At 43.6% G+C, this 72,089-nt stretch overlaps 1 long non-coding RNA gene across 1 annotated transcript; it reads left to right on the top strand.

The window, feature by feature from the left end:
• The first annotated feature begins 43,390 nt into the window (after positions 1 to 43,390).
• LOC113632107 (uncharacterized) lies at positions 43,391 to 65,521 on the top strand. The gene is made up of 3 exons (XR_003437692.1): positions 43,391 to 44,204; positions 63,588 to 63,672; positions 63,914 to 65,521. It is a non-coding gene; the product is annotated as an uncharacterized LOC113632107 (long non-coding RNA).
• Positions 65,522 to 72,089: the final 6,568 nt, after the last annotated feature.

The following is a 72,089-nucleotide window of genomic DNA, read 5'->3' as shown; positions in this document are numbered from 1 at the left end:
ACATCTTTAATCTTACAGTACAGTCTCTTGAAAAGTCCAACAGCTGGCATACCGGGGCTAGCATCGAGGGAACAGGCAAGAAGAGTCACTGACTGGAGGAGGGAGAGGAGGTGGGAGATGGTAGCGCTGAAGGATCGCCAGCAATAGGAGACAGAGGACAAGCTGAAATTTCACTCACGCCTGACGTGATTGGGCATGCCAACTCACGTTTGCCTCTTTGAAAGTTCGCAACTTGCAGGTTCGTAGGGAGGGGACTTATTGTACATGAATCTCTAGATTCCAACTACAAGGTGGAAACTGCCTCAACTTTTATTACCTAGGTTTGGAAACCAGGTGTGACACTTTTGCTACACTCCTGAATGTAAGCAAGTTCCAAGCTTGTCTGGATCAGTTAGATCCCACCCCTTGGTGAAGAATGTCAGGTTCTGGGAGAGCAGGTGGGATCAGAGGTGTTCTTGTGACCACCTTTGGAAACAGAGTCTACCACAGAACAATCCGGAGATGCACATTACAGATGCTTCCTCCTTTGTCTGTCCTGTTCTACCGGTGGACACAAGGTAGAGAACAGCAAAAGCTGGTGGGAGTGTTCTCAGGAACCGTCAATCTTGGAAAAAGTGGTGGGTTTCTCATATATTTGACCAGGAAATACCTGTGGAAGGCAGGGGACTCAGGGACCCTCACTTTGGAACACTCCTTGCTGGCTACACACCCTGATCTGGACTCTTGAATCTCAGCTCTTGCAACGTGCAGCTAACATTCGTCCCCTTGTCATTTTGTGCTAAAAATACTGCCACGAAGGGGTGGTGATAGGTTTCTATCAAAGTGCTTTGTGCAGAGCCTGCAACTTAGTACATGTCCAATAAACAAGGCTGTGATTACCATCGCCTGACTTTCTCATAATCTTTACTGAGGGTCCCACACAGGGGACTAATGTGTCCTTTCTCTTCTTCAGAGCTATCAAGATGGTCTATGTACAGGAAGAAGGTTTCTACCTGACTACCGCACTAAGGGTTTAAAAAGTCGACCCTCACCCTTTCCAACTCAAGTTCCTATGAGGCAAGGAGGTTTGGGATAATAACTTGGATATTATAGCGTTTGTTCAAATAGATAGGAAACTGCCTTATTATAGTATTGAAGTATAGTTGATTTACATTGCTGTAAATCACTGTACAGCAAAGTGATTCAGTTATAGATATATATTATATATGTATATTTTCAGATCTTTTCCATTATAGTTTATTACAAGATATTGAGTATAGTTTCCTGTGCTGCACAGTAGGACCTTGTCGTTTATCTAGTTTATATATAGTATTGTGTATCTGCTAATCCCAAACCCCTAATTTATCTCTCCCCTCCTTTCCCCTTCAGTAGCCATAAATTTGTTTTCTCTGTCTGCCAGCTTGAATGCCAACATCAAATAAGCAGATGGTCCCGGCAATGTTTGCAGCCATTAAAAATCATGTTTTCCAAGAATATGTAATGACAGAGGGAAATATGATCTAACGTTAAGTGAATTGCTTCAATATTCAAAACTGTGTACCCAGGATGGTCTGGTGAGTCAGCTGTAATAACCACAGGCAGGAGGAAGGGTCAGCCAAACCCTGCTTATTCATTCTCACGGATGGGGAGATGGGGGGGAGGCCCCAGCAGAAGGCGCAGAGCCCTGGGGGGGGGGGGTCAGTTAACACCTGGTTGACAGGGTCAGAGGGGAAGGAGGATCTTGCTAAGCGAGAAGGAGTCAAGGCTGCTGGAAAGGGATTGGGCAGCACCGTAGACAAGCCTCCTCACTGTGGACCATGTTCCCATGAGCCAGTCCGGTTGTGTCATCCCAAACCTGTCCTACCCCTTTGACTGGAAGCCATCGGTTGCTGCCCTCTTTTTTTGGCAGGTTCTTTAGGCTCCCCTAAGGTCCTGTCTACATGGTTCTTATTTTTATTTTATTTAAAAATTATTATTATTATTATTATTTTGGCCTCTCCGTGAGGCTCACAGGATCTTAGTTTCCCAACCAGGGATGGAACCCAGGCCCACGGCAGTGAAAGTGCTGAGTCCTAACCACTGGACCTCCAGGGAATTCCCTTATTTTGAGTTTAGAGGTAATGTTTGAAAGGTAATGTGAATGCAGTCTAGTCCCATAACTAGAGGATCAGCTTCAATGAATCTCTGTGGCTTCAAAAATAAATTGCACATGTACTTTTCAATTGTCACCACTAATAGTTATAAATAACTTGCCTTGGGAAAGGTTGATCATATCTGTGGGCTTATTATGGTCATATGAATGGAATCTATGAACACAGATTTGGGTGGCCTTTGCAGACAGTGGTGTTGCTTTATTTATAGCTGTTGGTTTAGACAGAAATGGAAAGAAAGGAAATTGTCTTAAAAAGGTGAGGAAATGGAAAACAACAAATTCTGGTTCAGAGGGACTGCTGCAAACCCAGGATCACTTAAGGAGAGAATAAGGAAGAGAGTGAGGGGTTCAGGCTTCAGGAGCCTGCCAACTGGGGGTTTGGTCACCTCAGTGGCTTCTTGGTATTCAGGCAGGGGACATCCTAACCTTTGCTTCCCTTTCCTGCTTCCTTTCTTAGGTATTATCAAGCATCACTGCATTCATTGGTGCCTGTCTAAATTCCTTCTGAGCGAAAAGTTTTGGACATTCTTATAAAAACAGCAACAACAACAGGAAAAAGATTAAAAAAAAAAGCTTGTGTTATTTCAGAGGAATACGTGCTTACTTTTGAAAATATGCATGTTGACTCTTTGCTATAAGTCCTTTTTTTAATAATTTTTTATTCTTAAATTGTTGTAGATTCATGGGAAGTTGCAAAGATGGTGCAGAGAAATCCTGTGTGTTCTCCATTAGTTAACCCCACCGGTTACAACTTAAATAATTATGGAACAATATCAAACGCAGGAAACTGGCCTTGGCACAATGTGTGTGTATAGTTTTATGCCGCATTGTTACATCTGTAGATTCCTGAAACCACAACAGCGATCAAGGTACAGAACTGCTCCATCACCAAAAACCCCCCTTGTGTTTCCCGATAGTGACACCCTTCTCTCCCCACAAACACTGATCTGTTTTCCATGTCTGTATTTTGGTTATTTTGAAAATGCTATGTAAATTGAATCATACAGTATGTGACCTTTTGAGACTGCAATTTTTCATTCGGCAGAATTCCCCCGAGTTTCAACCTGCTATTCCTTTTTATCGCTGAGTAGTACTCCATTGTGACGTTAATTTTATGCGTTAACTTGGCTAGGTCATTGTTCCCAGATATTTGGTCAAACATTATTCTATTTGTTTCTGTGAAGGTATTTTTAAAGATGAGAGTAACATTTAAGTCAGTAGAATTTGAATACAGCAGAGGCCCATAATGTGAGTGGGCCTCATCCAATTCATTGAAGGACTTAATAGAAAAAAGATTGACTTCTCCCGAGGAAGAAGGAAACTGCCAACAGACTGTCTTCAGATTTGAGCTACAGCATCAGCTCTTCTCTGGGTCTCCAGCCTGCCAGGCTATTGTGCAGATTCTAGGCTTGACAGTCTCCACAATTATACAAGCCAATTCCTTAAAATCTATCCACCTATCTATCTGTCTATCTATCTATCTATCTATCATCTATCTATCATCTATCTATCTATCTATAATCTATCTATCATCTATCTATCATCTATCTATCCATCTATCTATCATCTATCATCTATCTATTATCTATCTATCTATCATCTATCTATCATCTATCTATCTATCTATCATCTATCTATCTATCATCTATCTATCTATCTATCATCTATCTATCCATCTGTCTATCTATCATCTATCTATCTATCTATCTATCATCTATCTATCTATCATCTATCTATCTATCATCTGTCTATCCATCTGTCTATCTATCATCTATCTATCTATCATCTATCTATCTATCATCTATCTATCCATCTATCTATCATCTATCTATCATCTATCTATCCATCTATCTATCTATCTATCATCTATCTATCATCTATCTATCTATCTATCTATCATCTATCTATCATCTATCTATCTATCTATAATCTATCATCTATCTATCATCTATCTATCTATCTATCTATCTATCTATCTATCTATCATCTATCTATCTATCATCTATCCATCTATCTATCTATCTATCTATCCATCTATCTATCTATCATCTATCTATCTATCATCTATCTATCATCTATCTATCTATCATCTATCTATCCATCTATCTATCTATCTATCCATCCATCTATCTATCTATCTATCATCTATCTATCATCTATCTATCTATCTATCATCTATCTATCTATCATCTATCTATCCATCTATCTATCATCTATCTATCCATCTATCTATCTATCTATCATCTATCTATCCATCTATCTATCTATCTATCATCTATCTATCATCTATCTATCATATATCTAGCTCTAGAGAATGCTTACTAATACATTCATAGTATGGTTGTACCAGTACATTTAACCATTCACCCATTCATTGAAGGACATTTTGGTTATTTCCAGTTTCGGGCTATTATAAAAGAAATAAGATAACAATATAAATTTGTGTAAAAGTTTTTGTGTGGACATAAGTTTTTACTTCTCTGGGATAAACACCCAGGACTGCAGTGGCTGTACTATTTTACATTCCCGCCAACAATGGATGAGAGATCCAGTTCCTCCAAATCCTCATCAGCATTTGGTTTTGTCACTATTTTCATTTTAGCAATTCTGACAGGTGTGTAGTGATATCTCATTGTAATCTTAATTTGCATTTCTCTGATGACTAGTGTTGTTGAACATCTTTTTATGTGCTTATTTGCCATTCGTGTATACTCTTCAGTGAAATGCTTTTCATCTCTTTGCCCATTTTCTAGATATGAGTCAGATATACGGTTTTGCAAATAATTTCTCCAAGTCTGTAGTAAGCGAAATCTCAAAGATTTCCCTCCAAGATTCCTGTTCCCTGATCATTCAGTCAAACATTAATCTAGGTGCTTCTGTGAAGGGAGTTTTCAGATGCAATTAAAATTAGTAAATGAGGGACTTCCCTGGTGTTCCAGTGGTCCAGAGCTCCCAATGCAGGGGGCCCAGGTTTGATCCATGGTCAGGGAACTAGATCCTGCATGCATGCTGCAACAAGAGTTCGCATGCCACAACTAAGACTTGGTGAAGCCTAAATAAATAAATATTTAAAAAATGATTAGTAAGTGAGTGATTTTGAAATAGGGAAATTATGAATTATCTGGCTCAGTGTAAGTACATGAGACCTTAAAAGTAGAAGAGGAAGCAAGAAGGGGACAGAGAGAGAGGGAAAGAAGAAGAAGAAGAAAAGAAGAAAGAGAAGGAGAAGGAGAAGGAGAAGAAAAGAAGAAGAAGGAGAAGAAGAAAAGAAGAAGAAGAAAAGAAGAAGAAGATGAAGAAGAAGAAGAAGAAGAAGAAGGAAAGAAGAAGAAGAAGAAGAAGAAGGAAAGAAGAAGAAGAAGAAGAAGGAGGAGGAGGAGGAGGGGAAGAAGGAGGAGGAGGAGGAGGAGGGGGAGGGGGAGGGGGAAGGGGGAGGACGTCAGAATGATTTGAAGTGTGAGAAGGATTCAACTCACCATTGCTGACTTTGAAGATGGAGGAAGTGGATCACTAGCAAAGGAATGCAGAAGATGTCTAGAAGCTAAGAACGACCCCAGCAAGGTAATGGCAACATTAGTCCTACAAATGAGTGAAACTGAACTCTGCCACCAACCAGAATGAGTCTGGAAGATTAATCACCTGGGTCTCTAAAGGAACACAGCCCTCCTGCTAAAGGAGACCTAGAGCAGAGAAACTAGCCTAGCCTACCAGACTTCTGACCTACATAACTGTAAGAGAATGAATGGGTGTTGTTTTAAGCTGTTAAATTTGTGGTAATTTGCTATGGAAGCAATAGAGAACTAATATCCAGTCTGTAGTTTTTCTTTTCATTCTCTTAACAAGATCTTCTGAAGAGCAATAGTTTTTAATTTTGATGAAGTCCACTTTATCTATTGTTTTCTTTCATGAGTTGTGCTTTTGGTGTCAAGTTTAAAAACTCTTTACCAAGCCCTAGATGCTGAAGATTTCTCCCTACATATTCGTACAAATATTTTATAGTTTACATTTGAAAGTTAAATATATGACCTATTTACAGTTAATTTTGTACAAGATTTGAGATGTGGTTGAGGTTCTTTTTTTTTTTTTGCCTTTGGATATCCAGTCACTCCAGCACCATTTGTTGAAAACTCTCCCCTTCCTCCATAGAACTGCTTTTACACGTTTGTCAAAAATCAGTTGGCTGTTCTTGTGTGGAGCCATGTTTTTGTTTTCTATTCTGCTCCATTGGTCTATTCTTCTGACAATACCTCACAGTCTTGATTACCATAGTTACATAATGTCTTAAAATTGGGTTGAGTGACTCCTATTTTATTCTTCTTCCTTGAAATTATTTTACCTATTCTAATTCCTTTGTCTCTTCACACAAATTTTTGAATAATCTTGCTTATATTTACAAATATTTTGCTGAGATTTTGATAGGAATTACTTTAAACCTGTACATCAATTTAGGGAGAATTGACATCTTTACTATGTTGAGTATTACAGTCCATGAACATAGGGTGTCTCTCTATTTGTTTAGGTTTTTTAATTTCTTTCATCAGCAGTTTCTAGATCTTAGTATACAAGTCTTGTACTTATTTTGTTAGATTTATACCTAAATATTTAATTTTTTAAAGGGATTGTAAATGGTATTTTATGTTTAGTTTTGGTTTCCATGTATTCATGTGAAGATATAGAAATACAATTAATTTTTGTATGTTAATTTTTTACCTTGAGACCTTGATGAACTCCCTTATTAGTTCTAGGAGGTTTTTTTCTTGGTAGATTCCATAGAATTTTCTATGGAGACCGTCACGTCATTTGCAAAGAGCAACACTTTACTTCCCTTCTGATCTGTAAGCCTTTTATTTACTTTTCTTGCCTTATTGCCTTAGCTAGAACTTCCAATACTATGTTGTTAATAGTGGTGTGAGCAGACATCCTTATCTTGTTCTTGATCTTAGGTGGAAAGCAGTCAGTCTTTCATCATTAAGTTTGATGCTAGCTACAGTAAGTCCCCTACATACAAACCTTCAAGTTGTGAACTTTTGAAGATGCAAACATGCGTTCACATGTCCAGTCACGTAAGTTAGTTCACTTGTCTGGTGTACATTGTCACATGCATGCATCCTCTACAAGTGGTTGTGCCTTTGCGTACTTTACTGTACAGTACTGTATAGCGTACAGTAGTACACTATCTTTATTTCAAGCCCAGGATGTCTGGAAGCAAGCGTAAACGCAGCGGTGATGTAGCTGGTACCGCTAAGAAGTGCCAAGCGATAAAGATGGAAACAAAAGTGAAAATAATTGAGAGAGTGGAGCAACAAGAGGAAGAAGAAGTAACTGAAGAGTCAAAGAGATTCGCAATGAAGGAAATGACACGGGGATTTTCTTTATTTGAGGATGCACTGTTAGTTTTTGAGACGCAGGACCTGAACCTAGAACGGTACACGAAGATTGCAGCAGCCATTCAGAACGCAATCCAGTGCTACCGTGTCATCTATGGTGAGAAAAAAAGAGCTACTACCCAGACATCACTGGATCATTTTTTTCAAGTGGGTAAATATAATTGAATGCAGCAAGGAACCAGAACCTGTGCCATTGAAGTCGGGCACGAGTGAAATTGCAGCTTGTCCTCTGCCTCCTATTGCTGACAATTCTTCAGCTCTGCTGTCTCCCACCTCCTCTCCCTCCTCCAGTCAGTAACTCTTCTTGCCTGTTCACTCGATGCCAGCCCCGGTATGCCAGCTGTTGTACTGTACTACTGTACTTTTCAAGGGACTGTACTCTAAGATTCAAAATGTTTTCTTTATTTTTTGTGTTTGTTTTTCATATATGATTCGTGTGAAAAGTATTATAAACTGATTACAGTACAGTACTATATAGCCAATTGTGTTAGTTGGGTACTTAGGCTAAATTTGTTGAACTTACGAACAAATTGGATTTACGAATACATTCTTGGAGTGGAACTAGTTCGTATGTAAGGGACTTAAAGTATAGTTTTTGATAGATGTTGCTTGTCAAGTTGAGGAAATTCTCCTCTATTCCTAGTTTTCTGAGAGCTTTTGTCTCGAACAGGTACTGAATTTTGTCAAATGCTTTGTTCTGCATTAATTGGTATGATCTTTTTTTTTTTGATATGATCTTTTAATTCGTCTCCTTTCACCTGTTGATGGTGAACTACACTGATTGATTTTCGAGTATTGAACCAACCTTGCATCTCTGAAATAAACCCCACTTACCATGTGGTATTCTTTTTATATACTGCTAAATTTTATTTATTAATATTTTGTTAAGGATTTTAGCATCCATAGTCGTGAGATACATCTGTCTTGTCTGTAGTTTTCTTTTTTATACTGTCTTTGTCTGGTTTGATATCAAGGAATACCAGGTTCATAAAATAAATTTCTATTTTCTGGAAGAAACTGTGTAAAATTTGTGTTAAAAAAACTTCCTTTCAGTGAAATCATCTGGGCCTGGAGATTTCTGTTTAGGAAGTTTTAAAATTATGAGTTAAATTTCTTTATTAGTTATAGGGCTGTTCATAGGATCTCTTTCATCTTGGATAAATTGTGGTGTTTACTAATTTTCAAGGAATTTGTTCATTTCATCTAAATTGTCAAATTTATGCATGTAGTGTAGTTTGTAATATTTCCTTATTATCCATGTGATATCTGTTATATCTCTTGTTTTATCCCATTTCATTGATGATACTGGTAATTTGTGTTTTCTCTTTTTTGCCGGTCTTGCTAGAGGTTTGTCAGTTTTATTGACCTTTTCAAAGAATCAATTTTTTGTTTCATTGGTTTTCTCTATTGACTTCCTCTTTTCAATTTTATTGACTTCCGCTTTTTCTGATTTCTGATTCTCTGATTTCTGGTGTACCCCCTCACCCCCCGCAGGAAAGATCTGAACTGTGTCATGGAGGTGAAAGTGAAGAAGTGGTTGGGGGTGAGGAAGATATTTCCATCCCTACATTTGGACAGTTGCTGATGGGAGGAGGGGATAGGTGGTAGGGAACAGCCCATGGAATGGAGAAGGGGTTTCCAGACGATCCTGTGCATTTGCTCTCCTTCTGTCTCCAGGCTGCACTGTAGAGTGAGTTGGAGGCTGTGAGGAGATCAGACCACTCCAGACACTTCCCGGACTCTCTCGACGGGGATTCTGAATCTAGCAGGTCTCTGGGCACTGGAGGACACAATCCCTCTTAACCCTTTAGACCAGTCAGGAAGAAATGGAAGAGGAAGCTGAGACTCTTTTAGCCTCCTTGTCTTGGATATGTCCCTCCCACTTTCAGCACCCATCTGGAGAATTCTCGAGACTCCTCATTTGCATTTAAAGGAATGTTTGCATAGGAGGATTCTTTCTGAAAATGTTTACATTTGGGGACTCAAATCTCCTAACTGGGTCCAAGAGTTCTTTCTTGTTTGTGGAGGTAAGGTGACCTGGACAGCGCCCAGCCTGACCTCCTTCCCTGAAGTGGGATTTGTCTGTTCTTAAGCCTGCCCAGGTTATCAAGGGGGCGGGGGATGGGGGTGAACACTGCCCACAGCACAGCCGGGCACTCCATGTACTGAGGAAGACCCAGGCTGCCTTTCACATATAACCACGCGAAGGGAAATTTCCCAGACCTTATGGAGTTCACACAGCCCTTATAAAATGGCATTTTGATGAGCTGAGCATAAATGAATTGGAAACATTCAGATAATATTTCCCCAGGGTTTAAAAACCAAGGAGAAACGTGCTTGGCAAAGGGTCCAAGGGACTGGGCCAAGAGCTTGAAAAATGATTTGAGATTTGTGATGAACTCAAACTACCACCAGTTTCTCTCGTCTCTGCTTCTGCAGAGAGCCCTGGAGAGGGGGCCTCAGGCAGGAGGGGAGAGCTCCTTTCTCTCCCAGGGAGGAGAGAGAGCCACTTTGAAACAATTGTCATCTAATGTGGGGCTTTCTATCTGGGCTGAGTTTGCTATCAGATCTGTCCATCCATCCATCCATCCTTCATTCCATCCTTCTATCCATCCATCCATCCATCATTCCACCCACCCATCCATCCATCCACCTCTCTATCCATCCATCCAGTGAGTAGTTACTTAGCACTCACTGTGTCCATTGCTCTGGAAAGACAGAAGTTCGTGAGCCTCAGCACGTGACCTTTCAGATCTCAGCGTCATGGTAGGAGAAGCTTGAAGACAGGCAGGGTCTACAGGAGTCAGGGGAAGAATGGTACCCCTTTGAGACTGTCAGGATGATAAGCTTGCCAAAGTTTCCAGTGTCACCCTGGTGGGGAGTCAGGATGCCTCCAAGTTGGACTAAGGACCCACAAGATGAGATGCCATTTGGGATGGAAAGTTAAGGAAGGGGTTCACCCTACACTTGAGCCCAAAGCTGTACTAAACCTGCTCCAGGCCAGCGGAATCTAGACATGACAGCAGTGGGAGGGTCATCTTTGCTAGGGGAGAGCCCCTCCCTCTAAACACTGCCCTAGGACCATTGTTCGTTACCCCATGCAGCCTCCACCACAACCCTATGAGGAGATACTCTTGTCCTCCCTTAGAAAAAAGAGGCTTAGGGTGAGGAGTCAGCCCAGGGTCACCTGGCTGGAACGAGGGGAGCTGGGACCTCAATCTGGGCTCACTGGCGCCTGCACTAAGTGATGGGGCGCCTCTGTAGCGGGTGAGAGCAGAACCAGGGCACCGGTTGCTACAAAATCCAGGCTCTGCCATCAGGCTGGGGATGTAGTGTTTGACCTTAGCCAGGAAGGGCAATGGCTGAGAACGGCATGTCTGTAAGCTGCAAGGATTTGCCAACACAGGGAGGTCTCTTGGTGCACCTAAATCCTTGTTGGTGCGGAAGACAGAATCCTGGAAGGGACTTGGAGGCCATGGGATCTGATTTCTAATTACACTGACCCATCCTGTCCCCAAAGGGAACTTTTCATACATGGACTTTTTCTTTCTTTCTTAGACACGATTATGTTTTGGGTCTGTGGTATAAACTTAAATACTGGGGAAGCTAAGATGAATATTTCAGCCTTTTTTTCCCCTTGCCTATCCCTTCCTCTCGCCATCGTGCCCTGCTGGGCGAAAGGATTCTCTGAGTGACGTCTGCACACTGGCCTGCTTCTAAATATACAATCACCACGAGTGCAACAGCTACAAATGCGGACCAGAGCAGGGGTGTGGTTCCGGCGATGGAAACACCTGGAAAGCAGTGGTGTTTGTGCCCTAATTGTCCAGACTGAAGAATGGCTCTTGGAAAAATTCCAAACAAATCAAAGTACTGTGTAGATTTCTCTTGATATGTGCAGTGGTGGCATTACTGGGAGAGTCAGTGTATTTTAAGCCATGTTAAAAAAAAAACACAACACAATGTTTACATGTAATACGGGGTTCAGTTCAGGCTCAGATAATAATGAATGGATTTTTCACCTACACAGATGTCCAGAATGACGTTCGAAAATCACGGGGGATGTGGCGTGATTCTTTGTTGAGAAGGACTCTCCCGGAATTCCTGATTTGTATCTGACAAATGCTGTCAGAGTCCCTCCCCCATCATGGTGACAACAGAAAAGGCCCCATCGACTTCCTGAATGTCCCCAAGGAGGCCTTGCCTCCCTTGATGAAACCCACTAGCGTGAATGAGACATTTTGGAAAGTATTCTCAGGTGGGCTGCAGATACCACAGCCTCTGTTTGGTAAAGGGATGCTTCTCTCTTTCCACCTGAGAACACAGGACTGTTTTAGAAATCTAGAAACTTCTGAGGCGCATCCAAAATTAGCCCCTTTGAAACACAACATGTCACAATGGTTTTCCTGGACAGGTGATGTTTTTCTTCGTGTATTGCTCGAAATGAGAAAATGATGGTCACATTCCCAAACAGCAACCAACAAAAACACCTTGTAAAACAAACTGGTGCTTTAGAAGGCCAGCTGCTCTTAGCGCCCAAACTTATACAAGGGTTGCCAGTTTCTAAATATGGGGGTGTGAAAAATCCTGTGTTTCACCAGCCCCAATCACCATGGGGATAAAGGCAAAATTCTGTTTTCAGAATCCTTGGCGTGTCCTCTGATGTCAGCATGCTCCTCGGGCACAGCGTCCGGGTGAAGAGGCAACAGTATGAAAAAGTGCTTGGGCTCTTTTGGGGGCAGCAGTTTTGGGGATTCTGAGGTACCTCCAAGCACAGGTGGGATCTGAGTATGAAGGGATCAGGGGACCCTGTCCTTGGCCAGGCTGGGACAACCACTCGTCCCTGGTGTCCCCAGCAGGGATTGGGGGCAAAGCTGGGAGACAGTCAGTGTGCTCTGTTCTGGACTCGGTTCCATCCTGGTTAAGAATCCAAACCTCTTTGGGAGCTGGCCCTTCCCCATCAGGACGTTTGTCTGCATAATACAAGGTTAGAGCTCCTGCTTCTGCACCTGGCCTGGTGACAGGGCCCAAGAGAACAGGAAAGAAAGGGAAGCTGGTTCCTCACAGGAAGAACCCCTGAAAGTGACCCACCAGTTCTCCAAGCCTCTGTGCACCACAAGCTGTGCTTCTGAGGTGCCCCAATGGTCAGAGCTACACATGGTTGGAGCTGGCGCGCTGGGCCCTTCACGGATGCAGGTAGCCCCAGATGCAAGGCCGCTCTCTTCCTGATTCGCAGAGCAGGTTGTGAAGTTTGGACCAAGAAGGACACCAGCTCTATGTTGGAACCACACCCAATCAATTCACTCTCAGAGGTGTGACAGCAAGTCTGTAGCCTGAGGGTTTGGGTGGTGAAGTTTGGACCTTTTGTCCCTACAACACTTAATTCTCTTCCTCTTTTAATCCTTATCCCGCCACACAGTCCTAGGAGGGAGATGCTATGAAGCCCTTGTTACACACCAGGAAACAAGGCCCAGGAAGGTTAAGTGAGTTGTTGGAAACCCGCCTGCAGCAGAGCTTCGCTTTCTGGAACCTGGTAGAATCAGCCTGTTCTGATGATGACAAATCTGGAGACGCAGGTTCTGGGACCTGCTGGCCGGGGGAAACGCTTCATGCAGCCGCAGGCCTTCCCTGAATGGTTGCAGCTCTCCACTGCCAGGTGTGGCCGGCTGGCGCTTCCTGCCTGGTGGCTGGGTGGGGCACGTGACCAGTGCTGGCCAATGAGCTGCGAGCCAGTGATGCTGTTCACTCAAGTGCTGTGTGAGCCCCTCCAACACAGAGGTGGGCAACATTTGGGGTGGAGGTCTCTCTATCTGTGGGGTCCCTGAGGGACCCCAGCGAGCACCTAGTGGTGGGGCTACAGTTGAAAAAAATCAAGGCCCTCCCAGCCGTGGGTACCTGTGGGGTTATCTGGTGGAAAAAGCCACAGCCAGAGAATTGGGCATCCAGAGAAAGTGTTACTCAGAGAGACGGGAGCAATTCTAGGGAAACACTGCCTGAGTTGAGAGATTACCCTCACGTAGCTGGATGCAGCGTGGATCTAGGTCATTATCAAGGCTCTGCCGGTGCAGGGACCAATGTGGATTTGAGCGGGGGAGGGGTAACATGTTCAGTCTTCACCACGTCTTCAGTGCATTTTGCAGAATGAGTTAACGTGTGGTCCTTGGCCGTGTGGTTTACACCAGGGCTCTTCAAACTCTGCTGTGCACATAAATTCTCCGGAATCTTGTTGAAAGGCTGATTCTGCTTCAGCAGATCTGGGGTGGGACCTGAGATTTCCACATTTCCTCTGGTCTCTCAGGTGGTCCCGATGCTGTCGGTCAGGACTATGCTTTGAGGAGTGATGGTTTAGACACCAGAGTGCCTTCTAAGAGCAGTGAGTGTGGGTGAGATGATGGGGTCAGATCCACCTGTGCAGGCCCCGGTGGTCCCCGGAGCACCACCTGGTGGCTCGGGGTGCCTGGGGTGTTCTGATGATGCTAATAGCTGGTGGGGGACTCTACCGCTGGGCCTGCACAAACAGGTTTCAGAGTAGGCTGGGTTTTATTTTGGTCTCTGAAATTTGGCCACAGAATAGATTGTCAGCTCCAAAATAAGTTTCATTTTCTGGCATATCGAAATAACTAGAAGTAAGAGATCCTTTCCTGCTCTTTTTGAATCAAGAAAATAATGAGGCCCAGTGAACCAAAGCCAAGGCACTGAGGTAGGTGGAATCCTAAGACGGCTCCCAAGATCCCTGCCCCTGTGCACACACACCTTCTCCCAGCTATTCAATCAAACACTAACCTAGGTGCTGCTGGGAAGGGATTCTGCAGATGTAATTAAGGTCCCTAGTCAGTTGAATTTAGGGAAAGGAGATTACCCTGGGTGAACCTGGCCTAATCAGGCGAGGTCTTAGAAGAGAGATGTGAAGTGTGAGAGGGATTTGAGAAGGAGATTTCCTTGGCTGGTTTTGAAGATGGAGGAGGGTGTGTGTCAGGGAATTCACTTAGCCTCTGGGAGCTGAAAGTGACCCCTGGCTGACAGCCAGCAAAGAAACAGAGATGTCAGTCCTACAACTCAGGCATCCAACCACCTGAATGAGCTCGCAGGTTGAATCTTCCCTAGAACATCCAGAAAAGAATGCACCCATCTGACGCTTTGATTTCAATCTTGTAAGATCCTAGGCAGAGAACCCCTCCATGCCAGCCATGGACGTCTCACCTAAGGAGCTGTAGGCTGACAAATGAGTGTTATTTTAAGCTGTTAGGTTTGGGATAATTTGATATCCCTAACGACCTGAAATAGGAAACCAATACAGCCACAAGAGGAGATCTTTATGACCTTAAGGACTTTATGGTGGCCCCGTGCACATGGAAAAGCTGTGTTCATCTTTTTATACGGACCTCATGGGTCAGAACTGTCACAGATCAAGTGACTGGAATTTGAAAGGCATCGTTTTTCTACCTTAAAGCTAATTTTGTATGTAAAATTTGGTTTCTTCTTTTTTTCTTGTAGGAGAAAACGTAAGACCATATATAAAGGGAAGAACTGTTATTTCCTTAAAGTGATTTGCCTGGTAAAGACAATTGCAGTATTTTAAGTACGGTATTTGTGTTTTTCTGTTCAGTCCAGTAAGGAAAATATGGTTTAAAAAGACTTGGTAAGCACTTACGCTCACAAAGGGAGATGGGGGCGGGGAGTGGAGGCGGGGGCCGAACCTAGGTCAGAATGTTGTCATACATTCTGTTGACTTTTTCTGGTTAAATGTTATTCAGTTTCTAAAGGAGATCTCAGTTGCTTTCTTAGTCAGTCAGGGCTGCCATAACAAAATACCATAGATGGGTGGCTTAGACAGCACACATTTATTTCTCATGCTTCTGGAGACTGACAAGTCAAGATTGAGGTACCAGCAGATTCCGTGCCTGGTGAGGACTCTCTTCCTTGCTTGCAGACGGCTGCCTTCCTGTTGTGTCTTCACCTGGCCTTTCCTTGGTAGGTGTTAGTGGGGAGGGGAGGGTTGATGGGGAAGGGAGGGAGAGAGAGAGAGAGAGAGAGAGAGAGAGAAAGAGAGGAGAAGAAGAAGAAGGAGGAGGGGAAGAAGAAGGAGAAGAAAGAGAAGAGGGAGAAGAAGGAGAGGAAGAAGAATGGGAAGGATGAGAAGGGGAAAGGGAAGAAGATGAAGAAAGAGGAGGAGCAAAAGGAGGAGAGGGGGAGGGGAAGAGTGAGAGGAAAATGGAGGAAGAGGAGAAGAGGGGTCAGCAGAGGGGGAGGGGGGAGGGAGACAAAGATACAGAGCTCTCCTGTCTCTTCCTCTTCTTATAAGGGACCGTCATGAGAGCACCGCCTGATGACCTGCTCTAAACTTAATCACCTTCCAAAGATCCCCACCTCCAAAAACCATGACACTGGGGGTTGGAACTTCAAGGTCTTAAATTGGGGGGGGTGGGTCACAAACATTCAGTCTATAACAGTGGTTTGGATAAGAGGTATACAGCAGTCAGTCTGATTACCCAGATGTGTTGGGGTAGCATTTTGCATGAGAGCCACCAAGAAAGACTCCCTGGAGGTACATCTTATTCCTCTGGGCCCCTAACTGCAGTCAACAGGGGACTCTGACTTGGTTGGTATCAGACTTGAAAGATTCTGAAGAGATTTCAAAGACGGGACTCTTCATGGATGATCTTACGAACTCTGCAGACTCAACACAGTTTCCAAATAGCGCAACGTCATTTATTATTATTACTATTTCATAATTGCCACGAAGATTTGTGTTTTAATGGGGGTACGGATGGCTGATTTGGGGAGAGTCCATGTTTTTTACTGTTTAATTCTAAGTTCAAGTTTTTCAACAGAACTGCCTTACTTTGGGGGAGCACTGCAGCCCTCTCTGCTGTCTTTCCTCCATCTCAGCTCTCTTGACTATCAGAGGAGGTAATGGCTGGACCTAAGTTTGGGGTGTTGTGAGGGGTCATTTAGGTAAAACCCACGTTGAGCGCTGTCGGGTGTCATTGACGGATCTGTCTAGACCCATGTCATCAGCAGAAGCTTGGGAGAAGTTGGGGAAGGCATGATGTGGCCCGATTTGAGGTGTAGCAAGCTCTGTCTGTGGTGGAGTGCAGGAGCATTACCCAGAGAAGGGACCACATAGGCTGGGGAGCACCAGGTTGCCTTCAGGGCAGGGGACCTGGGAGGCAGAGGTGAGGGACCAGGTGGTAGATTCGACGTGGGTGGTGCAGAGCACAGAGGAGGCAGGCGAGACTGCAAGGCTCGCAGCCAGGACACGTGGGCAGATGGAGGGGGGAGCAGGGGGAGGGCACAGCAGAGAGGGGAGGCGTGGCTTAGGCTCCAGACTTGATGTACTGGATGCTCCTAAGTACCGTTAGCTGCGGTGATTTAGATTCTGTTGGGAAAATTGTCTAGAGCTAAGGAGAGAGGCAGGGATGGGCTACGGAGAGCCACTGATAACTACACTTTTTTTTTTTTTTTTTTGGTATGCGGGCCTCTCACTGTTGTGGCCTCTCCCGTTGCGGAGCACAGGCTCCGGACGCTCAGGCTCAGCGGCCATGGCTCACAGGCCCAGCCGCTCCACGGCATGTGGGATCCTCCCGGACTGGGGCACGAACCCGTGTCCCCTGCATCGGCAGGCGGACTCTCAACCACTGCACCACCAGAGAAGCCCACTGTGGCCACTTTTGAACGGAATAGTGCTTTAGTATATTTTATAAGGCATCAGTTATTTTGACAATTTCATTCACTGATTCATTTATTCAAGTATTTAATGAGCAGATATTTTATACCAGGAACTGTTAGAGGCCCAAGGGTCTAACAGGAAACAACCCCCAAGTGTTATTTTTTCACTTTGTAATTAAGTTGTAATTAAGTTTACACTATTTCTTCTTACCTTCAGGTTTGCATTCTGCAGCTGTGTTTGATGCTGGGAGAAGGTGACTTCTTCTGAACCTGACAGACAGGGCCTGGAATTGTCCTTCTGCCCCTGAGTTTTCCCTGAGTGGTGAGGGCCATGGGGCTGCTGCCTGCCGGTCTGTGTATGCAGGACGCTTAACCAGAGACAACCAGTCAGTGAATTACTTACTTTGCATGAATCATGCATTACTGTTTTGCATTTTACAAATCAACTCATGTTAGTGCAAATTTATCACACTCGTTTTGGTTTATCAAATACCTAAAAAAAAAGAAAAAAAAATCGCTCCGTTTCCTGAGGCAACAGCATCCTGGTCCCTCCACCCCTGAGCTTGCTTCCTCCTTCTTGGGCTCACCAACCACTTCCCCAACACAGCACCGTCACATAACAGAAAAGCACAAGCTTGGGGCACTTCTAAAGGAGCCCTGACTGCTTAGGAGAAGGCAAGCAGAGGAGCGGATTCGGGGGGAAGGTGCGCAGTGCAGGGCCAGCAGTTAAGCCTCCCACAAAGGCCAAGGGCAAAGCTCTATTCGTCTCCATGTAAGCACAGAACCACTTTCATGGATTTTGTTGAGGCCCGTCCTTACTCTTATAGGGCTGAGATGTGGACACTTTCACATTTGCATTTGCTGATTTAAAATTGGAAAAGCGGGGTGGGGTGGGTGTGATGAACTGGGAGATTGGGATTGACATATATACACTAATATGTATAAAATAGATAACTAATGAGAACCTGCTGTATAGCACAGGGAACTCCACTTCGCTGAACAGTAGAAACTAACACAACATTGTAAAACAGCTATATCCCAATTAAAAAACAAAAATCGGAAAAGATGGCTATTTTGAAAGCAATCAGAACATGGTTATTCTAGCTGTGATTCTCTGCACAGCTGAAAATATTTCTTCCCATCTGTCTGGATGCCCCCAGTGGGTGGGAAATGCTAGCATAAACTTGAACTGGCTTGACTTAATTTGCTGCATGGGGTGATATCCATCCCCCAAATGCAATTTTGCAAGCATCTGATTCTATGTGCGTAACCAGGGTTACAATCCCCATTCTATGTCAAAATGTTATGAATGAAAAATAAGGGAAAGTCTTATTGCCACAAAAGTTGCTATGCTAACTTTGAATAGGTAGGTCTTTAAAAATTCTTTTAGACTTACATTTTCTGATGATAAAACTGATATATACCCACCTTCTAAATGTGGAAATCAACAAGGCACTAAGAAAGAGGTCAACATCTCATATGAGCCCAGGTAGGATTTGCTTTCTCACCAGTTTTATTTTGGGCATCCTTAATTCACGAAGACATTTCCCACCTTCTTCTCCCTCTATGTCTTTAGAGCAATAATTCTCCCCTGTTTCCTTCTTGGAGTCTCCTGGATGCATCTGTCATCTCTCTGAGGATGCTCTTGCTGAGAGAAGGGCGCTTCCCAGGTAGATGAGCTTTGGGACAAAGCTATGTGGAATCCACCCCAGACCCCCAGGGAAGGCAGACCTTCTTAAAAAAGGACATTCAAGGCAGTTCCCAAGGGTGAAAGAAGGGGACGGACAAGGACCTTGGAAGGCACACCTGTAATAAAATTAAGACCTCCACCTGGTAAGCATGGGTCCAAGTGCTTGATGAGAATGAACGGGGTCCCCCGCTGGTGCGGTGATGCCCCATTGCTGATACTACAGGAGGGGTGAGGATTGCTGAGCGCCCAGGGGGGTTTCCTGTGTCAGGTTTGGCCAGCCGGGGTGTTGCCCAGCCTGGGTACCCTGGCATCAATCACTCCTGTGTGGCACCTGAGTGCCTGGCAGACAGTAGGGACCTGATGGTTTTTTATAGCCTAAATATATGGTACTTTAAAATACCAACCAATAATTAATAGTATTGTAGGAAATGATGTTGTTTCTGAAGAGGAAAGTCCCCATGCTCCCCCAGCTCCAGAGGTCTGACTGCAAAATCCCTTCTCTGGGTTCTTCCATTCATGTCCAGGCAGGATGGCCAACTGTCTGGGTTTCTCTGGGCTTGTCATACCCATATGTAAATCACATACCTGTGTGAGATTTGCCACCCACAGTGTGCTCCCAGGGCCGTGGCGCTCTGGTGGTCAGTGCAGCCAAAGCCCACGTCCCCTGCAAGGCCAGGTACCAGGGCTCCTGCACGTGGCTCCATGAGCTTGGCTGGGCCCCTGTCCTCAGCTCGCTTCTCAGGTCTCAGGGCTATTTCTTTCCATGACTTCCACAAGCTCTTGTTTTATCTTCCTTTGACTTATATCTTAAAACCATTTGAGGACTAAAATGCTGCCTACCACATCAGTAAACAAAAGATGTTGCGGCCATCAAGCCATCACATTACAGCCTCCTGGACTCTGAGCCCTGAGGAAACTCAGGATGAGAAAGCACAGGTTGCTGGCCCCAGAGAGCTGAGGTGCACATCAAAGGAATGATTTCAGTGAGCCCAGACTCTTGCATCTTCCCATGCATAGAAAAGCGCTCCATTCCTTGACATGAGATATCTGGTTTTCTTTTATTAACAGTAATCTTTCGATGTTCCAGCTACCTGGTCTTTCGTTGCAAAAACTCGTACATACCCTGGCTTCCCCACCTCCACCATAGACGTGGCACACACAGCCTCCACCACCATCGCTGCCATCACCACTAACGCTGCTGTCGTAACACCCACTACTACTGAGGCAGGAACTAGATGGGCTCCAGGTTAGACATTTACAGCCAACCTCCTGTTTACACCTCCAGATAGAAGTGACAACAGGAACAGGGTAGATAGCTGGACTCTGTCTCCGGTTGACACTTTAAGATAACAGTAATGGCAGGGGCACAGAGGAGCTGAGTCCTGCCCAGACAAAAGATAAAGAGACCACATATATCTCATGCTCTCAACTACACATGCACAGAAAGGCTCCTTGGGAGTCAGTAAGGGAGGGGGCGTCATCCCACAATAGGTGGTATCAACCTTCTCATGGGCGTCTGTGCTGGAATCCATCTCGGGAAAAAAGTTGCACGGCGCATGTCGGGGAGGGCCCTCGGGCAGGGAAGGTGTGGAAAAAGAAACCGGATAAGTGGCCAAAGGTAAACAAAGACCCGGAAGAACTGCCCTACATAAATGACTTAACCGACCGGTCACTGCTCTCCTCCTCATTAGGGAGGATGCCCACAGCCTTTCTCTCCGGCTGTGTGTCTCTGCCCTGCTTCTGTCTCAAATAAGCAAACTGTTTCTCTGTGCGCTCTCCCACTTGTTGTGCTGGGTCTCTGATATGAAGCTCTGTACCTGTGTTTATAGTTTTTGCCTGCTTGAAACATTCTTGATTCCAAAAGGTGCAAGAGCCAGGGAAACTTTTCTTCTAGCCTCTAGTCCCTAGTGGTCTAGTGGCTAGGATTCTTGGTTTTCACCCAGGCTACCCAGGTTCAGTTCCTGGGCAGGGAACTAAGATCACGCTTCAAGCCGCTGCTCACTGCTGTCTCCTTGAGCTCACTTCCACAATCACTACAGTTACCACCGCTGACGCTAATACCACCACTATGATCACCATCATTACCACCGTCCCCCAACCCACTCCCCCCACCACCATTACAACTACACCATCATTCCAGTGATCACCACCACTGACGCCATCACCACCGCCAGTTACATCACCTTCACACAGTTACACCACCACAATCGTCATGAGCGCCTCTATTGCCGTTGCTACCATTACCGTCACCACCACTGGGCACCACGCTCACACCACGTATGGGCAAGACTTCATAGCAGAGGTCTGCAAATCGCACTCGAGAAACCCCCAGGCTCTGATGAACCTCTGAGGGGTGGAGTGGAAGTGGGGATGCGGAGGTCACTAAGCAGATGGGGGTCCAGGCTCACCCTCTTCCGCGTATGGTTCAATCTGAGAAACCCACATTATTTGCGTTTCCTATTGGAGCTCCTAAACAAATTCCATCAAGGTTCTCAGATCCTAAAAACCGTTTAAACCACAGCACGCACAGGGCTTCAGTATATACTTTGGCACATTAATGAGTTTCTTCCAAGAAGCGTTTATGAAAAGGCACATGTAAATGCCCAAGGAGGGCACACAATCAAAGGAGAAATATAGTGGGTCTGTTTGTCACTGGGGAGTGGGGTGGCTGTGGGCGGTGATGGGGAGAGGCCTGGACCCTACACTCCTGGGCTGGTACCACGGAAGGCGGCTGGAAGGAAGTAAGAGGGGAGAAGAAAACTTGAAGGCAGCAAAGTCAAAAACTGTTTTGTTTCTGATGTGTATTCAGGATGCGATAGGTTAATCTAAGCTTGGAACAGCTGGGAGGCTGTGCAGTTTCCTGCAGGACTCGGCGTGATGACAGGCTTTCCCTTCCAGCCCTGCCGTCCACCGCCTGGCCACTCTGCCCCCATGCCAGGATAGGCGGGATTTTCTGGGAGGGTTTCTCCCTCTGCATTCATTCTGAACATCTTATCCTTGGAGTTGAGGGAGTCTTATCTCTTTGGGATGACAAGTGCTGGACAGCTTTACTGGATAATTCTCTCCCTTGAAATTTTACTCTCTGGGGAAAAATACATACTCTCCTTAGATATGAAACACATCATGTTTTATGAAAATCCAGGCTGGAAACAGATCTGAGACTTCCCAGCAGGTCCAGCACTGATGACAAATCCTTCATTAATCTACTCAACAATTGTCTCCTTGCCCTGCTGTGTCAGACACGGTCACACCATGAGGCCAGTGTGAAATCGCCCACGTTCCAGATGCTAGCCGAAGTTTTCTTTCTTTTTCTGCTCCGAGGAGCAACTAGATGGGCATAGGGGTGAGGATGGGGGTGTTGAGGCCGGAGAGGGATGTGTCATGAGGGAACCAGACCCCAAGGTCTACTTCTGGGGTGCGAGCTCACAGGCCTACAGGCGGCAGGTGGTGGGTGCAGAGGGCAGCTGTCGGGTGGGGGTGGGGAGCTCTGGGGGACGTAGAGCTCGTGACCCCTCTCAAAGGAACGAAGCCACTCCGCTCCGGCCGGTCCTCGCCATGGGAAAACGAGAGCCTCTGTTGCGGTCTGATTCTGCCCGCCCCTGCCCCTGCCTGAAAGAAACTACAATCCGAATTTTTTTAAATGCAAAAATGCCTGATTTTTAAGCGCTGACAGCGTATTACTTTTTTTTTTTTTTTTTTTAACATCTTTATTGGAGTATAATTGCTTTACAATGGTATGTTAGTTTCAGCTTCACAACAAAATGAATCAGTTATATATATACATATATTCCCATATCTCTTCCCGCTTGCGTCTCCCTCCCTCCCACCCTCCCTATCCCACCCCTCCAGGCGGTCACAAAGCACCGAGCTGATCTCCCTGTGCTATGCGGCTGCTTCCCACTAGCTATCTACCTTACGTTTGGGAGTGTATATACTTTTTAAAAATGATAATACTGTGCAGGTCAAATGTACACATTTGGGAATGGTATCTGGCCTCCAGATAGCTGGTGTGCTTTCTCTCTGTGTTTTAACCAATAAAGGACTTCTGGTCTCCAAGTGAACGTACAGGGGAAAATGTCAGACTATCTATGTCTAAAGAGGTGGTTGGTGAACATCCGTTTTCCCCGACACTGGCAAACCTTTGAGAATCCGTTGGGGAGCAGCCCTGATCTAAGATGCTTCTGGTAGGTCAGGACGCTCTAGATCCTTTCTCAACGCAACCAAGTGTTATGCTCAGAGCATTGGTCATGGGTTTGGGGGCTGGTATTTTAACTGTCACCAAAGCTAATTGCCCCTGCCCCGCTCACCTGTTTATTACCTGTAAAATGAGAGAACCGGGTGGGGTGCAGGGATTTTAAAATGTGTATGTGTGTGTGTGTAACACTCTTATTGAAAACTCGGGGATTCCCTGGTGGTCCAGTAGTTAGGACTTGATGACTTCACTGCCAGGGAACTACGATCCTGCAAGCCGAGGGGCACGGCCGAAACAAGCAAACAAACTCAAAACCCAGCAAATGATGCAGATGCGTTAAGAGCTTCTGCAGAGAAGGCAGGGGGAGGGGCTGCAGCCTCAAACGCCGCTCCCGCACCCCAGGCCATATCTCTTCCGGAATCTTCACTCTGAGTCGATGTTCCCTCACGCTCCTCTAAGAGCAAAGCTTTTGGGGACACGCATTTGGACAGATGCCTTTAAAGAGGAGGGCTTGGCCAGGGCCACTTCTCACTTACAGAGGAGAGTGGAAAGTCCAGAACTTAAGGCAAGTCACCTTCAGAGGTAAAACCTATTTTCCTGGTGAGTTAGGACTCCCACTTCCACTAAGCAAAGAAATACAGCCTAAAGAAACTTCAGGAACAGGAGACGTGGTCTTGGAGGAGGCACGGGTCCAGGTACTGTTTGGCTATCATTCATTAGTGAAAAAATCACAAATTCAGTCCTTAGGACTTTGATGGAAAAAATTACATGGATTATGTCCTGCTGGCAAACCGGACCCTGGCAGTGCCAGTTTTGTGCCAGTCCAGCTCCTCCTGTGGTGCATTTGGCCTTCAGAAAAGCAGGGACCACAGATGTTCATGTGAAATGTTGAGGATGAGCTTTGGTAGAACCAGCAGAGGGAGACAGCATTTGGAGTGAACTCTGTTCTCAGACATTTGTCACAGGTGTCCGGGGTTGTTACCAATGAACCTGCACATTGGTGGAATTAAAACCGAGGCTAAGAGCTTCTGATCAGTTGTCATGGCAATGATGATAACAGCTATGATGAACACTGTAAGTGGATCTGCTCATTGGATCTGCACAACCACGCTCTGAGCAAATACTCTGACAAATTTCACGGAGGAAGACCCCTGGGATGACAAAGCAACAGAGGTGGGAGGAAGGGGTCGGAGTCCCCACCTTGACCTGTTGCCAGGCCCACGCTCAAAGCCGTTGTTGCTCCTATGAAGCCAATTCCTGCTTATCCTACTGGCCTATAGTACTTGCGAGGGGCTCTTGGCATCCTTGTCTGTAGTACCACCGACAGAATCCCTGCTTCCTGGAGGATGAACACAGAGATAAAATGTGATACAGGTGGCCTCCCAGATGGCTGCCAGCCCGCAGTTCCCTGAGGCCTTTCTGCTGGCCCAGCCAGTTCCAGGAGGGTCTGCAGTTCACTCCCATCAGGGCTAGATCTGCAGAGACTTCTGGTTTGTCCTGTCTGTTCCACCTTCTCTGGCAGATTCTGGGTTGACTCAGAAGCTGAGTGTCAAGGTGGCGACTCACAGTGCCTGGTTGCCCTGAGTTATGGACTGAATGTCTCTGCTCCAAATGCATACTTCCAAGTCTAAACCCCCTATGCCATGGTATTAGGAGGTGGGCCTTTGGGAAGTGATTAGGTCATGAGGGTGGAGCCCTCATGAACGGGATTAATGTCCTTGAATGAAGAGACACAAGAGAGATGGTCTTTCTCTCTCTCCACCATGTGAGGCGGAGATGCTACAGCAAGACAGCAAACCAGGGAGGGACTCTCACCAGATCCTGGATCTGCTGTACCTTGATCTTAGGTTTCCAGCCTCCAGAAATGTGAGAAATAACTTTTTGTTGTTTAAGCCGCCCAGTTTATGGGATTCTTGCAGAGCAGCCCAAACAGACTAAGACAACTGGCCTCCATTCTGCAGGAGAGAAATGCAAAGCCGGGTCCATCTTTTGCCTTCCACTGGCTCTCAGGGACCTTGTCACACCTCGGAACTGCAGGAGGCGGTCACGTGGGCAGTGTGGCTTCTCCAGGTGCTGGGTGAGAGGGCCTGGGTCCTCCTGGGGGCTCCCAGGAATGGCAGGCTGGCTGGGAACTCAGGGAAGGAAGAAGCTCCAGACAGAGCAAGAAGGGGCAGGTGTTACCTGAGAATGGAAGCGAGGCCACAGCAGGGCTGGTGGTTTGAGGCCTCGGCCCAGCCTGGAGTTGGGAGCAGATGGGACACTGTGAGAGGCTGCCAGCAGCTGGTGTCTGCAGTTCAAAGCTGGTCCCAGAGTAAACGTCGGAAGTTGCCCTTGGGCCAGCAACACGTTTTCACAAATGAAACAAAGCGAGGCTTAGAAATGATTCTCCCCAAGGAAAGAGGGTTGTCCTTCTCTCTCCCACCCTGTTAGTCCCCCTCCCCAAATTACAGTGAAAATGGCTGTTCAGGGCTGCGTGGATGCTTCGTGTACTGGCAGGAAGTACAGTGTGAGTCACATGCGCTGACGCGATCTAAGTCCCCTGCTCCGTGATTTCCTTCGGCAGAGCCAACGTCACAAATGGGAGAGCTCTGGAGAGACCCTTGGCGTTTTCGTGTTGAGATGGGCTTTGGGAAGCACCTGCTTCATGCCCTTCATTTCAGAGACAAGGCCTTGAGGACCAGGGGCCCTGACCAGGGCCACACAGTGAGCTACGGGGCATAGGCGCCAAGGAGTTGGAGCCAGAGGCCTGACTGAGGTCGCGGCTGTGCCGTCTACTAGTTACGTCATCTTGTGGACACCTGCTCTCTCAGAACCTCATTTTCTCGGCTGCAAAATGGGAATCATAACGGCACCTATTCTAGCGTTTTGGTGTAGCTTGAATAGATAAAAGCACGTTCAATGCTCAGCACACTGCCTGGGATGTTAATCATTTTTATTCTGCTATTATTAGTGATTTCAATGCCTTATTCATTGAAATGATTAGTTACTCCTCCTTAAGGGTTTATGATTCAATTTAACAAAGATTTCCTGGATCCATACCATGTAGCCAGTAATGAGGCCAAACGTATGGCAACTCGAAGGCTTTAGCCTGGTCTCCTGGAAACCTGCAGTTTCCACCTGGAGGCAGGAGGTGAAGAGATGGCAGTGGGTGTGGCTTTGAGTGTGGACTGGAGGGGAAGGGGCGGGACCTCTGAGCACAGGAGGATCCAGGGAAGGAGGCCAGGAAGGGTGATGCTTGCGGAAGGAAAGCCAGGAGATGGAGCCAAGCAAGGAGAGAGATTTGAGGGAGAATATTAGTAGGAAGAGGGCTGAGGCAGGGAAGAAGCTGACAGAGAGAGAGCTGATGTCTCTTTATGCCATTGAGTCGAGACCTGTTGTGTTCTCCCGAGGGAAGAAGGCAGGGTGGGGCTTGCCTTCAAAACTTACATCCTAGGGCTTCCCTGGTGGCGCAGTGGTTGGGAGTCCGCCTGCCGATGCAGAGGACGCGGGTTCGTGCCCCGGTCTGGGAAGATCCCACATGCCGCGGAGCGGCTGGGCCCGTGAGCCATGGCCGCTGGGCCTGTGCGTCTGGAGCCTGTGCTCCGCAACGGGAGAGGCCACAGCAGTGAGAGGCCTGCGTACCGCAAAAAAAAAAAAAAAAAAAAAAAAAAAAAAGCTTATATCCTAGAAGGGCACCCAAGGATAAGAAGTCTTGGGCAGGGAGCCCATGGAGACGGCTTTGTGCTCTTGGGGGTGAGATTATAGCCATTCCCTCACTATAATCTCTTTAGCTTCTTTAAGCCTCAGTGTCCTCATCTGTAAAGTGGGTCACTAATAGCACTGGCTTTATAGGCTGTTGAAAGGACCGAATGGGGAAATACACAGAAATGACTTAGACCCACGCCGAATACATGTTTAATACACGCTTGCCCTTCTGTTTAGGCTTCGATTTTCTCAGATTTAAAAAGGAAGATTACAACAGCCTTTCTGCTCTGGAAAGAAAACGAAAAGGGCCATGTGTGGGAAAGTCATTTGGGAATGTAAACTTGCAATGTACTATTTATTGTTGGAGGAGACTTCAGTTCAGTTTTGTTGGGGGGATGGGAGGGGGGCACATCAGGGACACGGGGAACTTTATGCGTTGAGTTAGGAGAACAAGATACAGACTCACACGCCGGGTTTTGAAAGAAAAAAAAAAATGGTCTGAAAGAAAGCTGTATGTTTTCCCAACGGATTTGTGGAAGGAACGTAAAATCCCCCATCACTGGCCTCTAGTTTAATAAAAGAGAGGGAAACTTGACTTATGGGCCTGCCGACTGTGTCAGCAACGTGCAGTAACATCAGTGAGGTGGGAGACGTCATTCTGGGCAAACCAACCTTTCAAAGTGGGAGTGGGCTGCTTGGTGATTACCAATGCCTGCTAATCTTGAAGGTAAGCCAGGGAACATTTGTGAAACTACTTTTCTAACAGTGATAGTCGGGTGCACATACTGCTAACAGAGGTTCACGTGTGTTCTGCCCATCACATTATTGATGGTGAGTCTTTCAAAATTGTGTTTCCAAATGTTCCAGTTTGAGCATGATGCTTTATGCCAGCTGAGAACTCTTTTTATTTGTGGAGAGGGTAGATAACTCCTTTTTGAGTTTCCCATTGTGAATTTCAGCCTGCAATGGGCTAGGCTGTCTGCCCCTCAGTGATGAAATTACCCGTGAACCCGCTCCCTGGTGCTCCCTCAACAATCTGGTACCGTGTTGACCACGATGAGGACGTCCCAGAGCTGGAGAAGGTATGTGGTGGTTGTGACCACATCGAAAGGCGGACGTTCGATCAGAGAGAGGCTGGTGAGAAAGAGGCTAGGGAGGGAGTTAGTTCCCTGGTGGTCCAGTGGTTAGGACTTGGCGCTTTCGCTGCTGGTGATCACTCCTCAGGGAACTAAGATCCCGCAAGCCGGGCAACGTGGCCAAAAACAAAACAAAACAAAACATAACAAAACAACAACCAAAAAACCCTTAAAAGAAAAAAGAGGCTAGGGAATGGGATGGCGGCCCTTCATCCAGGGGCTGGGAGGGATGGAGGGTGCCTCCGTTCCAATGCAAATTCTCTGCCACCAACTGCGTATCCTACAATTCCCATCAATTCTGCATTACCCAGGTTTAGTGCAGACCCCACAGGTTCGGGGTCTCAGTTCCACAAGCCCACCCACCACTTCAGACACCAGTTGCAAGTCCTGGGTCCCCAGGCTACTCCCACTTCAGTCTGACAACAATTTGGGTGTCCCGTGACCCTCTCTTCAGGTTCCAAAATTTGCTAGAATAACTCACGTTGTTCAGGAAAGGGCTATACTTAAACAATCACCACTTTCTTTTTTTTATTTTAAAGAAGATGTTGGGGGTAGGAGTTTATTAATTTCTTTTATTTATTTTTGCTGTGTTGGGCCTTTGTTTCTGTGCGAGGGCTTTCTCTAGTTGCGGCAAGCGGGGGCCACTCTTCATTGCGGTGCGCGGGCCTCTCACTGTCACGGCCTCTCTTGTTGCGGAGCACAGGCTCCAGATGCGCAGGCTCAGCAGTTGTGGCTCACGGGCCCAGCCGCTCCGCGGCATGTGGGATCCTCCCAGACCAGGGCTCGAACCTGTGTCCCCTGCATTAGCAGGCAGACTCTCAACCACTGCGCCAGCAGGGAAGCCCAATCACCACTTCCTTATAAAGAATACAAAGGAGCAGCCAGATGAAGAGGTTCGTAGGGCAGCAAGGTCTGGGCTGGGGGCGGGGTGGGAGGGTAGGGTGGCAGGTGCAGAAGTTTCTGTCCTGGTGGAATCAGGGCGTGCCACCCTCCTGGGACATCAACATGCTCACCAACTAGGAAGCCCCTCAGCCTCGTTGTTTCAGGTTTCGTCTGGGGTTACATCACGTAGGCGGGCTTGAGTTAACCATTGGCCACGTGATTGAACTCCATCTCCGGCCCCTCCCTGGAGATTGGGGGTGGGGCTGAGAGTTCCAACTCCAATCAGGTGCTGGGCAAGGCTCTGCCCTCTCCGAACCTGGTGGTCTCTCTTGGTGAAATGAGGACGGTGACAGGACCTGTCCTTGAGGGTGGTCATCCAGATTCGATAGAAAAGGCCGTGAAGGCTGGGTGGCCTGGCACGGCGGGAGCTCTGAAAGGGCAGGATTCAGGGTGATGCTGAGAGCTCGAAGGGTATGGACAGCAGAAACACCATACTATTAAGACATCCCCCAAAAGCCCTTAAAGCTCTAAAAAGGTAAAGTTAGGACACATAACTTTGTCAGTATTTGGAATTTGTTGTCTTGAGAGAAGGTCTTGGTTGAAAATCTAAATAGCTTGGACATCGATGAGAATGATCGTCATTTGTACCCAGTCTGAACCTTGATGGGTCGTCAGGGGAACAAGGCATTTTCGGGGCCATTTCCCTAATGGACTGGTTCTGGGAGGAAAGGCCAGGTCCTTCTACAAACATCTTGTGTCCAGGACTGTGAGGGACATATCCCAATCTCGATAGCCCTTAGACTTGACCTTTCTTAAGTTATTATGATTCTCTTTATTACCCTCATTGATTCTTAGAAGGAGAAATGAGCTCTGCAAACACTTTGCCATACACTTAGGAAGTTGAGTTGATAACTGTGATCGGAAGTATCCTTTGGATATAAAACATGCGTCAAGTGAAACCCAGTTTCTCCCTCACTTCATCCTCACCTGGGCAACTTCACTGCTAAGGCGTTTGGCATGGGAGCCCCGGGGCTGTGCAAAGGAAGCAGAGCTCCAGGCCTTTGAGTAGCTTAGTCAACAGAGACAGGATTTAGGAGATGGGACTCCTAACTCCAGCTGTGCCCGTACACGCCTGAGCACCCTTGGAAAACGAAGTTCCAATTTCTGGACGTTGGTTCCTCAATGCAAATCAGGAGGATTCGACCAGATGGCATTTTTCGTTAGTTTTCCGGTTCTCACCGCCTGTGACATGGATGAGGCATGTCATCCATGTCATGGTGTGACATGGTGTGACATCTCACCACCGTGAATCATGCTGCTTCCTGAGCGTTTAGCACATGCCAGGCCTGGAGTCATCACTTCCCACCCGCAGCCTCATTCTCCCCGCCGGTGACTTCAGGAAGCCACACCTTATCCTCCTCTACTGATGAGGAGACTGACGCTCAGAGGCTGAGTCCACTGGGCGAGAGAGAGAAGAAGCTAAGAAAGAGATAAGGGGAGGGCTTCCCTGGTGGCGCAGTGGTTGAGAGTCCGCCTGCCGATGCAGGCGACGCGGGTTCGTGCCCCGGTCCGGGAAGATCCCACATGCTGCAGAGCGGCTGGGCCCGTGAGTCATGGCCGCTGAGCCTGCGCGTCCGGAGCCTGTGCTCCGCAACGGGAGAGGCCACAACAGTGAGAGGCCCGCGTACCGCTTAAAAAAAAAAAGAGAGAGATAAGGGGAAAACTGGCTTCATTAAAAACTGAAGACCAGTGAAAGCTCTACAAAAAAAGGAGGAGAGAGAGAGAGAGACCCCCAACTTCCTGCATAAGAGACTCTGCCTGGCTCAGGGCTGGCCCTGGCATCCTCATCACTTTCTGCCCAGGAGTAAGGGATGGTCCCCGGGTAACTCGGGAGCCTTGGTGATGGCCCTCCGTAAAGAAACGGTTGGACCTTTGGCCCGTGGCTGATAACAAAACAAAGAAACATTCAAATAAGGTGACACGGAACAGAAGTGAGAGCCATGGCAAGGTTATCTGAAGAAAAACAGAGCAGGTTTTTCTGTGGGCCGTGGGAGGATTGAGCACTGAAGCTTTCTAACCTGCTCTCTGCACAGCCCATTCCCCCCAGGATTATCTTGAAGGCGGGAGGGGGGAGAGGGAGCAGGGAATTGAAACCATTTGGCCTCCGGGCTGAGAGTGTGTTTTGCAGATTTGGCAAAGAAATGTTCAGTCATTACTTTTATTAACCCTTGCTTGGAGAACAGAGGGCACACGCTTTGGATAGGCAGAAACGCAAGGTGGACAGCAAGGCACCGGGCCTGGGAGGCTCGCAGCCTGGTGGAAGACAGCCATGCGTCTCCTTGCCTTTTTAGTAGATGACAATATTGTGTCACTTCCACTGGGGGAGGATGGATTAAACATACAGGTGGTTGCCAAAGTAACAGATGGTTCCTTTCCATTTTGCCTCTTGAGTGGCTTACTTTCCTATCTCATGATTCCCCAACACAGCGCCCCTCACCTCTGTCCCCTGCCTTACCCACCTCCTCGCCAAACAACAACACGATCCAGCCAGAAATCGTGGTACTTTCGGGCTCCGTAGGAAGGTTTGGGTCAGAACTGGCCCACGCCATGCAGAAGGCTGAGTGTCTTCTTGCGGGTGGCAGGTCTCTGCACTGTGGAGGGTCCCAGCCCATTGCTGGAGAGCTGGTAACCCAGCAGCACCTGCCATGGTGCTTAAAAAACTAATAAAGAGAATAATAAGTTTCCAGAGCAAGACTGTCGGGGGAGTGATTTACCCATAGCATTACAAATAAGCATTAGAGGAAGAGGGGGAGAAGCTCAGGCATTTTTTTTTTTTTTTAAAGTAATCTGGTCTTTGATAACATTTGTAAACCTCTTCACCATCTGAAGACCCTTGGGGGGAGGGAGAGGGGCTTGAAAAACTCTTTTTTGAGTCTTGCCAGTTGCATTCTTAGAAGTTCTTTTTTCTCTTCCGGTAGAAAGGCTTAACGATCTTTATGTTTTGCAGCATCTATTGATCGGATTTGGGTAAAAAAACCTCAAACCTGTTCCCTGAGGTTGGCTGACTTCTCTTTTCTTTCTAAAAAAAAAAAGGAACTTTTGCTTATCTAAAGTTGGGGCAAAACAGAATCTAAGACGAACGATGATGGTTCAAAGAGAAACCCAGCGACAAAGGAAAAGTCCAAGATTGACAGAACCAATGTCTGCTTAGGAAGAAACAGAGCGAAACACTATGAAGTGACACTTCAGGATGACAGCTGCTCTAGAAATCCAGCAGAGTCTGAGGTTATTACCAAGTGTCAGCAGAGAGCACATTGGTGTGAGATCTGAGCGTTATTTTTTTTTAACATCTTTATTGGAGTATAATTGCTTTACAATGGTGTGTTAGTTTCTGCTTTATAACAAATTGAATCAGCTATACATATACACATATCCCCATATCTCCTCCCTCTTGCGTTATTACTATTATTATTATTATTTACGAAGCTTAAGAATTAGCTGCGCCTGTATTGACAAAGAATCACTGAAACATCTTTTTTTTTTTTTTTTTTTTTTTTTGCGGTACGCGGGCCTCTCACTGCTGGGGCCCCTCCCCTTGCGGAGCACAGGCTCCGGACGCGCAGGCTCAGCGGCCATGGCTCACGGGCCCAGCCGCTCCGCGGCATGTGGGATCTTCCCGGACCGGGGCACGAACCCGTGTCCCCTGCATCAGTAGGCGGACTCTTAACCGCTGCGCCACCAGGGAAGCCCTAAAACATCATTTTTTTGAACAAAAATAAATACCAGAGCTCTGGTTTCCCTTTTGAAAGACTGTGGGCGTGGTGCGCGGGAGGGGGTCAGGGGCGAGTTGGTGTCGGGTTGTCAACAGTTAGAAGCGTCCCTGGGCAAGTTCCCCCCTCCCATGGCAGAACCATCAGATGCCGTTTCTGGCTGTAACCGCCTAACACGAAAGAGTGGTGTCTGTGTTGGTCACTGAGCTGGGCTCAGTATGCTAATTTATTTAAATCTCACAGCAAGCCGGTCAGTAGGTTTAACTGGCTGGGTTTACGGATGAGGAAAGTGAGGTTCAGAAAGGCTGAGCCACCTCTTTGAGGTCACCCAGCTGTGAGCAGTGAAGCTGGCAATAGGTTCAAGGCCATCTCTGCTCCCTGTGCTGCTGGGTACCCTGCACAGCGCCCCCTAGCCCCCGCTTCCCTGCTTTTAAGGCAGGGCCTTCGATGCCAAGCTGTCTGAATTTGGGCAGCTATGCAGATGTTGGGGCCATGTTTCCACATCTGACCCAAGAACTTGATGCACGTCTGGGTCATCAGTACGAGAGCAGGGAGTTTGGGGAGGAAAGACCAAAGATGGGAATATGAACCTTTTCGTGGTTCAGGACTCAGGGTTGCTAGAGTTTTCCCCGTGTGAGAGGCAGGCGTCTGGTTTTAACTAGATGATGAGCATGGAACCTCCAGTAGAGTGCGCGTCCATGAGGATGAAATACTGCGATGGATGGAATTGTTAGAAATCAGAGCAATCATTTTATGTCTTGCACTGCTTGGGGCAACATTTTCCATTTACGGAGGACTTTGTATTGTAACGTTTTGAGACGTGACATTTTGTAGATGCCATCTGGAAAAGAATATGGATGTTCCCCAACAATGAAGACCCATGTTCCCTTCCCTGGGAAGGTGATCCTTGAGGCAACAGTGTCCTTCCATTTAAGGCACAATGTCACAATTTAGCTACAATATTATCCCCTTTTATTTCCTTTTTGTCCCCGTGGAATCAGGGGACTTCAGGCTTTATGGTAAAAAGGAGCAGTTCCCTCTGTGGCCATGCTTCTTTGAAGGAGTCGATTCCATCAGCTGTAAACAAAAAAGGGTGACGTGAGTGACTTAAGTGGCTTTCACAGCCTGTACGCTAGAAAACAACGGGCTTCTTAACCTCGGCACAACTGATCTGTAACACATTCCAAATCGTGCATTCACTTCTTTACCACGATTGAAAGCTGATATCTTAGAAATCCCCATAAATGATAAGGACAAGGTCCCTTTTGGAAAAGAAGCTGGTATACCTCAATGCGGACCTTCCCAGTTTGGAATAGTTCAGGCTCCATTGATTTAAGCCAATTTACATCCCTGGGCTAGTTTACATCTGTGTTACATCCCACCTTCTAGCCCTTAGAAGGTGCAAGGGATACTCATGTGAACACCCCCCCCCCCCAATCTATATGCTTTGGAATGCTCCAGAAAGATAGGAGGGAGGAAGGGGTCTCAACAGTATCAGCTAGGGGGCCAGTTCTGCCAGGACACTGATGAACAGCTTCTGAGGCCAACGCAGAGCTGCTTCAAGTGGTGTGTGTGGCATCAAAGCTTACGGAGGCACCGTCCCATAGAGTAGCGGTTAGAAACGCAAAAGCAAGCTATTCTCATTACCTACTGAGCATAGTCTGTTCTTGAAAAAGTTCTTCCTGGGGGAAGACCCTTTTCTAGAGGTGGTAATAATTCAGGTTTTTTTTTTAAAGTTATTTATTTATTTATTTTTGGCTGCGTTGGGTCTTTATTGCTGTGCACTGGCTTTCTCTAGTTGAGGCAAGCAGGGGCTACTCCTCGTTGCAGTGCACGGGCTTCTCATTGCGGTGGCTTCTCTTGCTGCGGAGCACGGGCTCTAGGCGCGTGGGCTTCAGTAGTTGTGGCACGTGGGCTCAGTAGTTGTGGCTCACGGGCTTAGGTGCTCCGCAGCATGTGGGATCTTCCCGGACCAGGGCTCGAACCTGCGTCCCCTGCATTGGCAGGCGGATTCTTAACCACTGAGCCACCAGGGAAGCCCAATAATTCAGTTTTATAGAACGAAGAGCAGGATTTGGTGCTGAGATTGAATAAAACTTTTAAAGTACATGTGAACCTCTTGAAAAGAGCATCATTTATAGGTGATGAACTTTTGTTGTTTGTAGCCATTTCCATAAGAAGCTTGATATCAGTCTTTCTGTTAGCAATGTGATATCTTTAGGGGGAATCAGACTTAGAACTGCAGCCTCTTTCTCTGGAACAGACATTTTACCCTCTGTGCGTGTATCCCGTGCTTTGGATTTGAAGTCCTTAAGAGTATTTCTCCAGAAATGAACCCAGTCTTGCAGAAGCCAACCTTGGGAATCTGTAGGGGTGACTTGGACTTGGATCATCAGGAGGTGGTAGCGTGGAGAGGTGAAGCATGTGGGGCAGATCCCAGCTTCACTATTAACTGGGAGTGGCAACTTGGCAAGATGCCTACTTTTTTGTACCTCAGTGTTCTCATCTGTGAATTGGGGATGATGATGGTAAGATAGGCTTCATAGGTTTATTGGGAGGATTAAACAAGTTCATAATGCATATAAAGTGTGACGAACACTGCTTGACACATGGTGTACGCTCAACTGGGCTAGTTAGTGATGCCATCGAAGTGGTTGTGGCAGTTCCAGGTAGCAGTAGAATTGTGTATTGGAGTTTCGGTGTCACACAGTCACCTTCCAAAAGCTGCCTAACATTTCCCCCGGTCATCTTCAGAGACACTTTTAAAGTTAATTGCATGTATGCACGTTCCTTCCTTTTGTGCTGTCAGAAAGAAAGGAGTTGGATATGGTTCAAAACGATGGGGAGGAGCCCAATGAGATAAAGTGTTCTATGTGGACCAAGTCAGCTCTTCTAAATTGTCTGTCTTGGATACTCAGAGAAGCAGCTGCTCCATCTCAGCAGGACCAGCCCTTGATCCCGCCTGGCACAGTTGACAAGAGGGGGGAATCCTGGTGGTGCTTTTCGACTTTGCTAGCAGGTTCTGCTCAGCCTCACTCTCACCTGCCCTGCTGTCCCCTCACACTCCTCCTGGTGCACTCTGGATGGCCTTTCCAATGCTTTTTTTTTTGGTGAACCATTTAATTTAAGTGTCACGTACATGGAGAACAATGTGTGCATCGTGCTGAATTATTACAGAGTCAGCACACGCCACCTAGACAAAGACTTTGAGCATTAACAGCACCCAATATGCTCCCTTCCTGTCTCCCTCCAAGCATCACCTCCTCCAGAGGTAACTAGTCTCACTTCCCTCACAATAGATTGATTTTGCTGGTTTTATTACACTTTGGATAAGTGGAACCATACAGTATGTGGTCTTTTGAGCTTGGCTTCTTTTGCTTAACATTCCACCTGTGAGAACCCTCTGGGTTGTAGTTCTTTCTCTTCCACTGCTGTGTAGAGCTCTATTGTATAAATGTATTCATGAATTCTATTTATTCATCCCTTCTCCCTTTATGGACATTTGAGTTGTTTTCAGTTTTGGACCATTATGAATAATGGTGCCATGAACATGTCTTTTGACAAATATATGTTGGCATACCTGTTGAGTCTGCATCTAGGAACAGGATGATGGGTCATAGATGTGTTTATGTTCAGCTTCAGTGAACATTGCCTAACAATTGCCCAAAATGGTTGAACCAATTGATAGCCCCACTAGCAGTGTATGTGTGTTCCTTTGCTGAATATCTTTATAGATACTTGATACTATTAATTTATTTTCTGGAGTGTGTGTAGTAGTGTCTCATTGTGGCTTTGATTTGCATTTCCCTGACGATTAGTGAAGCTGAGCATCTTTGCATGGGCTTGTGTCCCTCTGTATGTCTCTTTTGGAAAAATGTCTGTTCCAGTCCTCTGCCCATTTTTTTAACCTTTTTTTTTTTTTAATGTTGATTTGTATGAGTTCTTTATATATTTTGGATATTAACCCCTTATCAGCTATACCATTAGCAAATATCTTCTCCCATTCAGTAGGCAGCCTTTTTGTTTTGTTGGTAGTTTCCTTTGCTGTGCAGAAGCTTTTTAGTTTGGTGTAGTCCCATTTGTTTATTTTTGCTTTTGTTTCTCTTGCCTGACATATCCAAAAAATATTGCTAAAAGTGATGTCAAAGACTGTACTGTCTATGTTTTCTTCTAGGAAGTTTATGGTTTCAGGTCTTAAATTTAAGTCTTTAATCCGTTTTGAGTTTATTTTTGTATATGGTGTGAGAAAGTGGTCCAGTTTGGTTCTTTTGCATGTAGCTGTTCAGTTTCCCCAACACAACTTATTGAAGAGACTGTATTTTTCCATTGTATATTCTTGTCTCCTTTGTCAAAGATTAATTGGCCATGTAAGTGTGGATTCATTTCTTTGCTCTCTATTCTGTTCCATTGATCTGTATGTCTGTTTTGGGGCCAGTACCACACTGTTTTGATTACTGTAGCTTTGTAGTATAGTTTGAAATCAGGGCATGTGATGCCTCTAGCTTTGTCCTTCCTTCTCAAGATTGTTTTGGCTATTTGGGGTCTTTTACGTTTCCATACAAATTTTAGAATTATTTGTTATAGTTCTGTGAGAAATGCCATTGGTGTTTTGATAGGGGGTATGTTCCCTCTATACCTGTGTTGTTGAGAGTTTTTATCATAAGTCAATGTTGAGGTTTGTCAAAAGCTTTTTCTGCATCTATTGAGATGATCATATGCTTTTTATTCTTCAGGTTGTTAATGTGGTGTATCACATTGATTAATTTGCAGATATCGAATCATCCTTGCATCCTTGGGATAAATCCCACTTGATCATGATGTATGATACTTTTAATGTATTGTTGAATTCAATTTGCTAATATTTTGTTGAGGATTTTTGCATCTATGTTCATCAGTTATATTGGCCTGTAATTTTCTTTTTATGTGGTGTCTTTGTCTGCTTTTGGTATCAGAGTGATGCTGGCCTTGTAGAATGAACTTGGAAGTGTTCCTCCCTCTAAAATTTTTTGGAATAGCTTGAGAATAATAGGCATTAACTCTTTAAATGTTTAGTAGAAGTCACCTGTGAAGGTGAATTACTATTACTTCAAATAAGTTCTCTACCTCTTTCTCTTTCTCTTCTCTTTCTGGGATTCCTAAGGTTAATATGCTTGATGTGGTCCCAGAGGTCTCTTAAACTGTCACCATTTTTTAAAATTCTTTTTTTCTTTTTTCTGTTCAGCTTGGGTGATTTCCACTACTCTGTCTTCCAGTTCACTGATCTGTTCCTCTGTGTCATCTAATCCACTGTTGAGTCCTACCAGTGTATTTTTATTTCGTTATTGTATTCTTCAGCTCTATTTTGTTTCTTTTTTACATTTTCTATCTCTTTTTTAAACTTCTCATTGTGTTCATCATTCTCCCAAATTCATGGAGCACATTTATAATCATTACCTTTTTATTGGATAGATTGCTTATCTCCACTTTGATTAGTTCTTCTTCTGGGGTTTTACCTTGTTCCTTTGTTTGGAACATATTCCTTTGTTGCCTCATTTTTCCTAATTCTCTGTGTTTATTTGTATGTATTAGGTGGGTCAGTTATGTTTCCTGATCTTGGAGAAGAAGTCATAGGAGATGTCCTATGGGGCTCAGCAGCACACTCCCCTCTGTTCATCAGAGCTACGTAATATAGGGGTGCCCTATATGTGGGCTGAGTGGGCACTTCTGTTGATGCATGTCTGACTACTGTGGGTGTGCTGGTAGGTGGGGCTGGCCCCTGGCCTAACTGCCTGCCAGGAGCTGCCTCGTATGAAGGCTGCCAGCCACTGGTGGTCATGGCTGGGTCCCAGTGCAGCTGGCTGCAGGTCCTGGGGGTCCCAGAGCTGGTGCCGACCAGTGTGTGGGTGGGGCTGGTCCTGCGGTGGCTGGCTGCAGATGCTGGGGTGTCTGGGGCTAGTATCATCCCACTTGTGGGTGGGTATCAACTCACTCGTGTGGCTGCTGTGGGGCTCAGGGCCCTGGAGATGGTGCCAGCTTGTTGGTGGTGGGGGGGACCAGATCCCAGGGCTGCTGGATGTGGGGCCAGGGGTTCTGGGGCTGGTACTGGGCTGCTGGTAGGTAGGGCCAGGGCCTGTGGGATCTCGGGGCTTGTGTCAGTCCACTGGTGGGTGGGCTGGGTCCTGGGTCTGCTTGTGGGAGACGCCGGGTCCTTGTTCAGCTGGCTGCTTGGCCTGAGGGTTCTGGGACTTGTGCCAACTGGCTGGTGGGCAGGTAAGCCCATGACCTTAATAGACTAGAGGAAGGAATCCAAGGTGGCACTGGCCAGCACCAGTGTCTTTGTGGTAGAACGAGCTCCCCAAATGGCTGCCACCAGCATCTAGGTCCCCAAGGTGAGTCTCAGTTGCCTTCTGCGTCTCTGGGAGGCTCTCCAAGATCAGCAAGTAGGTCTGACCCAGGTTCCTTTCAAATGACTGCCTCCGTGCTGGGTCTTGGAATGTGTGAATTTTTTGTGTGCCCTGTATGAGCAGAGGCTCTGTTTCCTACATCCCTCAGGCTCTCCATATGCAAGCCTCACTGGCCTTCAAACCAGATGATCTGGGGGCTCATCTTCCTGGTGCAGGACCCTGAGGCTGATGAGCCTGATGTGGGACTCAGACCCCTTGTTCTTTGGGAAGAAACTCTGCAATTATGATACCCTCCCAGTTGTGGGTCACTTACCCAAGGGTGTGCTATCCAAGGGTTTGAGTCTTGACTATACTGTGTGTTCACTCCTCCTACCCATCTCATTGTGCTTCCTTCCTTATACCTTTAGTTGTGGAAAATATTTTCTGCTATTCTTCAAGTCGTTCTCATCAATAGTTGCTCTGTAAATAGTTGTAATTTTGGTGTGCCCACGGGAGGAGGTGAGCTCAGGGTCTTCCTACTCTACCATCTTGGCCACTCCCCTGAAATACCACTGATTTTTGAATATGGATTGTGTATCCCGTAACCTTGCTGAGCTTGTTTATTAGTTTTAATAGATTTTGTTGTTGTGGATTCTTTAGGATTATATGTATAATCATATATATCTATATCCATATATGTGTGTGTATATATATATATATATATATATATATGACTATAGATACAGTTTTACTTCTTTTCCAATTAGATACATTTTATTTCTTTTCTTCCTGAGATTTAGTTGATTTTTATTTCCCTGGACTGCTGCAAGCCTTTGATTAATTTCCAGAGTTCTGAAAAAGTTGATTTTGAGAAATTTTGCCAGTTTTTATATTGCTTTTCTGGAGAGGCAAACTTTTGGAGGTCTTTACTCCTCCACTTTTGCTGATGTCACATCAGTCTTTTAATTGGAACATTTGTTTTATTTCCATTTTATATAATTATGTCCATCTTATAATTTGTTTTCTATTTGTAATTTGTTTTATGTTTCTTTTTCTCTCCCTAATTGCTTACTTTTGTATTAATAAAATATTTTTATTGTCCGATTTCCCCTTTTCCATTAGATAGTTATTTTTATATTCTTGGCCTTTTATACTTGAATATAAATAAATATTTTTTTCATCATTTCTCAGACAATATTATTACCTTGAAACAGTTTAACTTTGTTTACTCCTCTCATGCCTTTTGTGCCGTTGTAGTAATCATGAATTTTAATCCTACATATATTTTAGTTTCCGTAAGACATCATTATTGTTTTGTACAATTAGTATTTGTTTACATTTACCCACATGTATGCCTTTTTCCTTGCTTTTCTTTGGTTTTGTGGTTTTCTTTTCTTTTCTGGTGGGGGGGGGAACATTTTCCTTTTGCTAAAGAGTATTTCATTCAGTGTGGGTTTTCTTCTGATGAATACTCTCAGGTTATTGTTGGAGGGACTTGAGGTCTGAAAGTGCATTTATTGTGCCTTCAATTTTGAAAAGATATTTCACTGGGTGTAGAATTCTCAGTGGTAAGTTTTCTTTTTTTCTTTCAGCATTGCTGTTGATCAACTGTAAGCTGTTTTATTAACAGTAAGTTTTCTGTTTTTAATTAACTGTAAGGTGTTTTTGTTAACTGTAAGTCTCACTGCTGCTCCTTTGAAGGTCATATGTCTTCCCCACTCTGGCTGCTTTCAGGATTCTTCTTTTTTTGAGTTTTTGGTTTTCTGTAGTTTTACTATAGTATACCATAGAAGATGCTGTCAATACTCCACATGCCTGGAAGTCTTTCACCAGTAGGTGGTTAGACTGAGATTGAAGCGGGGACATACTGAATGACACAGCAATTACAACACTTCTAATATTAATAAATTTGAAATAGCCATAATGAAGTTCATTTTCGTGTGAATCTTAGATTCTTTTGTCCTAGAGAGATGATGGGCCAAGGCCAGTTCTTGGCATATAATTAGCACTCTGTAAATATGTCAATGAAATGTTTTAGCAAATCTTTGAATGAATGAATGAATGAATGGGCAGATGGTGGATGGATGGATGAATCAGAGCAAATTGATGATCAGGCCAAATTGAAGAAAAGTGGGCTTCAGCTTTTGATCAGACAGTTATCTAGTTTTCTTGAACAGGTCCCTGAAACTCTCTTGGGGCCACTTTCTTTAGGTCACTTTCTTCACTCGTAACAGGAGGGCATTGGCGTGGAACATCTTAGGGTCCTCTTCTAACTCTGCTGGTCTATGAAACGCCTGGCAACAAAGTATCTCTGTGCACAGAGCTCTGAAGTCAACTGCCTTGGTGGCTTCTCATCTCACCTCAAGGATTCCAGACAGAACAGACTTGAATAATTTGTAAGTTTTTCTGCCCTATTTCCTCACATCTGGGAGTAAGGCATTGACACTGGTTGTCCTGCTCCACCCCAGATCAGACGTTTCCTGTGCTCCCACAGCTCCGGGTCAATGTCTTTGCCTTCCTGCCCAGCTGTCCAGTCATGCAGCTTCCTGTGTGCTGCCTTCTTCACCTGTGCTCAACTCCCAAGTGCCTGGTATAATATCTGACACATGGTGGGAACTCAGCGAGTCATGAATAAAAGAATTATGTTCCTATATTTTTTTCCTGGGACAGAAGGAGCTCCGTGGCATAATCTTATTAGGTGGAAACTTCTTTCTCTCCTCAAGATGTGGTTTTTATATGTAGTGGTGGGAAAGAGATCTTTTTTTAAAATTAATTAATTAATTAATTTTTGGCTGCATTGGGTCTCCGTTGCTGTGCATGGGCTTTCTCTAGTTGCGGTGAGTGGGGGCTGCTCTTTGCTGCAGTGCGCGGGCTCTAGGCGTGCGGGCTTCAGTAGCTGTGGCACATGGGCTCAGTAGTTGTGGTTCGCAGGCTCTAGAGCGCAAGCTCAGCAGCTGTGGCGCACAGGCTTAGTTGCTCCGCGGCATGTGGGATCTTCCTGGACCAGGGCTCAAACTTGTGTCCCCTGCATTGGCAGGAGGATTCTTAACCACTGCACCGCCAGGGAATCCCAAGAGATTGTTTTTTAGAAGGAAGGGAACCAGATGCCTTCAAAGCTCTTCCTTGCATGTTAGCTACTAACTTATGGGGAAAGGGAGGAAGGACATTGGCTCAGCTTCCTCCTTCAATTACACCCCTTCCCATGTCCCTGTGCTCTGCATTCCTGGTCTAGATGCCTCATCTCTCAGACTCAGAAGGCAAATAATTTCCCATGCAAGAGGAAGATCTCTTTGTTCGGGAGAGTGTTGTGTGCAGGTGTGATTTGGTGCTTGCTTGAGTTCTTGAAATCTCACCCAGCAGAGCTCACTCAGCCCCTTATCCATAGCTCTCAGCAGCAGCAGTTCTACTTTTGACTTCTTGTATTTTCTTTGTTCCAGTCCACTGAAAGCCTGTGAGACCCTGAGTGCCTCATATGTTCAGCCTACTGCAAGGGGAACCCGTCACTGTCCATTGCTTACTTTTCCTGTATAGGTTATTACAGAATATTGAGTAGAGTTCCCTATGCTATATAGTAGGTCCTTGTTGTTTATTTGATATATAGTAGTGTGTCTGTATTAATCCCAACCTCCCAATTTATCCCTCCCCCCACCTTTCCCCTTTGGTAACCATAAATTTGTTTTCTAAGTCTGTGGGTCTCTTTCTGTTTTGTAAATAAGTTCATTTGTATCCTTTTTTTTAAGATTCCATGTATAAATGATATCATACGATATTTGTCTTTCTCTGTCTGGCTTACTTAACTTAGTATGATACTTTCTAGGTCCATCCATGTTGCTGCAAATGGCATTATTTCATCCTTTCTATGGCTGAGTAATATTCCATTGTATATATATATATATATATATACCACATCTTCTTTATCCATTCATCTGTTGATGGACACTTAGGTTGATTCCATGTCTTGGGTATCATAAATAGTGCTGCAATGAAAAATGGGGTGCATGTATCTTTTCAAAGTATGATTTTCTACAGATATATGCGCAGGAGTGGGATTGCTGGATCCTATGGTAGCTCTATTTTTAGTTTTTTAAAGAACCCCCATACTGTTCTCCATAGTGGCTGCACCAACTTACATTCCCACCAGCAGTGTGGGATGGTTCCCTTTTCTCTACACCCTTTCCAGCATTTATTATTTGTAGACATTTTAATGATGGCCATTCTGACCAAAGTGAGGTGGTACCTCATTGTAGTTTTGATTTGCATTTCTCTAATTAGCGATGGTGAGCATCTTTTCATGTGCTTTTGGGACATCTGTATGTCTTCTTTGGAGAAATGTCTATTTAGATCTTCATTTACTTACTTTTCAAGTACAAAGTCCTTTCTGTGGCAGCCTTTACCTACACTGTGGGAACTTAACCTTCCTTAAACCTGTTTTATTTGAGGAAAAGATGTTGTGGTTTTCAACCTTGTCTCCATCTGCTCCAGATGGGCGACCTCTGATGGACTCCTCAGAAAGTCAATGACAAAGATTCCTCACCTGTACCAATGACAGCAGTGGACGTGAATGAAAGCTCTGGCTCCTGGCTCCAAATCTGGACCTCATGGTCCACTAACTGAGGCATCTTGGGACAGAATCTTGTCTCAGGCTCTGTTTCTCCATCTACATATTGGGGACTTAATGGTGCGAATAATAAATGAGACGGTACACGTAACAGGCACAGCAGAGTACCCAACTCGATACATGTTAATGGTTGGCATTGCTGCAGCCACTGAGACTTGGTAAATATTTAATACCCATTTCTTCCTCTCTTCTTGGCCTAGAGGAGTTTGGATAACAAGTCAGATTGTGATTTCGCTCTTCACTTCAGCAATCACAGGAAGAATCTAAGCCCAAAAGTCATCTCTTCTGACGCCCCCGTGGTTCCCAGCAGAAGTTGCCAGCATGGGCCTCATGGAAAAACCATTACAAGCATCCCCTACTTTTCAAAAGTTCCACTTATGCCATTCCACTTTTACAAAAGACCTACATTAGTACCTGTTTTTGCTCATCGAAAGAAATCCCAAGAGGGTTTTTACTTTTTTGGAAAAAGGCAGAAAGTTGAAGTAGTGATCAGCCTGTGTTTTGCTTTGAGCCATTAGAGGCAGCGCGCACCCCAGCAGCTAAAGTGGCACCACCAAGTGCCTTCGCCTGGAACTACACTCAGCATCTCAGCACCAAGCCGCCATAGCTCTGAACTGTGTCTGCCAGCCTCTGTGCTTGATATCGATTTATTTTAAGCGTCTGTTAGCAAGATGGGTCCTAAGGTAATTGATTATTTGCTTTATGCTACTTCTGCTTAAGAAAGACTTCCTAGGGACGCTCCGCTTTTGGATAGCGGGGAGGGGGGCAGTTTGGGAGGGGAAGTACCCTTTTAGGAACTCTTTCCTTATCTGTTATTTGCTGAACTGAAAGTTCTTCATTCCAAGGACAGCCTACATTTCACGAAATTGCAGATTTCCTTCTTTAAAATAAAACGAGGAATTTTCTTTGGAGACTTTAGCAAAGTCCTGTGGAAAGACAGCGATCTGGTGGGGCTAACACTCCGTCTTCATAGAAAATCAAGGTTCCTCCGTGGGTCACAGTTGCTGTGTCACGGCCGCTCTTTGCAAAAGGAGGAAATACCATCAATTATGAAAAACGAAAAGTCATTGAGGGATTAACGTTGGGTGAAACCCCTTTTGCAATTCGGTAGATCGCAGTCTGCAAAACCATGGTGTATTACGATGATTGTTATTTCATTTTAGAATTCTGAGAATTAGTGACAGGAAAGTCAGAGGCTGTGACTGTTTCGTGTCCATTTGTGATGTTTGTCATCTTAATCTTCCTCAGATAGTAAAAGAAACCACACCACTCATTAGGGATTCTTTTTTAGCCCCTCTGTTAACCAAAGACTTTTTATTGTAGTTTTATATATGGTATGCCTGACTTTCTTTTAAAAAAAAGTCTTCTAAGATGATTAGTTTTGTTGAAGCCAGTGGGTTTGATCTCCCATGGCAGGGAGTGCCTGGGAGTGTGGACTTTGGTTCTAACCCTTTCTTAAGTGGCAACCTTTCCCTATTGGAGGAGCGGCTGCTGAATTTGGAGACCCTTTTTTCCCAGGAATGGGAGTCTAGAACCTAACTCCCAGGGGGCTTAAGTGATCCTTCCCCAGACTGGGTCTCGTAGCACGGCCCTGATTCTCAGCCCTGAGCCATTCTGCAGAAGGATGTGTGGATAGCTCAGTGGGCATCTCTGTACGTGAGCTGACTGAGTGGACACAAGGGGACTTGATTAGGAAACATGCGTCATCTCAAGGAATTAAAAAAAGCTGAGAAAATGGACAATTCCTAAATCTACAAAGCATGCTTATTTCAGAGTGATACCAGCATTGCACTCTTACCATGTGTCAGGCTCAGGGCCCACTGCTCTCTGTGCATTAGCTCCTTTAGTTTTCCCCAAAGCCCTGCAGAGATTCCCCCCTTTACCAATGAGAAAATGAGGTGTAGAAAGGTGAAGGGTGAAGGGCATTGCTAAAAGTCCTAAAACTTGTAAGTGGTGGAGCAGAGGCGGAGTCTTCAGTGAGCACGAGGGAGAGATGACCTTAAGATGTAGCACAAAGGATTTAGGTTAGACACGAGACTCATTTGGGGAAAATAAAGCTCACTGCAAGGCTTTGCAGTGAGTTACTGTGCCATCTTTTGGATGCCTTTAAAAAAGGCATAGGATGATTTTTGCAAAAGCCAAAAGATGGAAGCAACCCAAGGGCCCATGGACGGATGAATGGATAAACAAAATGTGGTCTGTACATAGAATGGAATAGTATTCAGTCTTGAAAAGCAAGGAAATTCTGACACACGCTGTAACATGGATGAGCCTTGAGGACATTATGCTAAGTGAAACAAGCCAATCATGAAAGGACAAACACTGTATGATTCTGCTTATATAAGAGATACTTAGAGCAGTCAATTTCATAGAGACAGAAAGTAGAATGGTGGCTGACGGGGGCTGGGAAGAGGGGATATGGGGTTTGTTGCTTAATGGGTATGGAGTTTCAGTTGGGATGATGACAAGAGTTCCGTGGAGGGTTAGTGAGACGTTCGCACAACATGGTGAATGTACTTAATGCTACTGAACAATACACGTGAAATGGTTAAGATGGTAAATTTTACGTTATGTGTTGACTACAATTAAAAACAAATAGGATGGCTGGGCTTCCCTGCTGGCGCAGTGATTGAGAGTCCGCCTGCCGACGCAGGGGACACGGGTTCGTGCCCCAGTCCGGGAGGATCCCACATGCCGCGGAGCGGCTGGGCCCGTGAGCCATGGCCGCTGAGCCTGCGCGTCTGGAGCCTGTGTTCCGCAGCGGGAGAGGCCCCAACAGTGAGAGGCCAGCGTACTGCAAAAAAAAAAAAAAAAAACCAAAAAAAACCCAAATAGGATGGCTAAACGCAGTACTTCCTGAGGGTGAGGGCTGGTCTCTAGGACAGGTTGTCGTGCCCTCAGATGCCGTGTCACATGTGCCGGGAGAACTGATATAACTGTCCTGTCTTCCCTGGGCCTGGCCCATGTCCCCCGATGTTCTCTTAATTGTTAACTATTAATTCTGCCTCATATGCTTTGCTCTTAATGTCTCACATGGCTAAGCCTCCTCCACCAGGGCTCATCACGCCTGTGCCCCTGGGAGTGGTGTTTTTGTGGGCAAGCCTGGCTCTGTGGTTTCTAAGACGTTGACTAGGTTTCGTGTTGCAACCCTGGGAAGAAGGATTAGGTGCTTTTTGCATGAAAAAAACGTTGTGGCCTGATTTACATGTGGGTAAGTTTTCAAGAATAATTACACACTAGACTCACTGCGGAATGTGTGCTCCAAAAAGGAAAACAAAGTGTGATGGTAGTTATGAGGCAGATGGAAACATCAAAGAGCTTGTACTTCTGTCAAAGTTCCAGAAATTCTGAGGCACAACTTGTGATGAATCAAAGAGACCCCTTAGGTCAGGATTCAAGTTTTGGTGGGAGACATCCTCGGTGAATGCCTCCTGCTGGCACACTGAACTTTTCCTCCATTGCTACTTTGCAAATCTGCAAGGGTTCAAGTGCAAGGGTTTGTGCTTTTCTCTGCCTTCCCTCTTCTGCACGGCCCTTAGTGCAGACACTAGTGAGGCTGGTGTCTTTTTATATACGTAGTGCCTGTTTGTCTTTCTCTTTGTGTAAATTGCCTATCCACACTGTCCTGTTAAAAAAAAAGGTTTGTAATATAGATCTGCTGTAATACAGAGTTGTTAAGAGAGTATAGATCCAGAGCATTCTCATCACATTCTTCTTTCTTTTAAATTTTTTTTAATTAAAAAATTTTTTAACATTTTTATTGGAGTATAATTGCTTTACAATGGTGTGTTAGTTTCTGCTTTATAACAAAGTGAATCAGCTATACATATGGAATCTAAAAAAATTTTTTTTAATTAAAAAAATTTTTTATTGGAGTATAATTGCTTTACAATGTTGTGTTAGTTTCTGCTGTACAATGAAGTGAATCTGCTATGTGTATACATATATCCCCTCCCTCTTGGACCTCCCTCCCACCCCCCATCCCACCCATCTAGGTCACCACAGAGCACCGAGCTGAGCTCCCTGTGAGCTGAGCTCCCTGCGCTATATAGCAAGTTCCCACTTCTATCTATTTTACTTATGGTAATGTATTTATGTCAAACCTAATCTCCCAATTCGTCCCACCCTCCCCTTCGCCCCTGTGTCCACATGTCTGTTCTCTATGTCTACATCTCTATTCCGGCCCTACAAATATGTTCATCTGTACCATTTTTCTAGATTCCACACATATGTGTTAATATACGATATTTGTTTTTATAGTTGATTTACAATGCTGTGTTAGTTTTAGGTGTACAATAGAGTGATTCAGTTATGGATATGTGTGTGTGTGTGTATTCTTTTTCAGATTCTTTTCCATTACAGGTTCTTTTGTGCTTTTTGTATCTATATGAGAAGCTAGATGTTAATTAAACTCACTGTGGTAATCATTTCACAGTATGTGTAGGTCAAACCACTATGCTGTACATCTTAAACTTATACAGTGCTATCTGTCAATTGTATCTCAATAAAACTGGGAAAAAAAGAAAAGAGAAAAAAATTTTAAGGAGTTTGTTAAAATAGAATGATTATTATGCTTTACTAAGAGTGATAGAAAGCAACTTAGGACAGATTTTCTTTTTACAATAGTAATAGCAAAACAGCAATAAGATGTTCTGGCTAAACTTTACCTGCTCTGCTTGAACGTGGATGATCAATTTTATGTAGAAACTGTTTCTATAATTAAAAACAGAGCACTATAACATTTCTGGATCTATGTCATATGGACAGGAGGCTGTGTTAATATATATATATATATATATACACACACACACACATATATTCTTTATCGGATTCTTTTCCCTTATAGGTTATTACAAAATATTGAGTCTAGTTCCCTGTGCTATACTGTAGGTCCTTGTTGATTATCTATTTTATATACAATAGTGTGTTATCTGTTAATCCCAAACTCCTAATTTATCCCTCTTCCCCACTTTCCCCTTTGGTGATCGTAAATTTGTTTTCTATGTCTGTGGATCCGTTTCTGTTTTGTAGTAAGTTCATTTGTATCAATTTTAAAATTATTTATTTTATTTTTATTTATTTTTGACTGTATTGGGTCTTCGTTGCTGCGCGCCGACTTTCTCTAGTTGCGGCGAGTGAGGGCTACTTATCATTGCGGTGTGCAGGCTTCTCATTGCAGTGGCTTCTCTTGTTGCGGAGCACTGGCTCTAGGTGCTCGGGCTTCAGCAGTTGTGGCATGCAGGCTCAGTAGTTGTGGTGCACAGGCTTCGTTGCTCTGTGGCATGTGGGATCTTCCCGGACCAGGGCTCGAACCCGTGTCCCCTACATTGGCAGGTGGATTCTTAACCACTGTGCCACTAGGGAAGTCCCTTGTATCAATTTTTTTTTAATTCCACATATAAGCGATATTTGATATTTGTCTTTGTCTGGCTTATCTAACTTACTATGATAATCTCTAGGTCCATCCGTGTTCCTGCAAATGTCTTTATTTCATTCTTTTTGATGGCTGAGTAGTATTCTGTTGAATATATGTACCACATCTTCTTTATCCATTCATCTGTCAATGGACATTTAGGTTGCTTCCATGTCTTGGCCATTGTAAATAATGTTGCTGTGAACACAGAGGTGCACGTATCTTTTCAAATTATGGGTTTCTCCAGATATATGCCCAGGAGTGGGATTGCATGTTCCTATGGTAACTTTAGTTTTAGTTTTTTAAGGAACCTCCATACTGTTCTCCATAGTGGCTGCACCAATTTACATTCCCACCAACAGTGTAGGAGGGTTCCCTTTTCTCCATACCCTCTCCAGCATTTATTATTTGTAGACTTTTTGATGGTAGCCATTCTGACCCGTGTGAGGTGGTACCTCATTGTAGTTTTGATTTTCATTTCTCTAATAATTAGTGATGTTGAGCATCCAGTATGGTTTCTTATATGGGATGTTAATTTCATGTAGCTGCAGAGTAAAAACCGTCTGCAGAAGCTGTGCTCTGATCAGGCAGTCGGCACCTGGAACACCATGACAACATCATTTTAGAAGAGGTTATGCATGGTGAGTTCTACATCTCTATCTAGACAGCTACTCATGTGGCTTTCTATCAACATAACACAGTCAGGTTACTTATGCTGTGGGTTTTGGAAGGTTGTATTTCACTGGTGTATACCAAGTCTGGGCAGAAAACTAAGGAGAATGAGTGCTGAAATCACGGACCTCTTTATTGACTTTCTTAGGGTAGAAAGAAAAGGGGAGGGGTTCCTACTTTTTTCTGATTAAATTATTTATAATTCTGGATGCTAATTCTTTATCTGTAATGCATGTTGCAAATATCTTCATCCATTCTGTGCTTTTAAACTTTATTTTTGTTCTTGCTGTACACAATAGAAAAATGTATGTAGTCCTTTTCTTTATAGTGTTTGCAATTTATTTCTACTCTACCCTAAATTTACAAAAACGTTTATCTTATATTTTTCATAATGCTTTTATAGTGTTTTATGTTTGTTCTTTGATTCATTTGGAGGTCAACTTTGTGTGTATGGTGTGAGGTAGGGATCTACCTTAATTCTGTTGCAGTAAACTTTATTGATTGTTCCAATTGAATTTATTTAATCTCCACTAACTTGAGATCCTATTACTTTTGTATTCACTTGCTTACACACACACACACACACACACACACACACACACAACTAAATTCTAAATTCTTGACTCATTTTAAAGGAGTCAGTTATTTAGCTATTGATCTAGCTTTCAAGAAACGAATCTTTGGTTTCATTTAGCAACTCATTTATTTATGCTTTTATATTTATTAGTTCTGCACTTTTTTGATATTTTGTGGTTTTTGCTTCTTGAGTTGAATGCTTAGTGCATTCATTTTCATTACATTTTTTCTAATATTTGCATTAAAGGCTGTAAATGTTTTTCAGAATATCTCTCTGGCTGCAATTTACAGATTTTGCTTTTTTTTTTTTTTTTTTGCAATATGCGGGCCTCCCACCGCTGTGGCCTCTCCCGTTGTGGAGCAGAGGCTCCAGATGTGCAGGCCCAGCGGCCATGGCTCACAGACCCAGCCGCTCCGTGGCACGTGGGATCTTCCCGGACCAGGGCACGAACTCATGTCCCCTGCATCGGCAGGTGGACTCTCAACCACTGCACCACCAGGGAAGCCCAATTTACAGGTTTTGATATGCAATGCTCTGTATTTGTTTTAAAATAGATCACAATTCTGTCTGTTTTCGTTTTTGATGTTAATTTATTAATTTTTATCATGTAAGTGCATGTGTTTGAACTAACACTTTGCTACCAGATTACATCACTTTTAAGAGTTAGGGTAATATTGTGATCTTGACCGCTCTAGCAAACAGCTTGACAAAGCAAGACTAAATTAAGTCTTACATATATACATATATATATTTTATATTTCAGTGACCACGTCTCCTTGTTTTAGGTGTAAAATTAGAAAATTTATTGTACACGTAGCTTACTTGGCCTACTGTATCCTAAGTTCTGGGCACACTCTCTCCTCAAAAGTATCATATTCAATAGCATTTTAAATCTAAAGAGAGTTTGATGGTACAGGCTTTAAAACAAATAAGCTTAACTTGAACCAAGTGTTTTAGGACAAAATATGTCAATTGTTTACAGATTGGGTGTGAGAGAGGAGATCCAAATTCAAGGTACATTTTTTTGTCTACCTAAAATGTACATCTTTTACTCGGTTGAAGACCCCTTTATAAAAGTAGCATTAATTTGATGTAATCAAAATATTCTTAAAGGTACAAAAAAGGATCATGTAGAAAGAATAATGTAAAAGATACTTGTTTTAAGAATAAAAGACTATGAAAATCTTTTATTATGTTCGGTACAGCCAGTGACTTCCACAAATTTTCAGCGATATAAAGAAGAAAAGCAAAGGGTATTTACATCTAAATACCCTCTAACTACAGTTCTTGATTAAGAGGTGGGTGTTCTAGGAGGGAAAAAGATACGCCAAAAAAAACAACATACAGCAGTGGAAAATTTCAAGAGCAACAATCTGGGAGGCATGAGTAAATGACTTGACTATGTCTGTTTTCTTAGAAGGTTATTTTAAAGTTCTCAGATGAATTGGGTTTTTGGTTCTTTTTTTGCTATTAATTTATAATTTATGGAATTGAGTTCAGTGAAGGCGCCCCGTGAGATTTCTGCTTTGAGAAACCTGTTGAAGTTTTCTTTGAAGTCTGATAGTGGCCAATTTTTGTGAGGGTTTTTTGTGTTTGAAATTAATGTGTATTTTCTGCTTGTTGGGTATGCATTTCTCTATTCAGTTATTCCTGTTAGTTATATTATTGAAATCTTCTAGATCCTCACTTTTTGGGGGTCTATTGTTGAGTTTCAGAAGAGGTGCATTAAAGCATCTGTTGTGAGGTAGGTTGACCACTTCTTGCCTTTCTATCAGTTTTTAAATGAAATATTTCAAAATTAGTCGTCAGGAGCATCAAGGTTGCTGACTGTTATATAAAAGTTACTTTTGTATTAGATATATTTTCCTTTGTCCTTTTTGATGCTCTGTATTTGAATTCTATTGTCTGGAAGTAATATTGTTCCAGTGTCTATTTGTTAGTATTTTCCTGCTATGTTGTTCTCTTTTTAATCTTTTCTTTGTATCCTTTTTGTATCATTTTGTTTCAGGAGTGTCCCGTAATCCCAGAATTTCTGCCTTTATAGAAGAATTTAACCTTGACTTTTTACTGATGTGTTTGAATTCATTCCTGCAATGTCGGTCTATGTTTTGTCTCTAAAAAGCTGCCTGTTCGTCTCTTTTTTAATTAAAAAAAACTTTCTTGCCTTCTGTGGATTGATTGTTTTCTTCATGTTAATCTGTTCTTTTTTACTCTAATAGATTGAAAGTAATACCTCTCAATTCTATATTTTTCTGGTGATTACCATTAAAACTTTGATTTAGGGACTTCCCTGGTGATACAGTGGTTGAGACTCCATGCTCCCAATGCAGGGGGCCAGGTTCGATCCCTGGTCCAGAAACTAGATCCCACATGCATACCGCAACTATAAGGAGCCTGCCTGCCACAACTAAGAAGCTGGCAAACCACAACTAAGGAGCCCACCTTCCACAACTAAGACCCGACGCAACCAAGTAAATAAATAAGTAATAAAAAACTTTGATTTACACGTTGACAGTTATTTTCCCCTATTGATGTTGACTTAATTACATCTATATTCCTCATTCCCTCCTGTCCCATCTGAACAAGACATGAACCTTTTTACTTTCCCTGCTATCACCACTTCTCATTTTGAGACCATCTGAGATAAACTTCAAGATTATTGTTAATTTTTTCCTACAGTCAATACCTATTTAGATATAACTCTACATTTTATGCTTTTCCTATCACTGTTTTTTGTTCCCTGACCATCTCTTAGATTATACTGCATTTTGCTGAAGGATATTTTCTAGTAGTTCTTTCACAGAAGGGACCTGAATAGTAAGCTTTCTGTGTCTGTCTATTAATCAGGTGTTGCTGCATTAATGCTATATAGCAATTAGCCCATGGTTCTGAGACTTATAATGACAAACATGTATTTTGCTTACTTGTGGGTCAGCTGGAGTTTGGCTGCTTCTGGATAGGCTTGGCTGGGCTTGGTTCCAACTGTAAGTCAGATTTGGATCTGCTCCATGTATCTCATTATGGGAGAGCAGCTCCTGGAGGCATACCCTTCTCATGGCAAATGAAAGGAGTCCGAGAGGCTAAGCCAAACCACATTCCAAGGTTTTGCTCACATATGATTGGCCAAAGCAAGTCATATGGTCAAATCCAAAGCCAATAGAGTGGGGGTATAAACCTCACCTTCTCTGCTGAGATGCACTTCAAGGTACCATAGCCAAGGGAGGGAGTAAAGGACTGAGAACAACAATCCAACTTACCATGACATAACTGGAATTTTTCCCCCTGATACTTGAATGGTAGTTTGGTTGGGTATAGAATTTTCTGTTCCCCTCTCCTCTTCCCATTCCTCCTCCTTCTTCTTCTCCTCATTTTTCCCCTTCTCCTCCCTCTGTCCTCTTTGTCTTCTTCATAAAACCTATCCTCTCTTATACCTAGAAGATTTTACTTGTAAGTGCACAGCAGGCTCTTGCACTGCACACTTTCCTGATGTGGAAAGTCCCCTCGGGCTCACTTTTCTTTTTAATGTATGCTTTATCCCAGGAAGGGCCTGGAATTCTTTGTCAGCTGAAAGATGCATTCGTGTACTTGTTAAACATTGGTTGAGTGCTATATGCTACGTGCTCAGGTGAGAAGCTGGGCATCTGAAGATCATTTGTAGAGGTCCTGCCTGGCAGGAACTTTTCATCCAGTAGAGTGAGACCTTTGTGTAGGGTTATGGTACTTACAAAATATACAATATGATGTCATTTCTGCTTACTGAAGTGGGGAGATGGATGGACTGGTTGGGAGAGAGTTTATAGTGGCTATGAGTCTTAACTGAATCTTGAAAAGTGAGCAGGCTTTTTCTGAGCAGTGGAAAGGGAGGCTGTGAAGGCGACGGTGGCTCTAGACCCCATTCCAGGCAGTGAGGCAGTGAGTCTCCAGAAAGTGCTGAACAGGGGAGATATGCAGCTCCATGTGGTTTGGGGTTTCAGAAAGACCCATCTGGTAGCTGTGAGGAGGAGGGATTGGATGGGGCAGGTCAGATGAAGAGCAGTGTCAAGAGGCTGTTTGGAGTCCTGGAAGTTGGTCAAGAAACTAGTGCCCATGAGGGTCTTCCTGAGTTGGAACCTCTGTACGCACTCATGTACATGCATACACACAGACACTTGCGCACACTCACGTACACTCACACACTGCCAGATGCAGAAGCTGCTGGACCAAAGTCACTGCTCAAGCTGGTGCCAGGTCGCAGTTACCATGGAAGGAGAGTCCACGGAAACAACAGCTCCTGAGAGCCAGTTTCCTTAAAAAACCATCCCTTCTCAGAGCCCTTGGGGACAGGAACAGGGCTGAGCCTGAGAGGGGGAGTAGACCCTCAAGGGAATATAATTGCCTATGTCATTCGGCTGCAAAGTGGGCAAAGTAGGCTTCAGCACAGTTAAATAATCATCTGACAGTTCAAGATGAAGTGATCAGTGTGTTTGGGGGAGGGTGGGGGGAAATATACATCCAAATAACACTTTCTATTGTGCATCAGAGGAGGCGAGAAAGAGAAGGAGTGTGTTTTGTCTATTCCTAACATGTGTGCTATTAGTAAAGTTCTTATAGTCTTGGCAAAAGTTTACTAGGAAATCAGGGCATATGATTATTTCAGGGACCCATTTGAATCCAAATAAGTGAGTTTAGAAGTATTTGGCAGTCTGTTATTTTTGTTCAGTGAAGCCACACATGTCCATTTACCAGTGAGACCTAATTCCAGGGCCTGGTTTTGGGCGTCCAGGTTTCCTTTGCAGTGACTGGAGGTACCTGGCATGGGGCCTCCTCGTTAAAATCTGGGTCCAGGATAGGAGTGTTCTACATTTTGGAAATGGTTTTATCCAGTATCTAGTTAATGCTAACTATAATTGGATTTAATTTCCAACAAAACTCAACTGAAACCCCCTTTCACTTTCATACTAGTTTCTTGCAGAAGAGTTACAATTAAGTTACCCACAGTATTGTCGATTTTATTTTGGGTTGAAATGTCTCATGTTTGACTTTGGCACAGAAACAATTTCTTTTGGAGAAGGTCATAAAATATCCTTTCAGCTCTTCTCTTGTAATAGAAAAGTAGAAAAAAAGTATCTTCACTTTTGTCTATTTTACCCAACAAGGACTTATTGAGTCCATGTCACAGAGCTTAAAACTGTTAGGTGTCGTGTGGGATGGGGTCTGTTTACTAAATACATGCCAAAATGCTTCGTTTTTCTAGAGGCCACTTTTCTAGCAGCCTTGATTATCTGGAACACAGCCAATAACAAGAATGTAGTAAAAACAGCCACCGAACTGCCAAAATATTATCAAAACACCAAGTACCCAAGCTCTGGCTCATAACACACACGTATGTTAGTTGCCCCTGCCCAGTCAGTTTTAGTCTTCATTTAGAAACAATAGAAACAGTCTTGGCTAGATGACTTCCTTGACCTTCAGCAAATTAGAACTAAGGATTGAAATGAGGAGCCTTCCAAAAGTAGGTACCCGGAAGCCAGAGTGACAACTGACAGGCTGACAGTAAGGCAGGAGAGAGGGGAGCTACAAAAGCAGGTAGAAGCAGATGGCAGGTAGGTGCACTTGCTGAGCTGGACCACGGGCAGGAGACATAGTACAGCAAAGGGTGGAAGGCACCAGGAAGAATTCAGATTTTGATCCATTTCGGGACTGTACAACACATTGAGAAAACCGTTCATCCCATATGATTAAAATAAAGGCAACTTTGGGACTTCCCTGGGAATCTAGTGGTTAAGACTCCACGTTTTCACAGCAGGGGGCATGGGTTCGATCCCTGGTGGGGGAACTAGGATCCTGCCTGCGGCACGGTGTGGCCTAAATAAATAAATAAATAATAGAAATAAAATAAAAGCAACTTTGAAACTTTGGATTAAAGGAAGATTTGCTCTTGTGAGACTTTATCTCAGGCTACCACTGAGAAACCTGTAGCCTTGTAGCAGAGGTACCCCATCACCATGGTCCGGGCAGTTGGCAAGTCCCTGAGGGTTTGCTTCTGTCTGGGTAGCTGTGGAAGCTGAGTGCAGAGCCCTGCACAGAGTGGGCGGCAAACATACCTGTTAGCTCTTCTGGTTCCAAAACAGGATGGAGTATACTCACTCTCCTCTGTTCCCCTCTCCCCCAAAGTATAACCAAATACCCTGGAAATTATTGAAAAGACAATTATAAAAGGACTCAGAGCTGCAAAGGAGGAGGAGGATGGGATAGGGACCTCAGGACTTGAGAAACAACTATGCGGTGAGTTCCTTGGGTTTTCATTTTATCTCTTAGACTGACTGTGTGCAGGAGAGGTCTGCAACCTGGAACTGCCAACACAAATAGGCAACAAACAGACAAACAAGAAAAGCCTGCTGTCCCTGGCCAAAGGTCTAAGGAAGGAAGTCCAACAGAGAGCTAGTGGGGACCCCCAGCCTCAACTCTACAGCCACAGCCCCTGCAGGAGGTCTGATCTGTTTACAGCAGAAGCAGCAAAGCCTTGGCCATTCCAACCCCTGATCACCAGCTGACCAAGTGGGTGATCTCATACACTCACAGCTGCAACAATGAAGCCCTGTGTCTGCCTGTGCTCTACCCAGAAACGTAAGGAGACCTAGGCCCGATGGCTTCTGCCCGTTCCTCCCTAGATGGTCACCCACAGACAGTAAACAACCCAGAGAGGCACTTCTGCCCCTGCAGAAAACATCACCATAGGTTGAGCAGGAGAATTAGCAGCACCAGAAGAACAAAATTGACCAGATAGCACTGTAAGTGCTCAAAAAACTAAATGGTCATTGGAACGAAAGCCCAAAAAAGGTAGCACCAAACCTGTACTCTAAAACTAAACAGAGCAAATGCCTACTAAAATAGAAGACTTAAATAGGTCAGTATCAAATGATTAAAATTTCCAGGATACAGGGGGGAAAAAAACCTTCATCATACCAGGAAAACCACAATTTGAATGAAAAAAGATAATTTTAACTGGTGCAGTTCCAAGATGACTCAAATGTTGGAATTAGTGGACAAGGATTTTAAAGCAGCCATCATAGAAATGCTTCGACAATCAACGACAAATCAAATTCTCCTGAAACAAAAGAAAGAACAGAAAATTTCAGCAAAGAAATAAATTATAAAAAAGAAGTAAATGAAAATGATAGAATTGAAAAATACAACAACCAAAATAAAAAACTTACTGGGTGGACTTAATAGTAGAGTGGAGATGACAGAGGATAGAAGCAGTGAACTTGAAGAGAGATCAATAGAATTTAGTTAGTCTGAACAACAGAGAGATAATAGGCTGAAAAAACATTGGAGAGCCTCAGGGATCTTTGGGACAATAATAAAAAAGATTGAACAGTGCTGACATTAAAGTTCTAGAGAGTAAAGCCTGAAAATGTATCAGAAGAGATAATAGCTGAAAACTCCCCAAATTGCAAAAGATATAAATCTACAGATTCATGAAGAGGAGCAAATCCCAAATAGGAAAAGCTCAAAGAAATCCACACCAAGACACATCATAGTCAAACTTGTAAAAACTAAAGACAGAAATATTCTTAAAAATAGCCAGAGAAAAATGACACATTACCTATAAAGGAACACTGACTTGAATGATGGTGGATTTCTCTTCTGAAACCATGGAGGTCAGAAGGAAGTAGCACAGTATTTTTCAAGTGCTGCAAGGAAAGAACCATTAGCCCCAAATCACATAGTCAGTGAAGCTATCCTTCAGGGTTGAAGGAGAAAAACATTCTCAGATGAAGATAATTTGTTGCTAGCACACTTATCCTTAGAGTGCCTAAGACATGGATATATATACACTGCCAAATGTAAAATAGATAGCTAGTGGGAATCAGCCACATAGCACAGGGAGATCAGCTCCGTGCTTTGTGACCACCTAGAGGGGTGGGATAGGGAGGGTGGGAGGGAGATGCAAGAGGGAGGAGATATGGGGCTATACGTATAGCTGATTCACTTTGTTATAAAGCAGAAACTAACACACCATTGTAAAGCAATTATACTCCAATAAAGATGTTTAAAAAAAAAAAAGTCATCCTATCCAGGATATATCCCAGATCAGTTAAATCATGACCTCTGTGGGTAGAACCCAGGCATCAGTATTTTTTCAAAATGAAAATTTAAGCTAACTATTTTTTAAAAACCACAACAATAAATTCCAGTGTCTATATAATAAAAAAAACCAACAACAGAAAAAGAATGCCTAAGAAAGCTTTCCAGACAGAAGGAAAATAATAGAAAAAAGGCTAGAACCATCAGAAAGGAAAGAGCAATGGAATGGATAAAAAGAAATAAACATAATAGGCTATCCTTCATCCTTCATCTCATGAGTTTCTTTAATCACATTTTATGGTTTCATAGTCGAAGAAAAAGTTATCACACTGTTTGATGTGTTCAATATTTGTAGAGGGAATACTTTAAAGGTGATTATATTTATTAAATTGAGGTAATAAAGGGACCTAAATGAAAGTGAGATTTCTATACTTCTCTTGAAATGGTAAAGAATCAACATCAATAGGCAGTGATAAATTATATGCATGTATAATAATACCCAGAGCAACCACTAAGGAATCTATATAAAGAAATACTCTCAAAAACGTTATAATTTAATAAAAATGAAGCATCAAAAATGTTCAAGTAATGCAGAAGAAGCCAAGAAAAAACAAACAGGGGGCTTCCCTGGTGGCGCAGTGGTTGAGAGTCCGCCTGCAGATTCAGGGGACGCGGGTTCGTGCCCCGGTCCGGGAAGATCTCACATGCTGCGGAGTGGCTGGGCCCGTGAGCCATGGCCGCTGAGCCTGCGCGTCCGGAGCCTGTGCTCCGCAACGGGAGAGGCCACAACAGTGAGAGGCCCGCGTACCGCAAAAAAAAAAAGAAAGAAAGAAAGAAAAAACAAACAGGAACAAGAAATAGAGGGAACAAAACAGAAAACAAATAACAGATTTCTTGGATTTTCTACATAGACTATCATGTCATCTCAAATAGGGACAGTTTTATTTCTTACTTTCTGATCTGTATGACTTTTACTTCCTTTTCTTGCATTATTGCACTGGCTGAAACTTCAGTACCATGTTGAGTAAGAGTGATGAGAGCAGATATCCTTGTCTTGTTCCTGGTCTTAACATCTGAAAGCAGTCTTTCATCTTTAAGTATAGTGTTAAATGTAACTTGTTTTGTTGTTGCTGTTAAACATTAGCTGTAAGTTTTTTGTAGATGCTTTTTATTAAATTGAGGAAGTACTTCTCTATTTCTAGTTTTCTCAGTTTTCATCACGAATGGTGCTCAATTTTGTCAAATGTTTTTTATTCATGTATTGATATAATCATATGATTTTTCACTTGATATGTTGACATGATGGATTACACTGATTAATCTTCAAATATTAAAAAGCCTCAAATTCCTGGAATAACCCCACTTGGTTATGGTGTATAACTCTTTTTACATATTCTGCATTATGATTGCAAATATTTATTTTATATTTTTTTGAAATCTTTATTGGAGTATAATTGCTTTACAATGGTATGTTAGTTTCTGCTTTATAACAAAGTGAATCAGCTATACATATACATAAATCCCCATATCTCCTCCCTCTTGTGTCTCCCTCCCACCCTCCCTATCCCACCCCTCTAGGTGGTCACAAAGCACCGAGCTGATCTCCCTGTGCTATGAGGCTGCTTCCCACTAGCTATCTATTTTACGTTTGGTAGTGTATATATGTCCATGCCACTCTCTCACTTCGTCCCAGCTAAGCCTTCCCCCTCCCCGTGTCCTCAAGTCCATTCTCTATGTCTGCATCTTTATTCCTGTCCTGCCCCTAGGTTCTTCAGAACCATTTTTTTTCTTTTTTTTTTTTTTAGACTCCATATATGTGTGTTAGCATATGGTTTGTTTTTCTCTTTCTGACTTACTTCACTCTGTATGACAGACTCTAGGTCCATCCACCTCACTACAAATAGCTCAATTTCGTTTCTTTTTATGGCTGAGTAATATTCCATTGTATATATGTGCCACATCTTCTTTATCCATTCATCTGTTGATGGACACTTAGGTTGCTTCCATGTCCTGGCTATTGTAAATAGAGCTGCAGTGAACATTGTGGTACAGGACTCTTTTTGAATTATGGTTTTCTCAGGGTATATGCCCAGTAGTGGGATTGCTGGGTCGTATGGTAGTTCTATTTTTAGTTTTTTCAGGAATGTCCATACTGTTCTACATAGTGGCTGTATCAATTTACATTCCCACCAACAGTGCAAGGGGGTTCCCTTTTCTCCATACCCTCTTCAGCATTTATTGTTTGTAGATTTTTTGATGATGCCCATTCTGACTGGTGTGAGGTGATACCTCATTGTACTTTTGATTTGCATTTATCTAGTGATTAGTGATGTTGAGCATCCTTTCACCTGTTTGTTGGCAATCTATATATCTTCTTTGGAGAAATGTCTATTTAGGTCTTCTGCCCATTTTTGGATTGGGTTGTTTGTTTTTTTGATATTGAGCTGCATGAGCTACTTATAAATTTTGGAGAGTAATCCTTTGTCAGTTGCTTCATTTGCAAATATTTTCTTCCATTCTGAGGGCTGTCTTTTCGTCTTGTTTATGTTTCCCTTTGCTGGGCAAAAGCTTTTAAGTTTCATTAGATCCCATTTTTTAATTTTTTTTTTTATTTCCATTTTTCTAGGATGTGGGTCAAAAAGGATCTCGCTGTGATTTATGTCATAGAGTGTTCTGCCTATGTTTTCTTCTAAGAGTTTGATAGTGTCTGGCCTTACATTTAGGTCTTTAATCCATTTTGAGTTTATTTTTGTGTATGGTGTTAGGGAGTGTTCTAATTTCATTCTTTTCCATGTAGCTGTCCAGTTTTCCCAGCACCACTTATTGAAGAGGCTGTCTTTTCTCCACTGTATATTCTGATTGCAAATATTTATAAAGGATTTTTACATCTATTTTCATGAGTGATGTGAGCTTGTACTTTTCTTTTTTAAAAATACTCTCCTTGTTTTGGTATCAGGGCAATACTTGCTTTATAAAATAAATTGAGAAATGTTCTCTCTTATGTTCTGGAAGAGAATATATGAAATTGCTATTAAAACTTCTTTAAAGAAGCTTTTCTCCATTTATATAAAACCATGTAGGCTTGGAAATATCTTTTGGGGGAGCTCCTAAATTTGACTTCAATCTTCTTAATAGTTGTAGGACTATTCAAATTGTCTGTTTCATTTAGGGTAGATTGTGGTGGTTTGTGCTTTTCAATGAATTGGTCCATTTTGTTGCCAAATTTATGCATGCAGAGTTGTTTGTAGTTTTAACTTTATAGACTTTTGAAGTTAGCATATCTAGTGATGACTCTTCTTTCATTTGTAAAATTGGTAATTTGTATTTATTCTCTTTTTTCTTTGCTAGAATTGCTAAAGGTTGCCAATTTTATTGATCTTTTAAACAATCAGCTCAGTTTCACTGATTTTCTCAGTTGTTTTTCTCTTTTAATTTCATTGATTTCTGCTCTTATATTTACTATTTCTTTCTGCTTGCTTTGAATGTATTTTGCTCTTTTATTTCTTAGGTTCTTGAGGTGAAAGCTTGGATTGATTTGAGACATTTTTCTTCCTAATATATGTATTTAGTATTATAAATTTCCCTCTTTGCACTGCTTTACCTGTGGCTCACAAATTTTCATACGTTGTATTTTCATTTTCATTCAGTTGAATGAGTTTTTAAAAGTCCTTTGGGACTTCCTCTTTGATCTGTAGATTATTTAGAAGTGTGTTGTTTAATTTCCAAGTGTTTTGAGATTTTCTTTATTGATTTATAGTTTCATCCCATTGTGGCTGGAGAACACATTGTATGATTACCATTCTTTCAAATTTGTTGAAGTGGCTCATTTATTGAAGTGAATTTGTTTTATGGCTCAGAATATGGTTTGTCTTGGCATATGTGGGCAATGGTAAAGAATGCGTATTCTGTTTTTGTTGGGTGGAGTGTTCTATAAATGTCAATTATATCTTATTTGTTGATAGCGTTTTCCTGTTATCTTTGCTGATTTTCTGAAGAGTTGTTCTATCAACTGTTAAGAGGAGGATGTGGAAGTCTCCAAAAATAATTGTAGATTGGTCTATTTCTCCTTTCATTTCTATCAATTTTTGTTTCACATATTTTATAGCTCTGTTGTTGTATACACATTTATGATTGCTAAATCTTCTTGGTAGATTGATCCTTTTGTTATTATACAATGTATCTCTCTGCTTCTGGTAATTTTCTTTGCTTTGAATTCTATATTCTGATATTAATATAGCTATTCCTTCTCTCTTTCAATTGAAGTTTGAATAGGTACATATATACAAACTTCAATTGAAGTTTGTAATATATACATATATCTCCACTGCTTTTTTTTCAACCCTGCCTATATCATTATATTTTAAATGAGTTTCTTATGGACATCATATAATTAGGTCATGTTTTCTGATCCACTCTGTCAGTCTTTGCATTTTAATTGGTATAACCATTTACAGTTGATCCTTGAACAAATTGGGTTTGAACTGTGTGGGTCCACTTATATATGGATTTTTTTCCCCAATAAATAAATACTATAATGCTAAATGATCCAAGGTTGGTTGAATCCACAGATGTGGAACGATAGATATGGAGGACTGACTGTAGAGTTATACACTGATTTTTGACTGCACAAGGGTCAGTTGCCCTAGCTCCTGCATTGTTCAAGGGTCAACTGTATATTTAATGTAATTATTGATTTGTTATGGCTTAAATCTGGCTTTCTTTTTTGGTTTTCTGTTTGTTCTTTCTGCATTTCTCTCTTTTCCCCTGCTTTTCTGTGGGAACAGTTTTTAGAATTTTATAACTATAGAGTTTTAACTTTAGAGTTTTTGAGTGTATCTGTGTGACATTTTAATGATTGCTCTAATAATACATTATATGTACATAACTTATTACAGTCATCATTTTACCAGTTCAAGTGAAGTGTAGAAATCTTATCTGCCTTTATGTCTATTCACTCTCCCCACTTGTATTAAATATTTGTCTTAATATTTCTGCTAAATATTTAGAACCACATTAAACAGTGCCATATTTTTTGCTTCATATGTCAAACATAATTTAGAAAACTCATGAAGAGAAGGAAAAGCTATTATATTTACCCATATTTTTGTTTGCAAACTTTCTTCCTGATTTTCTAAGATTCCTTTTATCATTTCTTTTTTTATTTATAGAACTTCCTTTAGCCTTTCTTTTGTGGTAGGTCTTCTGGCTACAAATTCGTAGTTTTCTTTCATTTGAGAATGTCTTGATTTCCCCTTCATTTCTGATATTTTTGCTACATACAGGATTTTTCTGATATTTTTTCTGGATTCTAAGTTGACAGTTCTTTTCTTTCAGCACTTGAAGAATATTCCTCTTCCTCCTGGCCTCCATGGATTCTGATGAGAAATCTGCTGTCATCTGAATTGATTTTCATCTATAGGTAAGGTGTCACTTTTCCCTTACTGCATCAAGGTTTTTAAAATTTTGTTTTAATTTTCAGAAGTTTGAATATATTCAGAAGTTTGATAACTATTTGCATGGTTTCTTTGGTTTTATTCTGTTTTGGGTTTGCTCAGTTTCCTGAATCTGTAGTTTATGAGTTTTGCCAAACTTAGGAAGTTTTCAGTTATTATTTCTTTGAACAGCTTGTGATCCCTGTCCCTTTTCTTCTCTCTTTCCAGAACTCTGATGACACGAAAGACATACCTTTTGTTACAGTCCCACAGATCCCCATGGCTCTGCTTATCTTTTTATTTTTATTCTAACTTTTCTCCATTAGTCAGACTGAGTAATTTCTATTTTTCTACTTTACAGCTCATTGATTGTTTTCTTCTGTCTCCTTCATTCTGCTGTTGAGCTCATCCACTGAGCTTTTAATTTCAGTTACTGTATTTTTCAGTTCTAAAATTTCTATTTGATTTTTTTTATATCTTCTCTTTCTTTGCTGACACTTTCAACTTATTTGCTGAGTGTTTTTATTTTTTCACTAGTTTAAAGTGTGTTTATAATGGTTTGCTGAAGCATTTTTTAATGATGGCTACTGTAAAATCTTTGTCTGATAATTCTAACATCTCTGTTACTTCGATGTTGGTATCTACAGATACCTCCCTGGCAGAGAGGGGTAGGAGTGGCTCATTACTACTCGTCATGTGGCCTCAAAGGACATCATCAGTGGGGGAGGGGAGGCATTGGCTTCGTTACTGCTGGGCTCTGGTGAAAATCGTGACCTTCCACTCTCCATTGAGACTACTCCAGCAGGGAAGAAATAGAAACTTCCCAGGTGGTTTCCATCAACACCATGTGGTGGTGGAGGGTGCTCCTTATTTCTTGGTGTGGGTGAATGCCTCAGCTCTATACTCAACCTTATCTGACACCACACTGACAGGGAGTTGGGGCACCTTAAACTTGCTGAAGATGAAAGTCTAGGCTCTCCATTTGGCTTCTGCTTGGTAGGAGTGCAGCCGTAGTTTTTTCTATGGTGTTTGATTGGAGTAGGATATTTACCATCTAAACGTTTTCTGTCTTGCTAGAATGTCCCTTCCTTCCCCTGTCCTTTGGTTAGAGAGAGCAGGCTTTTGCTGGGGCTATTTTTGTCTGTAGTCGTTGGTGTTTTCAGTTTGCTTGGCTGCTTCAGCTCCAAGTCTGGGATATATGAGGCAAAAAGTTGATTCAGAGAATGCATTACTGTTTTGTTACTTGGGTTCTGAGTTCCCTAGTTTGTTTGCCTTCCCCCCACCTTTCAGAGTCTTTCTTTCTCTCTATATATATTATACTAAATGTCCAGGGTTTTTAGTTGGACTTAGCAGAAGGAACAGGAAGAAGTACATGGACTTCACCTTCCTGTAAGCTGAAATTCTGGCATTACATTTTTAACTATAAGAAATGTTCTCATTTTAACTAACTTGTGATCGGTGTCAGCCTGGTAGATTATTAATTTTTAAATGTGATCAAAATCCAAATAAAATAAAAGCATCACTAAAGGGGCTGTATTGAATATACCACCTATTAATTATACTGATTTTTTGAACAGTGACTAGCTTCTGTGAGCAAATCTTGTAATTGGAACCCTCACTGTAGCTTTCTTCTCAGAAATCTGTGTTGAGAAATGCTCTACTCCACTGGGCTTAAGTAGGATTAGCATCTAAACATGTTGCTTAACAAAGCTATCCTTTCTATGCAAACTGATTTATAACGGGGAAATCTACTTTTGACATCTCTTTTTAAACATTTTTAATTAATTAATTTTGGGCTGTGTTGGGTTTTTATTGCTGCGCGTGGGCTTTCCCTAGTTGCCGCGAGTGGGGGCTACTCTTCGTTGCAGTGCGTGGGCTTCTCATCGCAGCGACTTCTCTTGTTGCGGAGCACAGGCTCTAGGCACGTGGGCTTCAGTAGTTGTGACGTGTGAGCTCAGCAGTTGTGGCTCATGGGCTTTACAGTGCAGGCTCAGAAGTTGTGGTGCACGGGCTTAGTTGCTCCGCAGCATGCAGAATCTTCCTGGACCAGGGATTGAACCCATGTCCCCTGCATTGGCAGGCGGATTCTTAACCACTGCACCACCAGGGAAGTCCTTGACATCTCTTAAAGGAACACATCCAAGTAATTCATAACAAGCACATACTTAGCAGAGCTGGATTAGCAGGGGGAAAAGAAGTCATTCAGTAAAAACAGTAGATCTGCCATCCGTGAGAAGGATGGTAGGTCCTGGAAGATGGAAAAGGAGAAGTGGTCCCTGATCCAGCAGTTCACTGTCTAGTGGGAGAGAGATAGTGCAAAGAGATGATTTCAGTGCAGTGGGATAGGTGTTAAAATAGAGGGAAGAAAAGTCCTAGAGGTACCATGACGGAGAAGCTAACTGTCAGGGAGGATGATTGGTACAGATGCTGGAAGGTATAACGGAGAGGCAAGAAGCAACATGTGGGCTGAGATTCTGGGGACAATGATGGTGTGGAGGGAACAGTTGTGGGGGAGAACCCATTACTGCTGAAGGACAAAGTGGATGTGGGGCCATGTCGGAAGACATGACTGGAAATACAGACAGGGACAGATTACAAACAGTCTGGACGCCCTGGATTAGTGAAAATTCTTTTTAAGTAGTTTCTTTAAAGAACAAATGGTTTTGAGGAGCTAATGCTCTTTAAGTTTTGATTTGTAGATTTGTAATAGTTAAGAATATGGAAGCAAGACTAGGAAGATGCAGAAAATGGGAAACCCTGTTAGATGTGGAAGAAATGGAGGTGAGACCCTCCAAAGGCATTGTTGAGTCAAGAGAATAGAAGAGTAGGGCAGGGTGGAACGCGTCTGCACACATGACGGGAAACGTTCAGTGGAAGAGGCATCTTTCTAATGGTGGGTGGCCCTAAGGCATAGAGCCGGGCTCAGTGGGGAGCCACAGTCAGGCTGCTTTCTCTTTGGTGCAGTAATGTTTTCACAGGGTGATGCACAGATGCCACGGGCTGCCTCATCATGGGGTGGGTTCCCTGTGACTGGAAGCATGCAAATGTTGGAAAGGTTGACCAGCCACCCATTGGGTTAGTTATTTGAAAATATCAGTATCCAGTGGGGTAATTGGATGAGATGAGCTCCTGGGCCCTTTTTTAAAAAAATTTTTATTGGAGTATAGTTGATTTACAATGTTGTCTTAGTTTCTGCCGTACAGCAAGGTGAATCAGTTATACGTATACATATATCCACTCTTTTTTAGATTCTTTTCCTACATAGGTCATTATAGAGTATTGAGTAGAGTTCTTTGTGCTATACAGTAGTTCCTTATTAGTTATCTATTTTATATATAGTAGTGTGTATATGTTAATCCCAACCTCCCAATTTATCCCCTCCCCTTCCCCCCCGGTAACCATAAGTTTATTTTATACATCTGTGACTCTATTTCTGTTTTGTAAATAAGTTCATTTGTACCTTTTTTTTTGAGGATCTATGATTCTCTCCGAACTCCAAGTAGAGTTTCATGTAGAACAAAGTGGATTATGGGTAAATGTTTACTGATAGGCCAGGTAAAGATCACGTTGGGATCAAAGCATGAAACACTCTATCACTGTCCATTCGGAGGGAAATGGACACTTCATAGTTTTCAGTATTTATGTTTCCTCCACATCTCTTCCTTTTTAAAACCTTCACTGGAATTTTCCGCCCTTGCACGATTGGTCTGACTCCTTTAGCTATACGTTGGGAACTTACTATGTGTTTAGCTAGGTGAACTCCTCCACGTGAATCTAGGTTAGACCATGTCCCCAGGCATGCCAGCCCCAGAATCAAACTTGTTCCAAGTTGGGTTTATTTTGACCCAGGGCCCTTCTAACCCATTTCAGATTCAGTATTTTCAGGGTTAGGAGGGAGCTTAGCCAGCCATGGGGAGAAGACAGAGGCAAAACACACCCTTTGCGGGGAGTGACGGGCTTTCCTCCACTGACTGTTTTCTCAAATATTAATTCTCCCTCTTCTTTTTCCCTTATCTCCTATCCATCCCTGGGACTGATTAATAATAAAAACGAAAATAAACAATAACCAGTGTATTGGATATTTACAGTGTTTGAAGCAATGTAATGCATATTTAATATTCTCAACAACTCTAGAAGTAGGTTTTAGTATTTTCATTTAACAGATGGGGAAACTGAGGCCCAAAGTGCCTAGGGAACTTGCCCAAGCTTGGAGCGCGGGAGCCTCTGACTCCTGAGCCTGAATTATGGAGCGTCTCTCTTGTGAAGCCTTAAAGGTTCAAAGATCATTTGCTTCTGCAAAATGGAGTGGAGGGTCTCCCTCTTCTTCCTCCCCACCCAGATATATGGGACTGTTATGGGACCACGTCTGTGAAAAATGCTCCATCCTAAGTGTTAAAGTCGATGTATTTTCACACACTGAATACGCCCATGTGACCACCACCAAGATCAAGACACGGAACGTGACCAGCTCTCCCGATGCAGGGTGACCACTGCTCTGACTGCCATCAACATAGATTAGCTTTGCCTGTTGTAGAACTCCTTATAAATGGAATCAGTGTGCCCTCTTTTTGTCTGGTTACTTCTGCTCAGAGTCTGTAAAACCCAGTGGTGTGCTGGTAAATTGGCTTTCAAAAACTAATTTATTTATTATTATAAATAAAGAAAAGAAAAAGAAGGAAAGGAATAAAAGAAAAAAGAATAAAAAATTTTTTAAAAAAGCAATACCATAAAAAGAAAGAAAGAAAGAAAAAGTTCCTGTTTGTAGTGTTTGCCTATTTCAGTGCTGTGAATGCTCCCACCTTGGTGGATTTCAAGCCACCAATGATTTAACAATCAGTTTGCAAGATTCCAGAATATTCCACAGTCAGCTCTTACGAGCTGGTGCAAGTCAAACCCACCATGTTATAGGAGTCATTCACATGGTGGTATACAGTTTATCATTCTTTCTCTTTGCTGTTTAGTATTACTGTGTGAACACACGTGGGGCCTTTTCATTATGGCTTTTTGGCAAAAGTCACTGGTTTTCAGAAAGAGCCTCTTTGGTGGATTCATTGCTGCCGGATGAATCCGGTCCTGTCTCCACCGTGCCGGCACCTTTCCTGGCCACCGGCTTCGGCTTCAGCTCTCCAGACGGGAAGCACCGTACCTGCCCCACAGGCTTGTCAGCACTCTTGGCACTCGGTAGGCGCTCAATAAATCTTCCCTCCATCCCTTTCTATCTATTTTTCATCCCAGGGAGGGTGACTGCACCTCAGATGAAGCCATGTGGAGATGTAGGGCTCGACACCCCTGCATGGATCTCTGAGGTGTTTTGCTCTGCCACCCAGAGCACCTGCAGAATTTCTCAGCTTTATTTCCATGTGGTATCTTTTTTTTTTAATTAAAAAAAATCTATATTATAGTTGATTTACGTTGTGTTAGCTTCAGGTGTACAGCAAAGTGAATGTATACATATACATATAGCTAATCTTTTTCAAGTTCTTTTCTCATTTAGGTTATTACAGAATATTGAGTAGAGTTCCCTGTGCTATATAGTGGGTCCTTGTTGGTTATCTATTTTATATATAGTAGTGTGCACACGTTAATGCCAAACTCCCAATTTCTCTCTCCCCCTCACCTTTCCCCTTTGGTAGCCATAAATCTGTTCTCTTAATCTGTGAGTCTGTTTGTGTTTTGTAGGTAAGTTCATCTGTATCATTTTTTTAGATTTCCATGTGGTCTCTTTGAAGAGAAGGAAAAGAAGGAAGAAGGGAGGGGAGGAAAGAAAAGGAGGGAGGAGGGAAAGTAGGAAGGAAGAAAGGGAAAGAAAGAGGGAAGGAGAGAAAGCAGCTGTCAGACTTGTCTGCGGGCCTGGCCTGAAAGAAGACTTTTCTGTTACCAATAGATCACTTGCTCCAGCTGCTGTGACGGGCCCAGGAAACGTGTTCACACATGAAAGTGCTGTTTGCTTTGTTCAGTGCTGCCTTCTTGCCTCTAAATAGATCATCACAACCCAGGCATCCTCCGGAGAGATACCATCTTCAGGGGAACATGAAAAGGAAACCCTGGGAAAGGCAGTCAAAAGAGTGACACAAATGTGACAAATGAAGGTCACAGAGTGACAATCTGTGAATAGGCACATTTTTCTGGGTTAAGGGGAAGGGAAGACTTGACTGTGGAGGGGAAGCTGGGCCTTTTCCAAGGCCAAGTGCCTGGGGGGTCTCTGCAGCGCCAGGAGAGCTGCTGACTCTGAGCTCGCTGCTCACCAGGGCCAGGTCCACTGCCCTGAGGTCCTGGGGAAGGGACCTCTTCCAGGCAGTTGGCACCAGCGTCCTTTCTGTCTGAAGCAGGCAGGAAAGTCATCTCCCGGCTCCCTCATCAACTGGAAAAACACACCGGTTGCGGCCAAGTGAAACAAAATGCCCCTTCCTGCCTGGGAGTTCAACCCGCATCCCTCTGACAGCTGGCCGTGACGGAGGACCGCATCTCCTTCCAAACCCAGAACTGTTGTCTTTGGATCTCCCTCCAGCACCCCAATTCCAGGACTTGGGGCCTCCCAATGAAAGCGGCTGGTTACCGTGACCTCTTGAATCAATTCCTTGTGTCTCAAGAGCAAAGACCATGTTCAGGTCCCCAGCTGGAGCCCCGCTTCTTGGCCGTCTGTTTGTCGTTCATGCCACTGCTGCTTCCCTGGGGATTTGGAGAGGGTAATCTAGAAGAGGCAGCAGGGTATAAGGAACAGAAACAGTAATAATCCTGGAACGAGCTGGATCTAATTTTAAATCTGGGCTCTGCAATGTGCTGGTTGGGTGACCTGGGCAAATGCTAGCTCCCCTGGGTCAGGCCCGGTATAATTTCTTCAAGAGCCCTGCAGGTTCAGGATTTCAACCTACTTTCCACGGGGGGAGGTGGAAGGACTGCCAAGACCATCTGGCCAAGGTAAGACAGAGCAGGATTTGAACCTGGGCTGGTCTGGCCCCAGGGTCACCCTCTGTCCCCTACTCCACACTCCCTGCCACAGGCTGGGAATGCATCTGGGCCACTGGCGTTCCCATAGGTCTCATAACTCTTCTTGTGGGTGAGGGTGAGGGGGGCTGAGGAACCCTTCTCACCCAGAGGAGCACGCATACTCCTTCTGTTCACGGTGTGGCATGTTTACTTCACCCTTCTTTTACAGTTAGATGCCAAGATTGCTCCCAAGTTTTACTATCATAAATGAGACTGTGTAAAACATTTGGGGGTCATAAGTCTTTTCTACATCTGTATTTCCTTATGAGACATACCTAAAAGCTGAATTACTAGGTCACAGGGTATGAAAAACTTCGGGCTTTAGTACCTGATGTCAAATTGCTCTCAATAAGGGTTTCGGTGGTTTACACTCCCCTCACTCAGAGACTTTTTCCTTGTTACTGGAGGCTCTTTCTGAGTTAAGGTCAAGGCTGGTGTTTTGATATCTCGTTAATACCCAAAATACCCAGTGTGTGTGTGTGCGCGTGTGCGCGGGCGTGTGTGCGGGCGTGTGTGCGCGTGCATGTGTGTGTGCGCGTGTGTGCGCGTGTGTGTGTTTGGGGGAGGAAGGGCTGCAAAATCATTGTCTATTAAAAAAGTAAGTCCTCAAAGTCACCCCTTCTGTCTTCCTGACCTGTTATTTAAATCCCTTAGTATACCGGCAATGCACAGAGAATATAAGAAAATTAAAAAAAAAAAAAGAATCTTATCTAGGATGGTGGGTTATGGGAGGTTTTCTCTTTCAGTCAAAATGTTTTTATAATGAAAATGGGAGGAGAGAGGAATCTCATCCTTAACCAGAATGTGAACCCAGCTCTCTTAGACGTTAGGCATATCAGGATAGACTATGCCTGTCGTTAGACATTTTAGGTGGAACATGTAGAAGGAACGCCCTTTGTCCCACTTGGAATCCAAAGTCCAAACCCGGTCTGCCTGTCCTCTGGCACAGGCGGAGGGTGATTTATTTGCTCTAGCCCTCTGCCTTGAGCAGGTGCCTCTCAGCTGTCATGCCTCAGAGTGGCATGGCCTGGAGCCAGCCCTCTGGAGCCGACCTGGGATTTACCCGAGAGGAAAGAGCAGGGCTCTCAGGCTGCTCAGGTGGGCTCCCCGAGAAGCACCATTGATCCAGCTCTGGCTGACCCTGCTGACTAGATGGGGGAAACAGCGGCGGCGTCTTTGAATGGAAAGATGAAGGATGACCGGTGAGGTCCTGTTACTCAAAGCCCTAGGGACAGGAGGCAATGGATTCCACCTGATCACCTTCAGATTCTGCGTTGCATTTATGCCATTACAAGGGGAGGGCGTCTACCATCTTCCACTTACTTCTTGTCTCCTCGGTTACTGGGAATGGTGATGCCAGAAGTCGACTCGGGAGGAGGGGTCCTGAGACAGGGGCCCAGGGGCAAGCCCCTTCTGG

Source organism: Aethalodelphis obliquidens, unplaced genomic scaffold (genome assembly GCF_003676395.1).
Source record: "Aethalodelphis obliquidens isolate GAN/ISIS:26980383/991018 unplaced genomic scaffold, ASM367639v1 scaffold35, whole genome shotgun sequence".
Classification (NCBI taxonomy): Eukaryota; Metazoa; Chordata; class Mammalia; order Artiodactyla; family Delphinidae; genus Aethalodelphis; species Aethalodelphis obliquidens.
Note: the sequence above shows the minus strand (reverse complement) of the source record. Positions and strands in the feature narration are given on the sequence as shown.